Here is a 72,089-nt window from a genome sequence, read left to right as displayed (position 1 = left end):
AATATGTTAGCATTTGGGGCCCCATTTTAAACTTTGCCTAGGGCCCCACTTTGCCTAAAACCGGCCCTGGTGGGGTCCACACTCTAGAGCGTACAGACGTGGGTACGTGGATGAGAATTTGTTGGGATAGTAGTTTGGTATGGGATTGGTCAAGTTCTGGAATTAATTATGAAATGGGGTAAAATGGGATCTACTAATTAAAATAATATTTATCAATTGTTCCAAATTGTACTACTTGGGCCACTAAGCAGAAAATAAAAATTATTGAAAAAAAAAAACCAAACTAATAATTGTAGGTGGTGTGGTAGGTCTCAAAACAGGGGGAGATACAAAGGCCTGGTTGGGATGGGCATGTGGGGCAATAGAATCGGGAATCACTCCGTCTGCCATGCTTTCTGCAGACTCGGCACCTTTTTTGAGGATACCTTTGGGTGGGAGTGACAGGGACAGGGTGAGGAAAATGGCGTTCTGAAAGTCTCCGGGAATCCTCAGAGTCGAAGGCTTCCCCCGGTGCCATGGACTCAAATATGAGGCTCTCTATAATTTTTTCCTGAAAGTGCAGGAACGTAAGTGGGCCTTGTGATTTTTTATATAGGACAAAACTGTTATAAGTGGCAGTTTGGATTAGATAGATTGCCACCTTTTTATACCATGCCCTGGTCTTCCTCTTGACCAGGTATGGTTGCAGAACCTGGTCTGACAAGTCTACGCCACCCATGTGTTTGTTGTAGTCTGTGACGCAGACAGGTTTTTCTTTGTCCCTGGTGGCACCCCTCTCTCTGACCGTCACAGTGGTGTCCGCATGCAGTGTGGAAAGCATGTAGACGTCCTTCCTGTCTTTCCACTTCACTGCAAGAAGTTGGTCGCTTGCAAGTGAAAATGACGCCCCCCTCTCCAAGCGTCTGGACACCAACTGTGACGGAAGCCCCACTCTATTTTTCCTCACTGTCCCACAGGCCCCTGTATTTGCAGCATGGAGGGATTTGTATAGGGGGATGCTCGTATAATAATTGTCCGTGTACACGTGGTACCCTTGATTGAGAAAGGGCGTCATTAGCTCCCAGACAATTTTGCCTGGGATACCAATTGTCTGGGGGCAGTTTGGGGGGTTAATTTGGCGGTCCCTACCTTCATAAATTAAAAAGGTGGACGTGTACCCTGATGAGCTCTCGCATGCTTTATATAATTTTACACCGTATTTGGCTCTCTTGGAGGGAATAAATTGGCGGAATGACAGACGGCCCTTGTAGCTCATCAAGGACTCGTCGACTGCCACATTTTGCTCTGGGGTATAGGAATTTAAAAAGGAAGTTTTTAGGAGGGAAATTAGGGGTCTTAATTTATTTAGCCGATCGTAGTTGGGGTCAGTTCTTGGGAGGGCTTGGGAATTGTCACTAAAGTGGAGGAATCTCATCAGGGCTTCGTAACGGACTCGGGACATGATGGCTGCAAATACAGGGGTGCAGTGGACAGCTTTTGTTGCCCAGTAAGAGCGGAGAGTGGGTTTTTTGACTATACCCATATTCAGGGTGAGGCCTAAGAATTTTTTTATTTCGGGGACATTTGTGGGGATCCAGGAACGGGAATGAAAGGCATTGGGTTTTTGGGAAATATACTGGCGGGCATATAGGTTGGTTTGGTGGACGATTAATTGCAGGACTTCGGGGCTAATGAAAATTTCAAAAAAATCAATGGGGGTAAAATTGGCGACATTTACTTTTATTCCAGGGACTGCAGAAAAAGGGGGAATTTGAGGGGAAAATGAGGTGTCATTATACCACAGCGGTGGGGGGACTGCGGTACTTGGTCCTGCCTCTGAAGCTTCAGCAGTGACGACCGACTCCGCTACCATCGGGCCGGGGGATCCCGTGGAGGAAGAGTCGTCATCACTGTCTGAAAGCTGCTGAGCTTCAGAGGCAGATTCTGTTTCACTGCCGGAGCTGCCGGAGCAAAGCAGGCTGTAAGCTTGCTCCGCGCTGAACGTTCTGCGGGCCATTTTATTTATTTCCAACCCCAACACCAACCCTAACCCTAACCCTAACCCTAACCCTAACCCTAACAAAAAATTTTAAAAAAAATTATATATATATATATTTTATTTTTTTTTTTTTATAATCCCCTGCTTATGATGCAGGGATTACGGAGAACGGGGGTGGATAAATTCGATGCTGGCGGATATGGAAATGGCTTTTTTTATTACTGACAGGGCAGCGCTTGATATGTAGTCTCTCTCTCTTCTCTCCCAGAACAACTACAAGGAGAGAAGAGAGAGGTACATCCCAAGTGCTGCCATGTTTATAAAACATTTGGGGTTTTGATCACTGTGATAGGACATATCACAGTAATCAAAACCCAGCAGCCTATGAGAAAATTCTCACAGGTTGCTGGGTCTCTGCTGGCAGATCATGGCAGGCGTACTGCGCATGCGCCCGCCATTTTCTTCCAGCAGAGAAGAAGAAGGGGGGCCGGGAGCTGTGGGCTGGGGACCCGGGAGCTGTGGGCTGTGGGCTGTGGACCGGGGACCGGAGACACACCGGAGGCATGGTGGGGGGCTCTGGGGACTCTATTTCTCTCCCTTCTGATGTACGATCACATCAGAGGGGAGAGAAATGAAAAGCACACTGTTTTTTTTTTTTTTTACAAACTATATGCAGCGATCGCAACCCCGGGGGTCTGTAAAGACCCCCGGGATTGCGATCGCTCCAGGGGTCGGTAAAAACCGACCCCAATACAATGCGGGGAGGCTGGGTTCTGGCGGCCGGAGTTAACTTTCGGCGGGCGCATCTGCTCATGCGCCCGCCATTTTGGAGCCGTGAGAGGAAGGAGGAGGGTCGGGGACCGGAGGGGGGACTTTTACGGTACATAAGGTACCGTGGGGGGCTCGGGGGACCCTATTTCTCTCCCCTCTAATGTGCGATCACATTAGAGGGGAGAGAAAGAAAGCGCAAGTCCGGATTTTTTTTTTTTTTTTGCGATCGCCGGTAAACGGTTAATTACCGGCGATCGCAAAAGCGGGGTCGGTAAAAACCGACCCGAATCATGTTCTCTGGGGTCTCGGCTACCCCCGGCAGCCGAGACCCCGGAGAAAATCGGACTGTGGGGGGCGCTATACACTTTTTCCACAGCGCCGTTAATTAACGGCGCTGTGGTTTAAGTACCCTTAGCGGCCGCCGTTAAAAGGCGTATCGGCGGTCGTTAAGGGGTTAAGGTACACAAATGTGAAGTGTTTGCCATCAAGGATCTGGTTTCACCAATGGGGGGTACCTTTTTTAAAAATATACTATTGCCATCACAGCCACCCATGCCCAAACTTTACGGGCCTATAACAATTCAAAGCATGTTCACCCAGGTCATGTCGTCAGAGATAAGGAAGAGACATTGCAGGAGACAGTTAAGAATTAGGGCCAATGTAGTGGTGTGGGTCTCTGAGACTTGTAATGCAGTGCATGATCTGCCAAACAATTCCCCAATGGGGTTACCTTTTTTTAAAGTACACTACTGCCATCGCATGCCCCTAGCCCAAATATCAACGGCCTATAACAGTACTGAGCACGTTTACCCTGGTGATCTAGTGGCAGGAACATTTTAGATTGCAGGAGACCGAGTTAAGAAGTTGGCCCAATGGAATGTCATGCCCAATTCCCCAATGTGGGATCCTTTTTAAAAAAAATAAGAGAGTGCCATCACAGCCCCCTTGGCCAAAATGCACCGTACAGAGCACGTTCACCCTGGTGATCTACTGGCAGATACAGGATAGATTGCAGGCGACCGAGTTAAGAAGTAGGCCCAATGTAATGTCATGCCCAGTTCCCCAATGTGTTGTCCTTTTTTTAAAAAAAAAATAAGTGCCATCACAGCATCCTTTGCCAAAATGCACCGTACAGACCACGTTCACCCTGGTGATATATTGGTTCTGGATGAGGAGGATGAGGATAAGAACAAACAGACCAAATCTGTAAGCGTATACCCATGTGGGGTTGTGAAGAGGTGCATGAGAATACGCCTCCCCAAAAGAGAGAATGTATTTGAGGTTATGTTTCGCTGTTTTCACTTGGTGGTGTACAGAAGTCTTTCCCAATCCAGGCCTTGTTCATTTTTATAAGAGTCAGCCTGTCAGCATTTTCAGTTGACAGGCGGATGCGCTTTTCTGTTATAATTCCACCAGCGGCACTAAAACCCCTCTCTGACAGAACGCTAGCAGCAGGGCAGACCAGGACCTCCAAGGTGTAGAGCGCCAGTTCATGTCACGTGTCCAGCTTGGATACCCAATAATTCAAAGGCACATAGGAATCCCGGAGGATGTTTGTACGATCTGCAAGGTACTCCCTCACCATCTTCCCAAACATTGCACTTCTTGTGACAGCGCCCCTTGCCTCTGTGCCGCCACGATGGGAATGTCTGAGAAAACTGTCCCAGAACTTGGCCATTGTTCCCCTGCCTGAGCTGGATTGTACTTCTGTCTCTCTCTTGCTTGGAGTCCTTGGTTGTACAACAAACTCTTGACTTCTGCTGCCAGCGTTCTCACATGGGAATTTTCTAAGTAATTCCGCTACAAGGGCCCTGTGGTACTGCAAAATTTTAGTACACCTCTGTGCCTCAGGCAGAAGAGATTGAAAGTTCTCCTGGAAGCGTGGGTCTAGAAGTGTCACCAACCAGTAATGAGTGTCACCCAAAATTTTGATTATCCGAGGGTCACGTGAAATACAGTGCAACATAAAGTCAGCCATGCGTGCCAGACTGCTAACAGGCAAGACTTCCGTGTCCTCATCAACAGGACACCTGATGATGCTGTCCTCCTCCTCCTCCCTGTCCTCAGGTCATCCCCACTGAACAGAAGCTAATACAGATGTGTTTGTAGTACCATCTATAGCACATGAAAGTAGCTCCTGTTCTTCCTCCTCCTCCTCATTGCCTAACAATCCAGGTTGAGAAGACATGAGGCTGGGCTGAGTGTAATCCCCCTGTATGTTTCCTTGCTCCATGTCCTCGTGCTCCGCCTGCAATGCATCCTCTCTGATTGTGAGCAGATAGTTTTTCAGAATGCTGAGAAGCGGGATAGTGATGCTAATTATGGCATCATCACCACTCACCATCTTAGTGCAGTCCTCAAAGTTTTGGAGGATGTTACATATGTCTTACATCCATGTCCACTCCTGAGGTCTTATGTGTGGAGTCTGACCTGAAATTTGATGGCCTTGTTGATGTTGGTAGTCAACAACGGCCCTCTTCTGCTCACAAATCCTTTCCTACATATGCAGCGTAGAGTTCCAGCGCGTGGGGATGGGGACATCATACAATAGTCGGTGAGCTGGAATCTGAAAACGCTGCTGAAGCATGGCAAAGGCGGCTGAAGCTGTAGCTGGCTTTCTAAAATGGTCAGACAGACGGCGTACTTTCACTAGCAGATCCGGCAGCTCCGGGTAGCTTTTCAGAAATCGTTGAACCAAGAGGTTAAGCACATGGGCCAAGCAAGGTGTGCGTATGAGCTCACCTTGCCTCAGAGTAGCCATCAGGTTACGGCCATTGTCACACACGACCATGCCTGGCTGTAGGTTCAGTGGTGTCATCCAAACATCTGACTGCTTTTTCAGCGCTGTCCACAACTCTTCTGCATTGTGCGGTTTGTCACCTATGCAGATTAGCTTCAGCACAGCCTGTTGCCGCTTGACTGAGGCAGTGCTGCAGTGCTTCCAGTTTCTGACTGATGTGTTGATTTCATAGATGGAGGATGAAGAGGAGGAGGAGGAGGTGCAGGAGCTGTAGACTGTGGGGGCAACCCTGATTGACATAGGGCCAGCAATCCTCAGCGTGGGGAGGAAGTGTTCCATCTCAAGGTCCAACTGGGTCCCGGCTTCCACTATGTTAACCCAGTGTGCCGTCATTGAGATGTACCGTCCCTGCCCACAAGCACTTGTCCACGTGTCCGTGGTTAGGTGGACTTTCCCGGTAACAGCATTGTTGAGGGCACGGGTAATGTTGTGGGACACATGCTGGTGTAATGCCGGTACGGCACACCGGTAGAAATAGTGGCGACTGGGGACCGAGTACCTTGGGACAACCGCCCCCATCAGGTTGCGGAATGCTTCTGTCTCAACAAGCCTAAAAGGCAGCATTTCTAGCACAAGCAGAAGAGAAATATTAGAATTGAGGACTGTGGCCTGTGGGGCGTTGGCTGGGTATTTCTGCTTGCGTTCCAAAGACTGGGTTATAGACAACTGAACGCTGTGCTGGGTCAAGGACGTGGACGGGCTTGCTGATGGTGCTGCTTGACTGTGGGCCACAACAGGTGCAGGGCTAGAGGCATCTTCACATGCACGGTGTACTTGGGATTGGCTTCTATGCAAAACAGTGGAAGAAGCAGTGGTGTGACCAGCAGGCAGTGGTCCTCGAGCCTGGGGTTCGGCCCACAAAGTCAGGTGCTTTGCTTGCATGTGCCTGATCATGCTGGTGGTCAGGCTGGTTGTTTTACTACCCCTGCTGAAGCAGGCATGGCAGGTGCTGCAAATGGCCTGTTTAGGGTTATCGGCAGAGTCTTGAAAAAATAGCCAGACTCTGGAAGATCTCACAGGTGGAATGGCAACTTCACTCATGTTGGTGTTACAGGGAACGGATGCATGCCCTCTGTCTGTGGCCACCACACTGCTTCTTCCTGCCTGTTGGGGGATATGCCTCCTTCCCCATTTGTGCTGCTGTCCTCGCTACGCATGTCCTCCTGCCAGCTTGGGTCAGTTACTATGTCATCCACCACCTCGTCTTCCACATCTGCACCCTGATCCTCCTCCTGACTTTCTAGAAATTGTGTCTCATCATGGTCCACCTCTTGTGACACTTTCCCACCATTGCCTTCGTGTGACTGGGGCTGGTCAAAGCTTTGGGCAGCTCTACATGCGATCTCATCTTTCCCCACTTCAAGTTGACTGGGAGAGATTTCTGAATCTTGAAATGGAAAACTGAACAGCTCTTCAGAGTGTCCAATGTGGGATCAGTTGTCTCAGGGCACTCGGCATGGTGGGAGGAAAGAGGATCAGGGTGAGGAATATCCTGGCCTCACTCACGGCTACTCAGACTTGACTGTGTGGAAGACAAGGTGGTGGTGGCTAAGTGACTGGAAGCTTTTTCCGCTATCCAGCCAACCACCGTTACACACTGCTGTGGCTTCAATAGTTGTGTGCTGTGGTCCCCTAGAAACTGGGACAGGAATGCCGAGAGAGAAGATGTGGGTCTTTGTTTTGCGCACTTTCACCTTGCCCATGGCCTCATCCTCTGGATGCACCATCAGCATCACATCCATCCACTTCCCTGTCCCTTGCCCCTTGCCTTAACCATTTTAAATGGACTACTGCACTATTTCAAATGCTCAACACAAATGTCTTTATTAGTAGCGAAATAATATGTGATCAGTATGCCTGCAAATCTATGATTTTTCAAACCCAAACACCAGGCAGGCCTCAGCCTGACCTAACAGACTGTATTCAATTTTTTTAAGTTAATTCATGCAAAATAGTGCTGTATAGAATTTGAGTATCACACAGCCAAAAAATAAGTACACCGGTCTCCAATGCCCAAACTAGGAGCACAGAGATATATGACGGCTCTAACGGAAATACCACACTGGCAAATCTGTGGCCTTTGAATTTTTTGATACGAAATAGCGCCGTATAGAATTTGAGTATCACACAGTCAAAAAATAAGTACACAGGCCTCCAATGACCAAACTAGGAGCACAGAGATATATGACGGCTCTAACGGAAATACCACACTGGCAAATCTGTGGCCTTTGAATTTTTTGATACGAAATAGCGCCGTATAGAATTTGAGTATCACACAGTCAAAAAATAAGTACACAGGCCTCCAATGACCAAACATGGAGGACGCAGATATATGAGGCCTTTTTCAGTGAATTTAAAACACCAAAAAAAAGGGAGCACAAGGGTCGCACAGACAACTATGCTACGTATGGCTGACAAACTATAACTTTTCAACAGGCCTCAGTCTGGCAGAACAGACTGTATTTTTTTTTTTTTAGGGGGGGGGAATTTTTGGAAAAAAAAAGAAGGAAAAATAGGTATATAGACAGTAAAGAAGCTGCAGCAGCAGCAGGCGGTTATGGAGCTTTGGGAGGGATGCAGTGGGAGCAATGGACGCACATACAGTGCCTGCAGGCCTTGCACTGATGTGGATATGCTGTGCCCTGCCTGCCTAGCGCTGCAATATCGGGACCCACAAATTAGCCCTACAAAGGACTTTTGGTTTCTGAGGAGTTGTGGATGTAAGAGTTGCAGGCCTACACTAACTCTAAAACCACGATTCTGACCCTATCTCGGCAGCAGCTCTCCCTATTCTCGCTGAAACAGGAACAGAATGCGGCGAGCAGGGCGGCACCAGGTCTCTTATACTCGGGATGATGCTGTACGGCCCAGCCAATCACTGCACGACCACAACAAAGATGGCTGCGGCGTTTCATGGCCTGGCAGACAATCCCTGCACCGTGATTGGGTCTCTTAAGTCCGCCAAAATTGCTGGGTGAAGACTGCAGTTACCGCCGAATAATACCGGAAATGCTCGCTGCTCGCCGAGTACACCGATACCTGGGCGAGTAACGAGTAGTGGCGAGCATGTTGGTGTTACAGGGAACGGATGCATGCCCTCTGTCTGTGGCCACCACACTGCTTCTTCCTGCCTGTTGGGAGATATGCCTCCTTCCCCATTTGTGCTGCTGTCCTCGCTACGCATGTCCTCCTGCCAGCTTGGGTCAGTTACTATGTCATCCACCACCTCGTCTTCCACATCTGCACCCTGATCCTCCTCCTGACTTTCTAGAAATTGTGTCTCATCATGGTCCACCTCTTGTGACACTTTCCCACCATTGCCTTCGTGTGACTGGGGCTGGTCAAAGCTTTGGGCAGCTCTACATGCGATCTCATCTTTCCCCACTTCAAGTTGACTGGGAGAGATTTCTGAATCTTGAAATGGAAAACTGAACAGCTCTTCAGAGTGTCCAATGTGGGATCAGTTGTCTCAGGGCACTCGGCATGGTGGGAGGAAAGAGGATCAGGGTGAGGAATATCCTGGCCTCACTCACGGCTACTCAGACTTGACTGTGTGGAAGACAAGGTGGTGGTGGCTAAGTGACTGGAAGCTTTTTCTGCTATCCAGCCAACCACCGTTACACACTGCTGTGGCTTCAATAGTTGTGTGCTGTGGTCCCCTAGAAACTGGGACAGGAATGCCGAGAGAGAAGATGTGGGTCTTTGTTTTGTGCACTTTCACCTTGCCCATGGCCTCATCCTCTGGATGCACCATCAGCATCACATCCATCCACTTCCCTGTCCCTTGCCCCTTGCCTTAACCATTTTAAATGGACTACTGCACTATTTCAAATGCTCAACACAAATGTCTTTATTAGTAGCGAAATAATATGTGATCAGTATGCCTGCAAATCTATGATTTTTCAAACCCAAACACCAGGCAGGCCTCAGCCTGACCTAACAGACTGTATTCAATTTTTTTAAGTTAATTCATGCAAAATAGTGCTGTATAGAATTTGAGTATCACACAGCCAAAAAATAAGTACACCGGTCTCCAATGCCCAAACTAGGAGCACAGAGATATATGACGGCTCTAACGGAAATACCACACTGGCAAATCTGTGGCCTTTGAATTTTTTGATACGAAATAGCGCCGTATAGAATTTGAGTATCACACAGTCAAAAAATAAGTACACAGGCCTCCAATGACCAAACTAGGAGCACAGAGATATATGACGGCTCTAACGGAAATACCACACTGGCAAATCTGTGGCCTTTGAATTTTTTGATACGAAATAGCGCCGTATAGAATTTGAGTATCACACAGTCAAAAAATAAGTACACAGGCCTCCAATGACCAAACATGGAGGACGCAGATATATGAGGCCTTTTTCAGTGAATTTAAAACACCAAAAAAAAGGGAGCACAAGGGTCGCACAGACAACTATGCTACGTATGGCTGACAAACTATAACTTTTCAACAGGCCTCAGTCTGGCAGAACAGACTGTATTTTTTTTTTTTTAGGGGGGGGGAATTTTTGGAAAAAAAAAGAAGGAAAAATAGGTATATAGACAGTAAAGAAGCTGCAGCAGCAGCAGGCGGTTATGGAGCTTTGGGAGGGATGCAGTGGGAGCAATGGACGCACATACAGTGCCTGCAGGCCTTGCACTGATGTGGATATGCTGTGCCCTGCCTGCCTAGCGCTGCAATATCGGGACCCACAAATTAGCCCTACAAAGGACTTTTGGTTTCTGAGGAGTTGTGGATGTAAGAGTTGCAGGCCTACACTAACTCTAAAACCACGATTCTGACCCTATCTCGGCAGCAGCTCTCCCTATTCTCGCTGAAACAGGAACAGAATGCGGCGAGCAGGGCGGCACCAGGTCTCTTATACTCGGGATGATGCTGTACGGCCCAGCCAATCACTGCACGACCACAACAAAGATGGCTGCGGCGTTTCATGGCCTGGCAGACAATCCCTGCACCGTGATTGGGTCTCTTAAGTCCGCCAAAATTGCTGGGTGAAGACTGCAGTTACCGCCGAATAATACCGGAAATGCTCGCTGCTCGCCGAGTACACCGATACCTGGGCGAGTAACGAGTAGTGGCGAGCATGTTGGTGTTACAGGGAACGGATGCATGCCCTCTGTCTGTGGCCACCACACTGCTTCTTCCTGCCTGTTGGGGGATATGCCTCCTTCCCCATTTGTGCTGCTGTCCTCGCTACGCATGTCCTCCTGCCAGCTTGGGTCAGTTACTATGTCATCCACCACCTCGTCTTCCACATCTGCACCCTGATCCTCCTCCTGACTTTCTAGAAATTGTGTCTCATCATGGTCCACCTCTTGTGACACTTTCCCACCATTGCCTTCGTGTGACTGGGGCTGGTCAAAGCTTTGGGCAGCTCTACATGCGATCTCATCTTTCCCCACTTCAAGTTGACTGGGAGAGATTTCTGAATCTTGAAATGGAAAACTGAACAGCTCTTCAGAGTGTCCAATGTGGGATCAGTTGTCTCAGGGCACTCGGCATGGTGGGAGGAAAGAGGATCAGGGTGAGGAATATCCTGGCCTCACTCACGGCTACTCAGACTTGACTGTGTGGAAGACAAGGTGGTGGTGGCTAAGTGACTGGAAGCTTTTTCTGCTATCCAGCCAACCACCGTTACACACTGCTGTGGCTTCAATAGTTGTGTGCTGTGGTCCCCTAGAAACTGGGACAGGAATGCCGAGAGAGAAGATGTGGGTCTTTGTTTTGCGCACTTTCACCTTGCCCATGGCCTCATCCTCTGGATGCACCATCAGCATCACATCCATCCACTTCCCTGTCCCTTGCCCCTTGCCTTAACCATTTTAAATGGACTACTGCACTATTTCAAATGCTCAACACAAATGTCTTTATTAGTAGCGAAATAATATGTGATCAGTATGCCTGCAAATCTATGATTTTTCAAACCCAAACACCAGGCAGGCCTCAGCCTGACCTAACAGACTGTATTCAATTTTTTTAAGTTAATTCATGCAAAATAGTGCTGTATAGAATTTGAGTATCACACAGCCAAAAAATAAGTACACCGGTCTCCAATGCCCAAACTAGGAGCACAGAGATATATGACGGCTCTAACGGAAATACCACACTGGCAAATCTGTGGCCTTTGAATTTTTTGATACGAAATAGCGCCGTATAGAATTTGAGTATCACACAGTCAAAAAATAAGTACACAGGCCTCCAATGACCAAACTAGGAGCACAGAGATATATGACGGCTCTAACGGAAATACCACACTGGCAAATCTGTGGCCTTTGAATTTTTTGATACGAAATAGCGCCGTATAGAATTTGAGTATCACACAGTCAAAAAATAAGTACACAGGCCTCCAATGACCAAACATGGAGGACGCAGATATATGAGGCCTTTTTCAGTGAATTTAAAACACCAAAAAAAAGGGAGCACAAGGGTCGCACAGACAACTATGCTACGTATGGCTGACAAACTATAACTTTTCAACAGGCCTCAGTCTGGCAGAACAGACTGTATTTTTTTTTTTTTAGGGGGGGGAATTTTTGGAAAAAAAAAGAAGGAAAAATAGGTATATAGACAGTAAAGAAGCTGCAGCAGCAGCAGGCGGTTATGGAGCTTTGGGAGGGATGCAGTGGGAGCAATGGACGCACATACAGTGCCTGCAGGCCTTGCACTGATGTGGATATGCTGTGCCCTGCCTGCCTAGCGCTGCAATATCGGGACCCACAAATTAGCCCTACAAAGGACTTTTGGTTTCTGAGGAGTTGTGGATGTAAGAGTTGCAGGCCTACACTAACTCTAAAACCACGATTCTGACCCTATCTCGGCAGCAGCTCTCCCTATTCTCGCTGAAACAGGAACAGAATGCGGCGAGCAGGGCGGCACCAGGTCTCTTATACTCGGGATGATGCTGTACGGCCCAGCCAATCACTGCACGACCACAACAAAGATGGCTGCGGCGTTTCATGGCCTGGCAGACAATCCCTGCACCGTGATTGGGTCTCTTAAGTCCGCCAAAATTGCTGGGTGAAGACTGCAGTTACCGCCGAATAATACCGGAAATGCTCGCTGCTCGCCGAGTACACCGATACCTGGGCGAGTAACGAGTAGTGGCGAGCACGTTCACTCATCACTATTTCTGAACTCTTCCGGAGTTAAAAAATTAGTACTGTTGTTTCTAAATGACTATGGACTTGTTTTCTTTGCATCATTTGAGGGCTGAAAGCACTGGGTTATTTTTATTTTGACCATTTTTCTTTGTTAGAAAAAAATACTAAATTTATTGCTTGAAAATTCTGAGGCATGTCAGAAGTTTATAGAATAAAAGAGCAATTTACATTTTACTCAAAAATATACCTATAGAGAAAAATCAGACAAACTGGACATTTTGCAGTGGTCTCTTCATTTTTGCCAGGGCTGTAAGTATAATTACAACTGTGATTTGTCAAAAATCACAGCTGACATCAAGCCCAGGGTTAGTAATAGAGAGGTGTCTATGAAACACCCCGTTTACTAACACTGTAAGTAAAACTAAAGAAACACAGATTAAAAACATGTAATTAAAATATAAAAACAGACACCCTCTTTCACCCATTTACCCCAAAAAAAAACACCTGCAGGTTCAATGAGATCCACAAGGTCCAGCGTAATCCACATCGAGGTCCCAAGATGATCCCCTGCTCCAATACATACAGAAGCCATAGTGACATCATAAAACGTGACTCCTCCCCGTGTCCGCCGTACACACACTAAGGGTGGCATGGAAGCCGCCACCTGTGAGGTCACTGGAGATTACAGTTTGCGGTTATCACAGTACCCTCTGAGCTGTCACTTGAGGTGAACTCAAGGAGCACAGTGACCGGCAATACGCATAACCTGGCGGAAACATTGTAGTAGGTTGGATTGCCGGACTGCCCCCTGCGTGACACAGGGGCACTACAGTACGGAAGTCCGACAGTGAACCGTGGAATCATCACAGTGCATCAGATTGGTGAATCACTGTTGGACTGCGTTGCCCACTAGACTTTGTTATATACAGCAAGCTAAAGCTAAGTGGGCAGAAGGACCTGGTGTTTTAGCTTACTAAGTCTGGTATTAAACCACTCCAAGGGACCTGGTCCTTTATCCCACTTGGATTTAGCTTTCTCACAGTGAGCAGGCTAAATCCAAGTTGGCAGAAGGACCTGGTCCTTTAGCCTGCTAGATTTAGTATTAAAACACTCACAGGGACCTGGTCCTTTACCCAAATGGGATTTACCTTTCTCACAGAGAGCAGGCTAAATTCAAGTTGGCAGAAGGACCTGGTCCATTTGGCCAATAATTATAGTATTAACCCCTTCACAACGCATGATGCAGTTACGTCATATATCATAGAAATATAAGAAAAAATATTGATTTTGCTCAATTAAAAAAATACACAAATTGGGACTTGACATGTTTAGAAACGTCTGACCAATCAAAATGTTAAATAATCTGATCAGTAAACGGCATAACGAGAAAAAACTCGAAACGCCATAATGACTTTTTTTGGTCGCCGCAACATTGCAATAAAATGAAATAAGAGGTGATCAAAACATGGTATCCGCACCAAAATGGTATCAATAAGAACGTCCCGCCAAAATAAAAAAAATTCCCAACGGCGATGTGGATGGAAAAATAAGTTATGGGAAGGAAAAAAAATTTTAAAAATGGAAAATCGCCTGAGGGTTAAAACACTCCTAGGTGCATGCATGGAAAAAAATCTGTGGTTGTGTGATCTACAAAAATGATCACCAGTAAATAAAACGGGACGAGGATGAGATTGGCGCAGAATATTGTACACACTGGGATTAAGGGGAAAATTTGTGTGTATAATTGTCACATATAAATAAATATGTAATCAGATGTCATATCTAGTCTGCGGCTCAATATTACTGCAAAAAATCACATGACAGTATTCATATCTATCTATATACAATAAGGGTCCTTCTATCTACTGGGATTTAGCATTCTTATATAGAGCAGGCTAAATCCAAGTCGGCTAAAGGACCTGGTCCCTCTGCCGACTGGGAAATAGCCGACTCTGTGTGAGAAAGCTAAATCCCAGTGCACAGAAGGACCTGGGCCTTTAGCCGACTGGGATTTAGCTTTCTCACAGAGAGCAGGCTAAATCCAAGTCAGCAGAAGGACCTGGTCCATTTGGCCAATAATTATAGTATTGACCCCTTCACAACGCATGATGCAGTTACATCATATAACATAAAAATATCAGAAAAAAAAAATATCGCTTTTGCTCCATTTAAAAAAATAAATAAATTTGGAATTGACGTGTTCAGAAAGGTCTGACCAATCAAAATGTAAAATAATCTGATCGGTAAACGGCATAACGAGAAAAAAACTAGAAACGCCATAATTACGTTTTTTTTGGTCGCCGCAACATTGCAATAAAATGAAATAAGAGGTGATCAAAACATGGTATCCGCGCCAAAATGGTATAAAAAAGAACGTCCCGCCAAAATAAAAAAAAAATCCCAACGGTGATGTGGATGAAAATATAAGTTATGGGAAAGAAGAAAAATGTAAAAAAAAATGAAAATCGCCAAAGAGTTAAATCACTCCTAGGTGCATGCATGGAAAAAAATCTGTGGTTGCATGATCTACAAGTTACGTCATATATCATAAAAATATAAGAAACAAAAAAAATCGCATTTGCTCCATTACAAAAAAAAAAATAAAAAATAAAAAATCCCCGCCAAAATGGTATAAATAAGAACGTCCCGGGGCCAAAATAAATAAAAAATCCCAATGGCGATGTGGATGGAAAAATAAGTTATGGGAAGAAATTTTTTTTAAAAAAAAAAACGGAAAATCACCCGAGGGTTAAAACACTCCTGGGTGCATACATGGAAAAAAATCTGTGGTTGTGTGATCTACAAAAATTATCACCAGTAAATAAAACGGGACGCGGATGAGATTGGTGCAGAATATTGTACACACTGGGATTACGGGGAAAATTCTTGCGTATAATTGTCACATATAAATAAATGTGTAATCAGATGTCATATCCAGGCTGCGGCTCAATATTACTGCAAAAAAATCACATGACAGTATTCATATCTATCTATATACAATAAGGGTCCTTCTATCTACTGGGATTTAGCATTCTTATATAGAGCAGGCGAAATCCAAGTCGGCTAAAGGACCTGGTCCCTCTGCCGACTGGGAAATAGCCCACTCTGTGTGAGAAAGCGAAATCCCAGTGCACAGAAGGACCAGGTCCTTTAGCCGACTTGGATTTAGCCACAACCCTCCACATATATGGCTGCTCTGTGCGCACAGGACCTGTGATGAGGTCACAGGAGGGGAGGAGTCAGGTGTCACATGATCAGGGGCCTCAGTGAATGATATCCGCAGTGAAGACCCTACATGGAAACTTCTCCTCAGGGCTGTCCCACACGTCCAGATAATTCCGGTACCGGAATAAATCGGTACCGGAGTTATCCGTGTCCGTGTGCCTGGGAACTCACGGAGGCCATACCTGCGGCACACGTGTGCCGCCCGTATGGCGAGTGGGTACCACACGGAGCGTGTGGTACCCACTCTGCATGGTGCTGAAGCTGCGATTCATATCATCCCTGCAGCAACGTTTGCTGCAGGGAAAATATGAAGAATAGTGTTTAAAATAAAGATCCATGTGTCCGCCGCCCCCCCACCCCCTGTGCGCCCCCCCGCTGGTCAGAAAATACTCACCCGGATCCCCCGTCGGCAGTCGCTCCTTCCTGGTCTGGCCGCGCCTCCTACTGTATGTGGTCACGTGGGGCCGCTCATTTACACTCATGAATAGGCGGCTCCGCCCCTATTGGAGGTGGAGCCACATATTCATGAGTGTAATCGGCCGCATACAGTAGGAGGCGCGGCCAGACCAGGAAGGAGCGACTGCCGACGGGGGACCCGGATAAGTATTTTCTGAACAGCGGGGGGGCGCACAGGGGGTGGGGGGGCGGCGGACACATGGATCTTTAGTTTAAACACTATCATTCATATTTTCTCTGTAGCAAACGGTGCTACAGGGAACATATGAATGGCGGCTTCAGCACCATGTGGGGGGGACAGCGCTTACTGTAGCGCTGTCTCCGGCACGCCACACGGACCCCAGACGGAGAATGTCCGTGTGAGGTGCGTGTTTTACACGGACCCATTGACTCTATTGGGTCCGTGTAATCCGTGCGCTCCCACGAACACTGACATGTCTCCGTGTTTGGCACACGGAGACACGGTCCGCACACGGTCCGCACAAAATCAATGACATCTGAACAGATGCATTGATTTTTATGGGTCTACGTGTGTCAGTGTCTCCGGTACGGGAGGAAACTGTCACCTCACGTACCGGAGCCACTGACGTGTGAAACCGGCCTCAGTCAGTGACATTCCCGCCATTATTTCCCCTCACTACTGGCACAATTACCCCGCGCCGCCTTTTCTACACAGTGTTATGTGTGGAATGTAACGTGTGATTTCTCTGGAGACAAATAGACCCCACACATGAGGGAATTATTAGCCCCATTTTGTTATTTTCACAAGAGTAACCGGACATATACTATATGGCGGCATATTTCTCTTGACTTATTGTACTTCATTACAGTGGTAAAATTCCTTTGATATGACGCGTTTATTTGTGAAAAAATCAGAAACTTTTGAAAATTTCATAATTATCAAACTTTTAATTTTTATGCCCTTAAATCAGAGAGCTATGTCACACAAAATAGTTAATAAATAACATTTCCCACATGTCTATTTTACATCAGCACAATTTTTGAAACATAAGTTTTTTTGTTAGGAAGTTATAAGGGTTAAAACTTCACCAGAAACTTATAATTTTTACTAAAAAAATTTACAAAACAATTTTTTCAGGGACCACCTCACATTTGAAATGACTATGAAGGGTCTATATGAAAGAAAGTATCCCAAAGTGACACCATTCTAAAAACTGTACCCCTCAAGGTTCTCAAAACCACATTCAACATGTTTATTAACCCTTCAGGTGTTTCACAGGAATAAGTGGAATATGGAAGGAAAAAATTAACATTTAACTTTTTTTCACGAATAATATTACATTAGACATCATTTTGTTTCATTTTCACAAGGGTACCAGGAGAAAACAAACTGCAAAATTTGTTGTGCATTTTCTCCTGAGTATGCTGATATCCCATATGTTGAGGAAAACTAGTGTTTGGGTGCATGGTAGGGCTCCGAAGGGAAGGAGCACTATTTTACTTTTTGAATCCAAAAAATTGCTGGAATCATTAGCAGGGTTTGGAGAGCCCCTGAAGTGCCCAAAGAGTGGAAAGCCCCACAAGTGACCCCATTTTGGAAACTAGACCTCTCAAGGATCTTATCTAGATGTATGGCAAGCACCTTAAACCCCCAGGTGCTTCATAGAAGTGTCATGATCCAGGCTGGAGTTTGCTTCTTGCTTTTCCTGCCTCAGCCTGGTTATTGTGGAGTTAGCATTTCCTGCCTCTCTTTGATTTGTAGGTGGCTATTTATTGGTGCCACTCCTGGTAGCATTTGTCAGTGATAGCTCCAATCTCAGGCTTGAGCAGCTGACCCGTATACCCTAGTGATCCTTCTGCCTCTGAGTACCCGTATTTGTGCCTGACCCGTTCCCTGCCCCTGACTTAGTGTGTGTTTGGTGGTTTCCTACGTGTATGACTCAGCTTGTATTTTGAACCCTGCCTTCTGTTTTCGGTCTCTGTTACTACGTTTCCCGTCTGACTTTGACTCTCTCTAATTTTTTTGTCCCCAAAGTTTTTATTTTTACAGGAGAAAATTAACCTCAAAATTGGTTTTGCTATTTCTCCTGAGTTATGATGGGCGAGCCCTTGGAAGTTTGGTGTTTGACCAAACAGTTAAAAACAGTACCCGAACCCGGAACCCTTTCGCTTGAATAGGGGGGCACGAACATCCGGTATTTGCCACTCTGTCATGTACATGACAGTGCAGCAAACACTGCCTCTGATTGGTGGTAAAATCGTAACCGCTGGTCAGAGAGCCATGGCTCTCATGGAAATGACAGGGTGAACCCGCAGCTGGCATCAACTACTACTCCCATCAAATTGAAAAAATTGAGATGCTTAGCACATAATTTGACCAATTCATGCATGCCCAGCAGCCAACAATAAAGGAGTCTGAAAACTGCTGTGAACCTACGTGTCTAGTGTGAATACCTCTCTTAGGCTGAATTTCTGACTAGATGTGAATACCTCTTTTTAAAGCCTGAATTCATGATCAGAAGCACGAGTGTCATGACTCGGATGTCTAGTGACCCAGGACAGGGGCTCCTTCCCAGCCCCTAATGCTAAAGGGCACCCTAGCTCATCCTGTTCCCCGGTACATCCCATATTCATACATATCAATGAGGCAAAGTGAACTCACCCATAATAAGTCTGGACTCCTATGTGGCCTTCCCACAACCCCTGAGGGGAGTCCAGACTTATGGGTGAGTTCACTTTGCCTCATTGATATGTATGAATATGGGATGTGTCGGCTTACATGACAATATGGGGCTATGGTCTCTAAGGAATGACTCCTCATTGTAGGATCACTGGCAATTCAGGGACCTTTGATACTTACCCGTGTCATACTATGGATGTGTGTCCTACCATTAGTGTATTGGTTGACTTTTCCTCCTCTCCACATGGAATTTTTTATGTATTCTGTCATGTATTTATTTGTTTGTATGTCATTTTTTGATATTAGGAATCAAATAAAATATCTATACAGTTTTTATACGCTTTGGTGTCTATGCTCCCTTTTTCGCCAGTATATTGTGTACTAAATTAGGAGTGACACTCCTCCATATCTTTTTCTATATTTGGGAGAGCTTTAGGTATTGAACATGCTCTCGGCCATTTATGCTGCTACGTGCTTATCGATTACTGTGTTTGTTAGTCTGGGGGAATAGATGTCCCACTGGGCTACTACTGGTTAACCCCTTCCCGACCTTTGACGCCAAAAAGGCGTCATGAAAGTCGGTGCCAATCCGACCTGTGACGCCTATGTGGCATCAAGGAGTGACCGCGTCCCTGCAGATCGGGTGAAAGGGTTAACTCCAATTTCACCCGATCTGCAGGGACAGGGGGAGTGGTACTTCAGCCCAGGGGGGTGGCTTCACCCCCCCATGGCTACGATCGCTCAGATTGGCTGTTGAAAGTGAAACAGCCAATCAGAGCGATTTGTAAAATTTCACTATGAAAACTGGTGAAATATTACAATCCAGCCATGGCCGATGCTGCAATATCATCGGCCATGGCTGGAAACACTGGTCTGCACCCCCCCCACCGCCACCGATCTCCTCCCCAGTCCTCCATCCTGTGCTCCACTCCCCTCCGTCGTCCTGTCGCTCCCCCGTCCTCCTGTCCGCTCCTCCCGTGCTCCGATCCCACCCCGCCTGCTCCGATCCCCCCCCATACTTACCGAGCTTCCTGGTGTCTGTCCGTCTTCACCACGGGCGCCGCCATCTTCCAAAATGGCGGGCGCATGCGCAGTGCACCCGCCGAATCTGCCGGTCGGCAGACTCGTTCCAGCTACATTTTGATCACTGTGATAAAACCTATCACAGTGATCAAAATAAAAAAAAAGTAAATGACCCCCCCCCTTATCACCCCCATACGTAGGGACAATAATAAAATAAAGAAAATATTTTTTTTTCCACTAGGGTTAGAACTAGGGGTAGGGTTAGGGGTAAGGTAGGGGTAGGGTTAGGGGTAGGGTTAGAACTAGGGTTAGCGTTAGAATTAGGCTATGTGCACACGGTGCGGATTGGGCTGCGGATCCGCAGCGGATTGGCCGCTGCGGATTCGTAGCAGTGTTCCATCAGGTTTACAGTACCATCCGAATGTCAGGACTCTGAAAATTTTTAACCTTTTGTGCATTACAGCCCTTTTCCAATATGGCGTCTTTGGTCTCATGTGCACTTGTCTTCCTGCTATAAAACTCCACCCCAGCCTTCAGTCTGTGCTAGATTATTCTGCTTTGCATCCAGCTCCTGATTACTCCCTGGCCTTGCACCTGCTCCTGTGAACCTGTGTTGGAGATCCTGCCACTCTGCTCTGAGTTCCTGCTGCTTACACCAGTGTTCAGTAATCCTCCTTCATCTGCTGCTCGTGTTACTTCAATCTGCATTTGCTGGACATGTAAGCTGTTTCTGCTCTGCAAAACCTGAGACTATTAACCAGGCCTCCCTGGTTGAGCTAAGATATGATTTGAACTGCCTAATAGCATATCTATCTGTGTCTGGACTAAGTCAAGGATCTATTCGTGTCAAGTTTCCTCAAGTATAACTGTGCTTCATAGACTTTCTGTTTGTTTGCATCTACCTCTGAAGTTTCCTATTGACTGCTAAGCTGCGTTTATTATTTGCACCAAGTGTTGTGGACTTGAGTTTCTCTCTGCACCTGCTTGAATCACCGTGTGATAATATAAACTTTACCACTTATAAAACTGTGTCCTGTTGTCTTGTTCCACGCAAAGAGTCTCCTGAATTATCCCCTATAATTATTACAGGATAATCTAGCCATAAAAAAAAGGAGACTGCTGGAACAATGACTGCAGAGAGCAGATTAGAGCAGGTGTTTTCCATAATTAGATCACTGCAGAAAGATGTGGAAGGTCTGCAAAAGAAGTTTGGAAGCTTCGAACACAATCAACAAGTGTTTGGACAAACTTTGCAGGACTTAAGCAATCGCATGGCAGCCCAGGAAAACAAACTTGCTGGCATTGAGTCCCAGTATGGACGGGCTTTTCAGGACATAAGCACGCAAATAGCTGCACAAGTGACTTTACCCTCTGGGCAACCGCCACCAGCTAGCCCACCTAAGTTGCCCCCATTCAGATTTAATGGTGATCGCGACAAATTTCGTGGCTTTGTGAATCAATGTATGCTATATTTTATATTTTGATGTGCATGCTGACCGTTTTCCTACTGATAGATCCAAAGTATTGTGTGTAATAATGCTACTGACCTCATGAGCGCTCGCCTGGGCGAATCCTATGATTGAGTCTCGTGACCCTCGGTTAAATGCCTTGGATGATTTCTTGAAAAAACCGTGTGCACTACTGCATGAATGGTGCTAAGGTAGGCTCCCACACCTTAAATCAGATAAAGAAAAAACCTAGCACTCAACTTGATGCGTGTGTGAACTTTTATTTGTAGTACCCAATAAACGTTTCGGTCCCACATATGGACCTTCATCAGTTACTACAGGTGAAAAAACCAAAGTAATATAACAAAAATAATATAAACAACAAAAGTATATACATACAGAAACACATGGGCCACTTGCACATTGAACAAGTCTGTAGGAACCTGTTCACACCACCAGAATACTTGAAGACACAAAAGAGCACAGTGAGGTCAAAAATACTCTGTTGTAAAAAAAAAAAAAAAAAAAATCACAGTAATCAGCAAGTGCTAGTCAAAAGATGTAAAGAAAACAGGGTATTTAGTTGATACGTTTTTTTGCAAAAAAATGTATACTAAGCTGCTCCACCAAATCGTCAAGGTATACCCTTATAGAGCAGTTTTTTTCCTAACTAATGTATAGAATCCCTATCTGATGTATTAAAAACCTGATCATCTGTATAATACCTGTATAAGCAGGGTTCAGAGAAGGACTATCCATGTGGACATGCAGGATGGAGCAGTTAAATGCAAATGACCCACAGAGGAGTGGTGGACTCCCCAGTCTTGTAGAAACAAGAGAAGAATTATAGAACCAGAAACACATGGGCCACTTGCACATTGAACAAGTCTGTAGGAACCTGTTCACACCACCAGAATACTTGAAGACACAAAAGAGCACAGTGAGGTCAAAAATACTCTGTTGTAAAAAAAAAAAAAAAATCACAGTAATCAGCAAGTGCTAGTCAAAAGATGTAAAGAAAACAGGGTATTTAGTTGATACGTTTTTTTGCAAAAAAATGTATACTAAGCTGCTCCACCAAATCGTCAAGGTATACCCTTATAGAGCAGTTTTTTTCCTAACTAATGTATAGAATCCCTATCTGATGTATTAAAAACCTGATCATCTGTATAATACCTGTATAAGCAGGGTTCAGAGAAGGACTATCCATGTGGACATGCAGGATGGAGCAGTTAAATGCAAATGACCCACAGAGGAGTGGTGGACTCCCCAGTCTTGTAGAAACAAGAGAAGAATTATAGAACCAGAAACACATGGGCCACTTGCACATTGAACAAGTCTGTAGGAACCTGTTCACACCACCAGAATACTTGAAGACACAAAAGAGCACAGTGAGGTCAAAAATACTCTGTTGTAAAAAAAAAAAAAAAAAAAATCACAGTAATCAGCAAGTGCTAGTCAAAAGATGTAAAGAAAACAGGGTATTTAGTTGATATGTTTTTTTGCAAAAAAATGTATACTAAGCTGCTCCACCAAATCGTCAAGGTATACCCTTATAGAGCAGCTCTACATCTTTTGACTAGCACTTGCTGATTACTGTGATTTTTTTTTTTGATTTTTTTTTTTTTACAACAGAGTATTTTTGACCTCACTGTGCTCTTTTGTGTCTAAAAGTATATACATAGATGAAATTCAGATATAGTGCGGCATCAATGAGGTAGCAGGTCAAGTAAATAGGCGAAAGTACATGCTGAAGAGAACCGTGCGATATATAAAGGCATTATCTATCCACTAGGTGAGATATAAGAAGGTGGTAATGTGAGACACGTACCGTACTATGGTGAGGCCTGGGCATAAGAGACAGAAATGTCTCGGGGCACACATACATGCAGCGTCTATAAGTCACATAAGGGGTAAGTTAGGAGCGTGACTAAAGATGCTGTATTGTGAAAAAAATACCCGTGTAGAGATACCTTATCAAAGCGCTGAACTGATGAGAATGCTAGGGGTAAAGAAAACATAGGGTGAGCGCCATAATAGAAAGGGCTGTATGGGAGTGGTGTAAGGCAGCGCAAACTAAACATTACCTGATGGCGGCCAGACGTGATGTGCCGTGGTCAGACGCGGTTTCCGCCGCTGGTCTGAGTGGGGGTGTGAGAGCCGCTACTAAATAGGCCTGGGGAGTGTCCCTTTTGGCGCTTTACACCAATGCAAATTAGCGCTCGTAGTACCGGAAGTGACCTCATGAGAACTTGAATGTGTCTGTCAAGCATGTGTGCGGCTGAGAAGCCGGCACACCAGCATGACAGGGGCCGGCGGAAGTGACGTATCTCCGTGTAGCTGTTCCTAGGGAACATGCTGCGGTCAACTAAGTTCCACCCAGTAGAATTGTCTCTCAGTGCTGAAGATAGAAAGAGGGGCGGTGCCTAACGGAGATCCTGTATGTGGTGAAGGAGCTCCGAGGTTTATGCCGGTATTCAGTGCTGGATTCGGCCATATAAGTTGTAAGAATGGTGAAAGAGGAAGAAGAGCTTGATCCAGTGCGGTCATAGAGTGGTAGAAGTGACTTCAGTATAAACGGCTCTAATAATAGAGAAAGAACACAATTACACACATGGCATATATGACATGTAAATGCAACCACTTAATACTGGAACTTCGCCTGTGTGCAAGGAGAATGACATGGTATAATGGTACATATGTTTAAACAATGAGAGAACAGCATTATATACAATGTAAGACCATGTAAAGTGAACACGGGGGGCAAGGTTACAATGTCAAACATTTATAAGGTTGCCAACCTCATTAAGGGAACCACTAAATGTCCGCTTTGCTGTGGATGAGAAGTTTAAACAAAGATATATAAAAAAAACAAATGTCACTGATCAAATAGGGGATTCAGATAAATGAAGCCAAGTCGTACTCCCTATTGAGACCCAACGGATGGAGAGTCTCCAAAGTGTGAATCCAGTAGGCCTCTCTACGTTTTAAACGGGCCACACGATCCCCACCCCGTCTCATAGGGGGGATGTGCTCAATTACTTGGAACCGTAATTGTGAGATGTTGTGACCCTGAGTAATAAAGTGTGACGGGATGGGTAGTAGAAGATGTTTGCAGCGAACCGTGGACTTATGTTTCGAGATCCGATCGCGTATGGGTTGTGTGGTCTCTCCTACGTATAGGAGACCACATGGGCATTTTATCAGGTATATGACCCATGAGGAGGAACAGGTAAAGTAGTCAGGGATGTGAAATATTTTACCAGAGCGAGGGTGATGAAAAGAGGAGCCCTTCAGAACATTATGGCACTGTGAACAGTTGAGGCATGGAAATGTTCCTGTGCGAGGGTTTTGTAGGAAACGTTGTCGTGGGGCTACTTTATTTGATCCTACATCCGCCCTGACTAGTGTATCCTTTAGATTTGGAGGGCGCTTGAAGCAAGGAAGGAATGGATTATGGAATTCTGGAACATTAGGGTGGGCCTTTGCTAGTAGATGCCAGTGCCTACGTATAGACCTGTGTAAGATATAGGCGAATGGGTGGTATGAATGAATGAATGGGATACGATTCTTGGCTCTATTGGGTCACGGGGGTGAGGGTGAGCTAGCGTCCTGAAGGATGGACGACGGATACCCACGTTGGGTAAACTTAGTGGCCATTTCTTGTAAGCGAACTGGTCGCCGATCTGCATCTGACACAATTTTTGAGACCCGATGAAATTGGGATTTGGGTACCGATTTCTTGGTGGATGTGGGGTGGAAACTCGTAAAGTGCAGCAAACTGTTACGGTCGGTGCTTTTTGTGTAGAGGTCAGTGGAAATGGAGCCATCAAGATGAAGGATGACCATTGTGTCCAGAAAGTTGATTTTATTGGGATCCTGTGACATAGTAAAAGAAATGCCAGGCCAGGCTGTATTGAGCCAATCAAAGAAGGACGCGAGGGCTTCCAACGTGCCCCCCCATATGCAAAAGACGTCATCTATGTAACGTTTCCAGAGTAGTACGTTGCTACAGAACATGGGGTGTGAGTATATCTTACTCTCTTCAAAGTCCGCCATGTAGCAATTTGCATAGGGGGGCGCTACGTTGGAGCCCATCGCGGTGCCACGGACCTGTAGATAGAAATCGTCCTGGAACATAAAATGATTGCGGGTGAGAATAATGGTTAACAGCTCAATGCATAGACTGACTTCATCAGATAGCAGACCTGACTGAGTAAGAAGTTTGTGTACCGAATTGATACCCTCAATATGTGGGATTGACGTGTACAAATCTTTCACATCCATGGTCACAAGAATAGATTGTGGAGGAATTCGTCCAAGTTCTTTTAGGATGTTTAGAAAGGAACCTGTGTCCAAAATGTAGGATTTAGATGTTCGTATCAGCGGGGTTAGGATTTTTTCTAGGTAAACTGCCAGTGGGTGGAACTTAGTTGACCGCAGCATGTTCCCTAGGAACAGCTACACGGAGATACGTCACTTCCGCCGGCCCCTGTCATGCTGGTGTGCCGGCTTCTCAGCCGCACACATGCTTGACAGACACATTCAAGTTCTCATGAGGTCACTTCCGGTACTACGAGCGCTAATTTGCATTGGTGTAAAGCGCCAAAAGGGACACTCCCCAGGCCTATTTAGTAGCGGCTCTCACACCCCCACATCAGACCAGCGGCGGAAACCGCGTCTGACCACGGCACATCACGTCTGGCCGCCATCAGGTAATGTTTAGTTTGCGCTGCCTTACACCACTCCCATACAGCCCTTTCTATTATGGCGCTCACCCTATGTTTTCTTTACCCCTAGCATTCTCATCAGTTCAGCGCTTTGATAAGGTATCTCTACACGGGTATTTTTTTCACAATACAGCATCTTTAGTCACGCTCCTAACTTACCCCTTATGTGACTTATAGACGCTGCATGTATGTGTGCCCCGAGACATTTCTGTCTCTTATGCCCAGGCCTCACCATAGTACGGTACGTGTCTCACATTACCACCTTCTTATATCTCACCTAGTGGATAGATAATGCCTTTATATATCGCACGGTTCTCTTCAGCATGTACTTTCGCCTATTTACTTGACCTGCTACCTCATTGATGCCGCACTATATCTGAATTTCATCTATGTATATACTTTTGTTGTTTATATTATTTTTGTTATATTACTTTGGTTTTTTCACCTGTAGTAACTGATGAAGGTCCATATGTGGGACCGAAACGTTTATTGGGTACTACAAATAAAAGTTCACACACGCATCAAGTTGAGTGCTAGGTTTTTTCTCTATCTGATTTAAGGTGTGGGAGCCTACCTTAGCACCATTCATGCAGTAGTGCACACGGTTTTTTCAATAGTTCAGTTTCCCTTACGTGGTGCACACTGACGGGTCATGACGACTTTCTCTTACAATGCAGAAGAGACCTCGAGTATTCTGGCACGCTCCACTTTTAATAGTGATTTCCTAAAGATCCCACCGAGAGAAATTAGGGGAAGGGATTTGGAACGGGAGCTTCGTCATTTCACAAATATCGAACTCCACTGTGCCACACTCACCGAATACCTCCGGGCACAGCGGATACCTAGGGGTCTGCGTGTACCACTTCGTCCCACACTCTTTCGGGACTCTTCCGATTATTGTATCAAGTATGAACAGATACTTAACAAATGTTCTTTTAACATTATCACCCTGACAATCGAGCACCTGCAGAAGGCCATCGCAACAAGCACCGAGTCCATTAAGTCCATCGAGGCACAGCTATCTTCATCTGGTCCCCCGGAAGAACTCACAGCCCTCAGAGATCAGATCTCTAAGAACATTGAGAAGCACCGACGGGAGACGGAGGAAAGAAAACGCATCAAATTTAACAGAGATACGGAGGACTACGAACGGCAACAGGTGTACAGATGGCAGGACACCTTCTTCGCTCGACAAAATTCATCACGCCAGGCTCCCCGACCCTCTCTCGACTACTCGACATCGGGTTCGGAACAAGAACGAGGTACTTCTTCGGCCATTCCTCCTCGTTTTTTAGGACAACGACAACGTTACCCGCGAAGAAGACAACGAGGCGCGGCCACAGACACAGGAAGGGACTCAGACCATGCGAGAATAACGAGATCACAGGTACTAACCCGCTGGTAATCAATATCTCGGATAGATCCCTGGGGGTGGCGGAATATAGGGTATTACAGAAGGGTCTATCATTTTGCCCCTCATATCAGTGCCACACATTTGATCTCGAAATGGATCTTCATCGATTCTTCCGTTCCCTTAGACTGAAGGCTTTCTTCGCTAATTCACCAGACCCAGCCCCGATACATTCTCAAACAGAAACCCCAGGCCATACCCTCTCCTCACGCTCTTTGGGGCTCCATACCAAAAGCCACTTCAGACCTCCACATGGCTCACACGCCATGGAAACCTTTATAGGTTTCATACAACACTCATTTAGAACATTACGTGAGGACATCAGCAAGGGTAGATTGTCCTATCCCCCTAATCTGTCTACTACGGAACGTCAGGCCCTTCACGGCCTACAAAACGATAACAGTCTGGTCATAAAACCGGCCGACAAAGGGGGCGCCCTGGTAATCATGAACAAGACAGACTATCTAAACGAAATTAGACGCCAGTTGGATAACACTACCGTCTATGTAAAATTACAACGGGACCCCACAGCCACCATTCGACAAACTATTTCTGAAACCCTTATAAAATACACAGATCTCGGGATCCTCGATAGCAAAACATGCGAGTTTCTCACCAACCCCCATCCGGTGATCCCTGTTTTCTACACCATTCCTAAGATTCATAAAAATTTGGAGAAACCACCAGGGAGACCGATAGTAGCCTCCACCGACTCCATCCTCTCCCCACTGGCAGTTTACCTAGAAAAAATCCTAACCCCGCTGATACGAACATCTAAATCCTACATTTTGGACACAGGTTCCTTTCTAAACATCCTAAAAGAACTTGGACGAATTCCTCCACAATCTATTCTTGTGACCATGGATGTGAAAGATTTGTACACGTCAATCCCACATATTGAGGGTATCAATTCGGTACACAAACTTCTTACTCAGTCAGGTCTGCTATCTGATGAAGTCAGTCTATGCATTGAGCTGTTAACCATTATTCTCACCCGCAATCATTTTATGTTCCAGGACGATTTCTATCTACAGGTCCGTGGCACCGCGATGGGCTCCAACGTAGCGCCCCCCTATGCAAATTGCTACATGGCGGACTTTGAAGAGAGTAAGATATACCCACACCCCATGTTCTGTAGCAACGTACTACTCTGGAAACGTTACATAGATGACGTCTTTTGCATATGGGGGGGCACGTTGGAAGCCCTCGCGTCCTTCTTTGATTGGCTCAATACAGCCTGGCCTGGCATTTCTTTTACTATGTCACAGGATCCCAATAAAATCAACTTTCTGGACACAATGGTCATCCTTCATCCTGATGGCTCCATTTCCACTGACCTCTACACAAAAAGCACCAACCGTAACAGTTTGCTGCACTTTACGAGTTTCCACCCCACATCCACCAAGAAATCGGTACCCAAATCCCAATTTCATCGGGTCTCAAAAATTGTGTCAGATGCAGATCGGCGACCAGTTCGCTTACAAGAAATGGCCACTAAGTTTACCCAACGTGGGTATCCATCGTCCATCCTTCAGGACGCTAGCTCACCCTCACCCCCACGACCCAATAGAGCCAAGAATCGTATCCCATTCATTCATTCATACCACCCATTCGCCTATATCTTACACAGGTCTATACGTAGGCACTGGCATCTACTAGCAAAGGCCCACCCTAATGTTCCAGAATTCCATAATCCATTCCTTCCTTGCTTCAAGCGCCCTCCAAATCTAAAGGATACACTAGTCAGGGCGGATGTAGGATCAAATAAAGTAGCCCCACGACAACGTTTCCTACAAAACCCTCGCACAGGAACATTTCCATGCCTCAACTGTTCACAGTGCCATAATGTTCTGAAGGGCTCCTCTTTTCATCACCCTCGCTCTGGTAAAATATTTCACATCCCTGACTACTTTACCTGTTCCTCCTCATGGGTCATATACCTGATAAAATGCCCATGTGGTCTCCTATACGTAGGAGAGACCACACAACCCATACGCGATCGGATCTCGAAACATAAGTCCACGGTTCGCTGCAAACATCTTCTACTACCCATCCCGTCACACTTTATTACTCAGGGTCACAACATCTCACAATTACGGTTCCAAGTAATTGAGCACATCCCCCCTATGAGACGGGGTGGGGATCGTGTGGCCCGTTTAAACCGTAGAGAGGCCTACTGGATTCACACTTTGGAGACTCTCCATCCGTTGGGTCTCAATAGGGAGTACGACTTGGCTTCATTTATCTGAATCCCCTATTTGATCAGTGACATTTGTTTTTTTTATATATCTTTGTTTAAACTTCTCATCCACAGCAAAGCGGACATTTAGTGGTTCCCTTAATGAGGTTGGCAACCTTATAAATGTTTGACATTGTAACCTTGCCCCCCGTGTTCACTTTACATGGTCTTACATTGTATATAATGCTGTTCTCTCATTGTTTAAACATATGTACCATTATACCATGTCATTCTCCTTGCACACAGGCGAAGTTCCAGTATTAAGTGGTTGCATTTACATGTCATATATGCCATGTGTGTAATTGTGTTCTTTCTCTATTATTAGAGCCGTTTATACTGAAGTCACTTCTACCACTCTATGACCGCACTGGATCAAGCTCTTCTTCCTCTTTCACCATTCTTACAACTTATATGGCCGAATCCAGCACTGAATACCGGCATAAACCTCGGAGCTCCTTCACCACATACAGGATCTCCGTTAGGCACCGCCCCTCTTTCTATCTTCAGCACTGAGAGACAATTCTACTGGGTGGAACTTAGTTGACCGCAGCATGTTCCCTAGGAACAGCTACACGGAGGTACGTCACTTCCGCCGGCCCCTGTCATGCTGGTGTGCCGGCTTCTCAGCCGCACACATGCTTGACAGACACATTCAAGTTCTCATGAGGTCACTTCCGGTACTACGAGCGCTAATTTGCATTGGTGTAAAGCGCCAAAAGGGACACTCCCCAGGCCTATTTAGTAGCGGCTCTCACACCCCCACATCAGACCAGCGGCGGAAACTGCGTCTGACCACGGCACATCACGTCTGGCCGCCATCAGGTAATGTTTAGTTTGCGCTGCCTTACACCACTCCCATACAGCCCTTTCTATTATGGCGCTCACCCTATGTTTTCTTTACCCCTAGCATTCTCATCAGTTCAGCGCTTTGATAAGGTATCTCTACACGGGTATTTTTTTCACAATACAGCATCTTTAGTCACGCTCCTAACTTACCCCTTATGTGACTTATAGACGCTGCATGTATGTGTGCCCCGAGACATTTCTGTCTCTTATGCCCAGGCCTCACCATAGTACGGTACGTGTCTCACATTACCACCTTCTTATATCTCACCTAGTGGATAGATAATGCCTTTATATATCGCACGGTTCTCTTCAGCATGTACTTTCGCCTATTTACTTGACCTGCTACCTCATTGATGCCGCACTATATCTGAATTTCATCTATGTATATACTTTTGTTGTTTATATTATTTTTGTTATATTACTTTGGTTTTTTCACCTGTAGTAACTGATGAAGGTCCATATGTGGGACCGAAACGTTTATTGGGTACTACAAATAAAAGTTCACACACGCATCAAGTTGAGTGCTAGGTTTTTTCTTTGGATGATTTCTTGGCCGCTATGGCATTAATGTTTGATGACCCTAATCGCCGTGCAACTGCTGAATCTGCTTTGTTGTCTTTACGCCAGGCTAAATGTTCTGTTATTGAGTATGCCACTGAATTCAGGAGATTGGCGGTAGATACCAATTGGGACAGTTATGCACAATTGCCTATTTTTAAAAGGGGTCTGTCTAGTATTATAAAAGATGAACTAGCTCGCTCAGAGTCACCACAAGAACTAGAGACATTTATACAGCATTGTGTGCGCATAGACATTCGCCTTACTGAGCGTAGGCAGGAGAAATTTGCTGCATATAACCGTATTTCTAACTTTTCCCTTCCTTCCAAAGAACCTGCAGGTAAAACATCTCGGGAAGTGGAGGAGGTGCCCATGTAAATTGATTCCGTTCAGAGACGCGAGATCAATGAGTGCCGGGAGCATCGCCTTCGTGAAAGTCTATATTTCTACTGCGGCCAGTCTGACCACTTCTTGATCAATTGTCCTAAGTGTCCTAGACGGCCTAACAAGGTGCTGGAAGCAATAGGGGAGTATGACAACTGTGATGATGAATCTGACATCTCTGAGTGTAGCCTGCCTTTAAACGCTGTATTCCATTCACTTTCTATGACTTCACCCCCCAAGGAGCTGAAGGAAAAGAACTCTCACTGTTCTCTCCCTATTAAGATCCTGTGTTCAGGAAAGTGGATTTCCAGTTCAGCTATGATTGACTCTGGAGCAGGTGGCAATTTCATGGATATCGGATTTGCCAAGGAACATGGTATTAAAATTCAGCAAAGAGCCTCTCCAATTACCATGGAAACAGTGGATGGGTCACCTTTAATCTCTGGGCCTGTGGATCAGGAGACCGTACCCCTTGAAATTTTGTTGGAGCCTAATCATGAGGAGCAACTTTCTTTCTTGCTAATTTGTTCCCCTCATTTTCCTGTGATTTTAGGCATTCCTTGTTTGCGTTCTCAGAACCCAATTATCAACTGGGAGACAAAGGAGATTATCTTGCCAACAAGGAGCAACTCAGCGTTAACAGAAGCTGTCCTTGAGTCCACTGCTACGGAACCACATTTACAGGTATCTTCCTTACCTCCAGCATATAAAGAGTTCTCTGACCTCTGTGACAAGAAGAATGCAGATCAACTTCCTCCACACAGGCATTATGACTGTTCCATTGAGTTGCTTCCTGGGGCAGATATTCCTTTTGGTCACATATACCCTTTGGCGGCACCTGAGCTTAAAGCCTTAAAAGAGTATATTGATGAAAATCTGGACAAAGGCTTCATACGTTCTTCTTCCTCACCAGCAGGGGCACCCATTTTTTTTGTAAAGAAGAAGGATGGGACCCTGAGACCCTGTGTTGACTATCGGGAACTCAATAAGGTAACCGTACGAAACCGATACCCTTTGCCTCTGATTCCCGAATTACTGGAAAGAGTCCGCCACGCTAAGGTGTTCTCTAAGCTGGATCTTCGTGGGGCTTATAATTTGGTGCGTATTCGTCCAGGGGATGAGTGGAAGACAGGATTCAGATGCCGTTATGGACACTTTGAATCTCTTGTGATGCCCTTCGTGCTTTGTAACGCCCCTGCAGCATTTCAACACCTTGTTAATGACATTTTCAGAGATTTGTTGGACCAGTTTGTGGTGATCTATTTGGACGATATACAAATCTTTTCTGACTCTCTACAGGAACATGAAGAACATGTCAAAACTGTTTTAAGACGTCTGAAAGAGAACCAACTGTATATCAAGCCGGAGAAATGCGAGTACCATCGTTCTGAGATACAGTTCTTGGGTTATATCATCTCTCCCCAGGGGCTGAACATGGAATCTGGTAAGATTCAGGCTATCCTTGACTGGCCGGCACCCAAGAACGTTAAGGAGGTCCAACGTTTTATTGGTTTTGCAAATTTCTACAGACGCTTCATTCGAAATTTTTCTGATATTGTCTGTCCCATTACTTCCTTGACAAAGAAGGAAAAGCCCTTTAAGTGGTCATCACAGGCTCAAGAAGCTTTTGATCGGCTGAAGATCTGTTTCACATCAGGACCGCTGTTGATACACCCAGATCCAACACATCCTTTTATTGTGGAGGTGGATGCTTCTGATAATGCTTTGGGGGCTATTCTCTCCCAAAGAACTGGAGAGAAGGGTCTGCTAAATCCTTGTGCTTTCTTTTCCCATAGACTAACCTCAGCAGAGAAGAATTACAACGTGGGAGACAAGGAATTGCTGGCTATTATTGCGGCTTTCAAAGAATGGAGGCATCATCTGCAAGGAGCTGGACAACAGATCATAGTGCTAACTGACCATCGCAATCTAGAGTTCCTTAGATCCGCTAGATGTCTTTCTCCTCATCAGGCTTGTTGGAACTTATTTTTAAATCAATTTAACTTTGTTATCTCGTACCGTCCAGGTTCTCGTAATGGGAAGGCTGGTGCTTTATCCCGAATCCATGCTGCGGATTCCGTACCTGGAGCCCCGTCCAAGACCATTCTATCTGATGCCAATTTCATCGGAGTTATCTACCATCAGGACTTGTGGAAGGAGTGCAGGGAGAACTATGAAGGTGATGTATTTCTGGCCAACCCACCTGTGGATATTAATCTTGTCTTTAAGGGTGGCATGTGGTTCAGAGATCGACGTATCTACGTCCCGGAGGTCGTCCGTCTGCAGATCCTCAATTTGGTACATGACTCCAAGTTGGCTGGTCACAGGGGGGTACAGAAGACACAAGAGTTCCTGAGCCGATTCTTCTGGTGGCCAACTTGCCTGAAGGATACCAAGGACTATGTTCTCTCTTGCGAGGTATGTGCCCATTACAAGACTCCTCATGTGGCACCTACGGGTCTTCTACAACCATTACCTGTTCCATCCCGCCCTTGGGGGTCTATATCAATGGACTTTATTGTGGAGCTGCCTACATCGGGGGGCATGAATACAATCATGGTGGTAGTTGATCGCCTGACTAAAGCTGCTCATTTTGTTCCGTGCACCGGCCTCCCCTCTGCTAAAGATACAGTGAACTTGGTTATACAGAAAGTCTTTCGGTTGCATGGGGTGCCGGATGAGATCATCTCTGACCGTGGAGTACAGTTCACTTCAAGATTCTGGAAGGGGTTTTGCTCTGCACTCAATATTAATGTCTGTCTCTCTTCTGCTTACCATCCCCAGACAAATGGTCAGACTGAGCGTACCAACCAGACGCTGGAACAATATCTAAGATGCTATGTCAGCCATCTCCAGGATGATTGGTTGGAGTTGTTGCCGTTAGCCGAATTTTCATATAATTCTCAGAGCGCCTCCACTAAATTTAAAACCTTTCTTTGCCAATCTGGGTTATCATCCGTGTATTTTACCTAGGTCTCCAATTAACTCTCCAGTTCCAGCAGTGGAGGAAAGGCTGACTGCGATGAGACAAAATCTGGAGGTTCTGAAGGAATCCCTGACCACGGCTCAAGAACGTTATAAGAGATTGGCTGATAGATTCCGTAAACCTGCACCCATGTTCAAAGTAGGAGATTCCGTGAGGTTAGCAACTAAGAATCTGAACTTAAATGTTCCTTCACAAAAACTTGGACAGAAATTCATTGGCCCTTTAAAGATCAACGGTATTGTGAGCTCTGTGGCCTGCCGGCTGAATCTACCTAGGACAATGAAGGTACACTCAGTTTTTCATGTATCTTTACTAAAGCCTGTATCTCCTAATACCTTCCAGGGACGTGTTGTGCCACCTCCGCAGCCTGTGGTGATTGATGGGCAAGAACAATTCGTGGTGGAGGAAATTATTGATTCCAGGATTCGCAGGAATCGGCTCCAATATCTGATAAGATGGCAGGGATATCCCCCTGAGGAAGACTCTTGGGAACCTGTGGAAAACATCAATGCCCAACAGAAGATTTCTCGTTTTCATCAGAGATTCCCTGAGAAACCAGGTCCAGGATCATCCTGAGGCCGCTTCTAAGGAGGGAGTAATGTCAGGACTCTGAACATTTTTTACCTTTTGTGCATTACTGCCCTTTTCCAACATGGCGTCTTTGGTCTCATGTGCACTTGTCTTCCTGCTATAAAACTCCACCCCAGCCTTCAGTCTGTGCTAGATTATTGTGCTTTGCATCCAGCTCCTGATTACTCCCTAGCCTTGCACCTGCACCTGTGTTGGAGATCCTGCCACTCTGCTCTGAGTTCCTGCTGCTTACACCAGTGTTCAGTAATCCTACTTCATCTGCTGATCGTGTTACTTTCATCTGCATTTGCTGGACATGTAAGCTGTTTCTGCTCTGCAAAACCTGAGACTATTAACCAGGCCTCCCTGGTTGAGCTAAGATATGATTTGAACTGCCTAATAGCATATCTATCTGTGTCTGGACTAAGTCAAGGATCTATTCGTGTCAAGTTTCCTCAAGAATAACTGTGCTTCATAGACTTTCTGTTTGTTTGCATCTACCTCTGAAGTTTCCTATTGACTGCTAAGCTGCGTTTATTATTTGCACCAAGTGTTGTGGACTTGAGTTTCTCTCTGCACCTGCTTGAATCACCGTGTGATAATATAAACTTTACCACTTATAAAACTGTGTCCTGTTCTCTTGTTCCACGCAAAGAGTCTCCTGAATTATCCCCTATAATTATTACACACAAGCTCGCTGTCTCGGGGTAATACTTGACACTGATCTCTCCTTCAAACCACATATCCAAGCCCTTTCCTCTTCCTGCCGCCTTCAACTTAAAAATATTTCACAGATCCGTACATTCCTAAACCAAGAATCTGCAAAAACCCTAGTCCATGCCCTCATCATCTCCCGCCTCGACTGCTGTAACCTCCTGCTCTCTGGCCTCCCCTCTAACACTCTCACACCCCTCCATACTATTCTAAACTCAGCTGCCTGACTAATCCCCCTGTCCCCCCACTATTCCCCAGCCTCTCCCCTCTGTCAATCCCTTAACTGGCTCCCCATTACCCAGAGACTCCAGTACAAAAGCCTATCCATGACATACAAAGCCATCCACAACCTGTCTCCTCCATACATCTGTGACCTTGTCTCCCGATACTTTCCTGCACGCAACCTCCGATCCTCACAAGATCTCCTTCTCTACTCCCCTCTTATTTCCTCTTCCCACAATCGCATACAAGATTTCTCTCGCGCATCACCCCTATTCTGGAACTCTCTACCACAAAATGTCAGACTCTCACCTACCATCGAAACCTTCAAAAAGAACCTGAAGACCTACCTCTTCCGGCAAGCCTACATCCTGCAGTAACCACCGATTGACCAACCCACTGCACGACCAGCTCTATCCTCACCCACTGTATCCTCACCCATCCCTTGTAGATTGTGAGCCCTCGCGTGTAGGGTCCTCTCTCCTCCTGTACCAGTTGTGACTTGTATTGTTTAAGAATATTGTACTTGTTTTCATTATGTATACCCCTTCTCACATGTAAAGCGCCATGGAATAAATGGAACTATAATAATAAATAATAATAATACTCTAAGTGACTGTTCTCTGAGATTGATGTCCATAATTATAAAGGAGGAATCTGAGAAAATAAAAATTATGGAAACATCTATAAAAGATATTGAAAAATCTCTAAATAAATTCTCAGGACATAACAAATTTAACAGCATGTATAAACATTTACATCATAAGATTAACAGTCTGGAGTCCAGTATTACTAAGCTGAAGAGAAATACATTTTTACGGGACTGTAATGATTCTGAATCTAAATCGGTATATGCCTGGAAAAAGTTCACTCCTAAGAAATTAAAATCTATCCTGAAAAAGGATGGTTCTCACCTCAATAGTATGAGTTTTTCTTCACCCGGCAGCACTGATTGTTCATTTAACTCATCTGTTTCAATGGAGGTTTCTTTGGACTCTAGCCGTGCTTTGTCCTCAAAATTTCATGCAAAAAACCTAAGAAGAGGAGGAGTGGACGTCGATGCAGGAAAAGACCACCAGTATGGTCTCAGGAATATGACCAAGAAAAAGTAAATAATGTAGCTATTGATGGACAACAGGATTAATTTACTGTAGTTAATATTTCTACTACTGTCCTTAATACAGCTCAATAGGACATTTTGAAAAGGGGGTTATCTTTTGTTCCCACCTGTAAAAGGGATTTATTCCAAAGATTGTGTGACATTAACAAATTTGTATGTTTACTAACTGTCAAAAGACATTTTTTTCTCAGGATAATCCATTGGAGGATAATGTATCTGGTGCTCTAATAAATATGATAAATAACAAAAGTTTGTTACTTCTAATGGCCACGGTGACAGATCAAGTTGTATTAGAAAAGTTACATAGTTTAGAGGAAACATGTTTCTGTTAATAATGAACCGGTTCATGAGGATGACAGCAATATGGTATCTAATCCGTTTTTTTATCCTGTAGCATCACGGATATCGATTTTGAAAACCTTTCAAAGAGTCATGGAAAGGAAAATTAAGGATTTACTTGATTCAGATCTACAAGTCTCTAGGAATTTATCCTTTATAGAGACACAGGCAATGCGTTACGTGAGAATCCGCATATAGTAATCCGCCCTTCTCCTAAGGATGGTTCATTGGTGGTGCTTGACACTATGTTATATCATCGGGAGGTTATTTCCATGTTGTCAAATACCTCCACTTACCGCCCTTTGGGGATGGATCCTACCAGTCGAGTCCAGAGAGATCTTTTTGGAATAATCTAGGAAGGTTTGTCTCTTGGTGCTTTTAATAAACATCAGAATTTTTGTATGTGGAAACATCGGTTTGTCCGGTGTTCAATGCTTTACACAAAACACACAAAGAAAAATTTCCTCCTCCGTTCAGGCCAATTGTGGCTGGAATCGGAGGAGTTAAAGAAAGATTATCTGAATGGATTAACAAAAAGTTGCAGCCGTTGGTTTTGCAAACAGTAGGACATATTAGAGACACCAAACAATTGTTACATACTATGAGTAATATGTCTTGGGAATCAGATTATGTGTGGATCACATGCGATGTTGTTGCGTTATACAGTATTCTTGTATACCACATAATTTGGCGGTAGAGACTGTTTCTAATATTTTGACAGAAACCAAAATGTACAAGGATAATATCAAAAATTTCATCATCAAAGCATTGGAGCATCTTTTAATTACCAACTTTTCACATTTCACAAACAGTATTACCGTCAAATACGGGGATGTCCAATGGGGCGAAATTTTCGCCCTCACTGGCAAATTTATACATATCCTTTTGGGGAAAAAAAATACATCCACACAGTGTGTAACCCTTTTATTGACAGGGTTTTATGGAGGGGGAGATTCATCAACGATGTTATCCTAATATGGTGCGGCTCAGTCGGTGAGTCTTCCCCGGCATCTTTTCCTGACTTTGTTGATTATATCAATAACAATAGCATGAATATAAAATTTACATATCAGGTTCATGGCACTGTTGCTACGTATCTTGATATTACACTTGATAGGGTGATAGCTCCTTGGGAGTTTTCCATACATCCCTGTTCAGAAAGGCAACAAGTGGCAATGCGATTTTGCATGAAGATAGTTGCCACCCATCGCATGTCATACAGAATCTCCCGTTGGGTGAGTTTATACGAGCCAAGAGAGCATGTTCTACTGCATTATTATACAGTCTGGAAAGTGAAGTAATTAAAAACAGACTCTGCAAGAGAGGTTACAAAAAAAGGATGATAAATAGAGCTGTTAAAAAAACTGACAAAAGATCTAGAAATTCTCTGTTGTTTGAAACCAATGGCAATAGCAACGGTAATAAAAGCAAAATAAACGTCCCTACTTTCTCAACCTCTTATAGTTCAAATTATAAGGATATTGTTAAGTTAATACACAAGCATTTGCCAATGTTATATCAAAATCCTGTTTTATCTAAAATTCTTTCAGCAGGATATAGGTGTGTCCCAAGAAAAGCAAAAAATCTGGAGCATTATCTATCTCCATCGCTATATACTTTCCAGTTCTCATAAACCTACCTGGTTAACATATACTGGGTGTTTTAAGTGTGGTGAGAGAACCTGCGGATTGTGCCAGTATAGACAGGACGGATAAATATGTTAACAATATCACTTCAAAAGAATATAAAATTAAAACCTATATTAACTGCAATAAACAAGGAGTCTTAAGAAGAGGATAAGCGAGCACATTACTGCCGCAAATCCTGGAACTGTTGCAAGCCGTAGAAATATTTCGGGGTTATCTAAACATTTTCTGAAAACGCACAAAGGTAATTTGAGGAGTTTAAAGTTTAAAGGAATCGAGAGAGTAACTAGATCAATTAGAGGGGTGACTGGGAACATGGACTCCGTTGTTATGAAACATATTTGATATTGGCTTTGAATGCACATATTCCAGAAGGCCTTAATTATAAAAGTGATCTTCTATATTTTTATTAGATCACTCTGCTGTATCTTTGTAGCACCTAGTTAATATCTTGCTATTTTTTGTGCGTGTGATGGGTGCCTTGTGTGCCATTACCATTTGATGTAAAAATATCACTTTTTTTTTTCGTTCCAACATGTGGGTTTTGTTTTACTTGCAAGTTCAGCTATGTTAATTTGAGTAAACAGGTTTTCAACTAATCTTATTTATATGAAATGTCTTCACACAACGTATGCATGTGTTAAATATGTATATACTTATTACAAAATGGATTCTTATGAAATGATATGCTTATGTACTGTATATGAAGGACTAATTTCCCCCTGGTCGATATGGGGTAAATTGGGGAGGTAGTCCTTTTCAATCAATTACATGTGCTGTTGTGATAGATATAAGGAACTCTTCACTCTGTTTGTACGCCTTTGAGGAAGGACTGTTTTTACTGGGTTCGAAATGCATCAGGCCTATGGGGGATCCCCATGATGTTGTTTTTTTTTATCGCTGAAGATGTTTAAATAAAGAAATCATTTTTTACTGAAAAAGGGTTCCTGTGCCGGAAGTCATCTCTTTCTGATTGATTACATGATCTGAACGGTCTTTGAGTTAGTCAAATGGAAGGTTCTTCAGCTGCTCACTCAGGACGCGCAACCTCAGTGCAGGTCCTGATACCTTCTTCTTCTACTTTACACCAATCAGTTAGATAAGTATTAGGCTGGAGGAAAAAGAGCAGTAGGACACTGTCTCAGCATTTTCCTCTGTCACAGGAAGCTGCCTCCAATTTATAAGACGCACTCACTTATTAGCAAGATTTTTATCTTGCTAAAAATGTATCTTATAATCTAAAAAATAAATTAAGTTCTAAAGAAATTTCCTTTTCCCATTTAAGTATACAACTGTCTCATTCCTCATGTTTGGACCTTTCAAAATAAAAACAATAATACAAACTTCTATATAATAAACACACCCGCGCTTGTTCGCATAGACAATATCCTTAGCAGCTGGACTCAAAGCAGGTAGACGCCACCCCTGACATAAATGATGCACAAGAAAAAGAATTGAGACCGCACGTAAGGGAATACACTAGAAACAACAAACAAATGAATAGAAACTATATGCAATGCCACAGCGCGTGAAAGCATATGGTGAGACAAGAACCCCTTAGAAGCCGTAAACTCCTCTGATCAATAAATCCTTCCGATCAATAGATAGCGATGCACACACAGACTAGGCAGACTCGCTAATGTATATTGATATATGACCATAAAAATGAAAGGAAGTGAGCTACTCAGGATAAATGGTAAACGTACCTGTGACCTGTGTATTTCACATGGAGAGACTGTGGGTGTGCCAGTGGATGTGGCTATGGGATAAGCCGGAGTTCAGGTACCACGGTGCCGGATGCCGAGCTGAGCGTGAAGCCGTTAGGCAGAATGTCCGGCATCAGATATATGGATGCGGTGGTGGGTCGGCAAGTACGGAAGTACTGCTGCACAGGGGCGCCGCAGGGAGGCTGCATAGAGCCAGGGAAAGCCCCGGCCGGTGGCGTCCCTGGATACGAGCACGAGGGGAAATGGCCGACAGGGAACTGAGCGTGTGACGTCACAGCTGGGGAACTACGGAGCGTATTCCCTTATGCGCGGTCTCAATTCTTTTTCTTGTGAATAATACAAACTTCCAATGGTGGTGCCATTTCAGCAGCATCAGCACTTGCGTTTCTTGGGTTCATATGATATTGTTACATCATGTGAGCCCTGCGCCCAGCCAACTCTAGTGTCACTGTCCCCACATTCGGAAAAATCGTACAATAAGAGGAAGTCAAAGAGCAGTAGCATCTCTGGCTTCATGTTCATCTTCAATATATCTGAAGGTGGTGCTGATTGGGCGCCAAGATCGTGTCATGTAACATTCTCACATGAGCCCCGGGAACACGATTGCTGACACCAATGGAATGGCACGGAAGGTGATTAACAGTGTTCTTATTTTAATAAAGCCAAACATGAGGAATGACAAGGGGTTGTCCTAGCAGTGGACCACTCCTTTAGGACAATACAAAATTTGGTTAAAAGATTTCCAACATTATGAACATGAAAAAAGGCTTCTCACCTGTGTGACTTCTCTGATGTTTATTAAGAGTTGATTTCTGGTTAAAACATTTCTCACATTCTGAACAGGAAAAAGGCTTTGCTCCTGTATGAGTCCTCTGGTGCTGGGCAACATCTGCTTTCTGATTAAAACATTTCCCACATTGTGAACATGAAAAAGGTTTCTCCCCTGTGTGAGTTCTCCGATGTATGTTAAGATTTGATTTCTCTGTAAAACATTTCCCACATTCTGTACATGAGAAAGGCTTCTCACCTGTGTGAATTCTCTGGTGCTTAACAAAATTTGATTTCTGGCTAAAACATTTCCCACATTCTGAACAGGAGAATGGCTTCTCCCCTGTGTGAGTTCTTTGGTGTGTAACAAGATTCCATTTTTTGTTAAAACATTTCCCACATTCTGAACATGAAAATGACTTATTTGCTTTAGGAGCAATTTGTTTTTTAATGTTTATTTTGTGACTTTGATTTTCCTTGGTAGTCGGTAATGAATCAGAAGATAGGACCTGTTTCAAAGGATCAGATGATAGATCTTTGCTGTGAAGGGATGATGGTATATCTGGAGTAATGGCATTCACTTCAGTTGTATCCTGTGGGATCTCAAGATCATCTGATTTAAACAGTGAAGATGTCAGCTGTCCCTCTAATCTCATGGTACAGTCATCTGCCAAGAATAAAATCAATCATTTTTTAATAAAATATTCTTGAATTTTATATTTTTGAATATTTTGACTTAAGTGGTCAGTAAAAATGTCAAGTTATGTACAAATATTGAATTTTTCACCAAGACAATGTCAGTTCACAGTCTAATAAAAAAACTTCATAGCATAAACCAGTGGTGATCAACTTTTTGTTCATTCTACGTCCCAAGTATGGAATAAAAAGCCACCAATGTTATGTAAGTGAAAATTATACTAATAAAGTCCCCACTCAGGTCCATCATCTGGCCGTGGAAAAACAGAGGTTCCCACACTATTAGTGTCTCAAAAGCTCTTGAAAAGAAAAATGGCTTCTGTAAACCAATCCAGCCATATCTGCACTTTTAAAATCAAATCTCCCCCTTGCTTCTGAGCCTTGCAGTGTGCCCAAACCGCATTTAGCAACCATGTATTTGGCATTACTATAGTGAGAAGAACCCACTTAATTGATGGTGTGTATGTATCTCCTGGAGCACAATCTCGGCACTATGTGTTGGGCAATAAAATTACAAATGTGCAATTTTCACTCTCCAACATCCACTGCGTGCTAATTTCCGGAAAGTGCCTGTGTAGTCAACATAAACACTACTCCTATAAATTAATTAATTGAGGGTTATATAACCCCTGGCAAAAATTATGAAATCATCGGCCTTGGAGGATGCTCATTCAGTTGTTTAATTTTGTAGAAAAAAAGCAGATCACAGACATGGCACAAAACTAAAGTAATTTCAAATGGCAACTTTCTGGCTTTAAGAAACACTAAAAGAAATCAAGAACAAAAAATGTGGTAGTCAGTAATGGTTACTATTTTAACCAAGCATAGGGAACAAAGTATGGAATCACCCTGTCAATTTTCATACCAAAAACTTAGACCTGCATCAAATTAGATCTGCTCGCTAGTCTGCATCTAAAAAGAAGTGAGCACACCTTGGAGAGCTGTTGCACCAAGTGGACTGACATGAATCATGGCTCCAAACACGAGAGATGTCAATTGAAACAAAGGAGAAGATTATCAAACTTCCTGAAGAGAACATGCAAATTTGCACAGTCATTGATGATTGGGGCTGCATGTCAGGTAAAGGCACTGGGGAGATGGCTGTGATTACATCTTCAATAATTGCACAAGTTTATGTTGATATTTTGGACACTTTTCTTATCCCATCAATTGAAAGGATGTTTGGGGATGATGAAATAATTTTTCAAGTTGATAATGCATCCTGCCGTAGAGCAAAAATTGTGAAAACATTCCTTGAAAAAAGACACGAGGCCAATGTCATGGCCTGCAAATAGTCAGGATCTCAATCCAACTGAAAATCTTTGGTGAAGGTTGAAGAAAATAGTCCATGGCAAGGCTCCAACCTGCAAAGCTGATCTGACAGCAGCAATCAGAGAAAGTTGTAGCCAGATTGATGAAGAGTACTGTTTGACACTCATTAAGTCCATGCCTCAGAGACTTCAAGCTGTAATAAAAGTAAGAGGTGGTGCAACAAAATACTAGTGATGTTTTGGAGTGTTTTTTTGTTTGTTTTCATGATTCCATAATTTTTTCCTCAGAATTGAGTGATTTCATACATTTTCCCTTATGCTTGGTTAAAAAAGTAACAATTACTGACTACCACATTTTTTGTGATTCCATAATTTTTGCCAGGGGTTGTAATTTCCAAAATGGAGTCACTTTATGTGGATTTCTACTGCTCTGGTTTTCTGCCATTTTGTCATATTAGGGCTTCAGCAAATGGTGTATGCCATTTTCTCTGAGATCAGTTCTGGAGACGTCTACTACTGTTACCAGGTGAGGTCTTCATTCTGCAGGCAAAGCTGAAAATGGAGGAAGCATCAGTACCAGAAAATTTAGGTGGTGTAGGCTCTGTCCAGCCACTAAGATTAGGTTACCTGGGACCTGCAGTACCATCCAGTCTGGCAGTACAGGTATATGTGCTGTCCAGCTGGAGTAATCTGCTCCCTGCTTCAGTCAATTGGAAAGCACCACACCTTACTAAAGCTTAAAGCATATTGCTGGAATCTGCCAGATACAGCCATGTTCTCCTTTGGTTCAGTCCTCTGTCCTCAGTTCCAGGCTTGTGTATCGTTTCCCATTGTGAATCCAGACAGTTTACTGACTACTCTTGTGTCTGATTTTGCATTTTCTGTTCCCACTTGATTCTGATCTGGCTACCTGACTATTCTTCTTTTCATCACACTCCACAGAACAGCAGGTAACACTGTGGCCCAAGCCTATGGGTCTCTGTGTAAGTCCAGATCCATGTAGAGGGGTTAAAGAAGTTAAAGGGTGATGGGCAAAACTGTGAATATACACAATAACACATCTACTGAAATGATCAAGCTGAACAGTCTTCTCCAGGAACAAAAACAGTAACTAGTGGTGAAACCTCTTTGAGGTAATTAGAGTCTGGGGCTCGGTGGCTCTTGGCAATCTAAACTATCGTAAGGGCCAATATTTTCTATCAAATGAGTTTCAAGAAGAAATATTAGACATTTAAAGAAAGCTTTTTATAATAGTGTAGAGCTGGGGTGTCTTAATTTAGATCTCGGGCATTTGGTAATATAGATCATTTTTTAAAGACTACCAGAGAGTTACAGACTCGCATACAGTGTAGGAAATAAATATTTGATCCCCTGCTGATTTTGTAAGTTTGCCCACTGACAAATACATGAACAGTCTATAATTTTAAGGGTAGGTTAATTTTAACATTGAGAGATAGAATATCAAAAATAAAATCCAGAAAATCACATTGTATAAATTCTATAAATTGATTTGCATTTTGCAGTGAGAAATATTTGATTCCTCTGGCAAACAAGACTTAATACTTAGTGGCAAAACCCTTGTTGGCAAGCACAGCAGTCAGACTTGTTTTGTAGCTGATGCTGAGGTTTGCGCACATCAGGAGGAATTTTGGTCCACTCCTCTTTGCAGATCATCTCTAAATAAAAAAACAGAGCAGAAAAAAGTCAGCACCGCTTACCTGCCCATGTCTCCGAACAAATGCACCACAGGATGCAGCCCATATATAGCAAGATGTTGGCAACACAGGTGCAAAATACTAAATAGACAGCCACTCACCGCATACCCATTCATGGAGGGGTGACTGCTCAGTATACATTTGCACAATAAAGGCCTGTATAGGACACTGTTCACATAAAGGAAATGCACAGTGTCTGGTTCTCAGCCTATTAGTCACGCCCCTACTATTCCATTAGTCCAGCTGGCCAGCACACTCCCAATGCATCCCAGTATGAACACCCCTGTACACAAGACCAAATGTGCTGGGTTTGGCTGCACCCTGAAAAATATAGTGCACAAAAATACATATAAATAGTGAGGTATTGGTCGATATTTTGGCCAAAATAGCAAGCTCGCAATCCACGTCAAGGATGCCTACACTTGCGAGTCCTATCACTAAACTAATAGCAAAGCCACAAAAGAGGACTAATACCCTCCAAACTGTTACCATCTGCAAAATCACTGATGTATAAAAGGGGGTCTGGAGACAGGTAGTCCATTACCCTCAAGACTCTGGAAGTAATTGTTAGCTGCTCTGAAGACTGCTTTGCTGACCTGAAGACTCTAGATTTCACTCAGGATGTGAGTATAGACGCTATGAAGAGGTCTGTGTCTGTTTCTCTCACTGCAGTCTTTACTCACTTCTGTCTCTCTTGCAGCATTCCTCATCAAAGATGTCCTTCAGCAAAGAGCATACCTCCCAGAGCAGACAGGAGACTGATGAAATGAGTACATTTGCTACTGATTGGTAACTATTGACTGTCAATATGACACATATGGTAAAATCATGTATTTTCCTTCCAGAACAGTTCCAATGCGGCAGAGCAGGAGCAGACTCAGGCCCAAATTCAGGTGGAAAGATGTCGGGAAAGTATTCTTGACTGTTTTTGTTTTATCTTAACAACTATATTAATGTGTTTCTTTGATTTCTAGGTTCCACATCATAAAATCACCATTGACAACGACCTCCTAATAACATTGGTGCAGGAGCGAGTTCTGTTGTGGGACACTCGGGATTAGCAACACTCGGACACTGTGGTCATTTGGCGGCTATGGGATGAAGTGGCCAGATCGCTGCTGGATGATTGGGACCATGCCACGCCACAAGTCAGAAAGATTTTTTGTAAATATTAAAATGTGGTCTGACGTGGCAGTGAACCTGTGATGCATTGTTTTACAATTTTTTTCCCCCCCCCTTCACAATGAATAGAGTCAAAGTCCGGTGGCATTTGATGAAGGATCGCTTCAATAACGACATGAGAGAGGAGAACCAAGTTCAACGTGGTGCTGCTCAAAAAATAGGAAAACACAAGTACTATCGTAGTCTCTGCTTCCTGAGGCCTGCGGTTTGTCATCAAACATAAGTATTTTGTGTTGTATTCCATGGTATAACATCTGAATTTTTCTTAGGAAATGTTGGCGCTTTAAAAATTGTTATGTTTTTGTAGTAATGTTTTTAATTTCTTTTTCAAACAGAACCTGGATCGGCCTCTGTCGAACAGCCACCGAACTGTCCCAGTCATCAACCAGCGATGTAGCAAGTGTGCAGGCTTCACAGGCTGGAGAACAGGCAGCTGGTCCTTCAGGTTTTCCCCTGTCCCAGTCCTCTGCCACTGATCTTTTTGTCTCTTCTCGCCAGTGGCAGAAGGCCTGGAACAGTTCACTCATGCCCCAGTTTGTTCACATAGGCTCGGACTTCCAGAATGGCCTAAAGGCTGTTGGAGACAGAATGGAAAATGGGTCGCGCATGTGAACTCACATTTCCAGGAAGCCAACCGATGCCTTGACCGCATGGAATCCGAACTTCAGAGACCGGCACAGGTCCGGTACTTAAAGGGATATGTCACGGCAGCGGCGACCTGGTTCGTGGCCCTGGGCGCCCAAGTTAAGGTAAAAGTCTTTAAAGTAGTTATGAATAAAGTTTGTGATGCCACCTGTGATTCTCGGTCAGAGGTGACCGACGCTGATTAAAGGGGTCCACTGGGGTAATGTTATGGCAGCTAAGATGGTATAGCTTCCCACAGATGAAGCTGGGTCCCCAGGGCTCCCGGTGTGTAGATGAAGATGGGTAGTGTAGCAAGAAACAGAGGACACAGGTTTGCAGTCTCTTTACCTGGTTTACTGTGGAATTCAGGTAGCCACAGTCCAGGATCCTGGATTACAGGTACTGGCAGGGTCCGGCCAGCTTGGAAGCGAGTTGGGAGTCCCCTTTACCAGGTGGAGATAGAAGCCTTCCTTCTAGCGCTGTGGTGTAGTTCCTTGCTGCCCTTGGCCTCTCACAATGTCCTCATGTGTTTTCTCTGTCCTCCTTGCAGGTAGGTCACTAACACCTCTGACAGGTGGCTCGAGGTTTTTTTTACAGGGTCTCTATCATGACCCGGGCTCTATGCGCCATTGTGTCTCCAGGTGTTAGGGCAGACAGGTGACGTGTAGTCCAGCTGTCCTGCCGGTTTCTGCTGCAAGTCTTGGAGTCCCTCACAACCTCGGTCTTCCAGCTACCGGTGTCTGCGCTCTGTAAGGAGGTAGCCCAGTCGCAGCTGTCCTCCCCTGCTCTTCTCTTGTCCAACGCGCTCTCTATAAACTGTTCGGCTTTCTCTTTCCCTAGGAGCTGCAGCACTTCTCGTGGATGCAAGGCCCCTCTGCTCCCTTCTCCTCTGTCTCTCTGACAGGAACTCTCTCTCAGAATGGCTGATTTTCCCTCCAGACAAGAATATATATAGGGGAGCCACCCACAAGCTAGATCAGAGCTCCCCCTTCTGGCCTGGAGTGTGAACATGTTGTATGCTTGTGTGTACATGATGGAGAAGATCCTCCCTTGCTTCCAAGCGTGACATCACTCTCCCCGTGAGGAAAGCAGTGCCACTGTGCCAACCAGTGACCTGGGGTGTCACACTTGTCTACCTCCACCACCATGCCGAGTCCTGCTGCGCATCTGCCTCAAGCCACCACCATGCTGTGTCCTGCTGCATGCCTGTCTACCTCCACCACCATATCGAGTCCTGCTGCACACCAGCCTCAACCCACCACTCCCACCCACCCAAAGAAAAAAAGAAGCAAACAAACAGAATGCCAGTAGCTCAGCACTGCAAACCAAGAAGACTAGGACCGGCAAACGTACCCCCAAAACTGTCATACCACCTCCACCCTCACCTTCCAATGTGTCTCCGTTTTCTAATTTATCTCTCCCTTCCCACGATTCCATTTCTATTGTGTCTCCTTCCATCCTTGACCTCCCAGACCCCACACATTTTGTAGGCCCTTCCCCTAGAATCCCTTCATCATCCACACATGCTAGCCAATCATCTCAGCTCCAAACACCACATGTCCATCATATTTCAACAATACCCAAAGCTAATTTTTTATTCACCAAAGTTCATTTTTTATTGTTAAATAAAATTTTGCTTTTGTTTAAACATTCAGTGTATTCTTTATCTCTGTATGCGCTGTCACCACACCTATGCGCCATCGCTGCAAACACACACTTACCGTATATACTCGAGTATAAGCCGACCCCCCTAATTTTGCCACAAAAAACTGGGAAAACTTAATGACTCGAGTATAAGCCTAGGGTGGAAAATGCAGCAGCTACTGGTAAATGTCAAAAGTAAAAATAGATACCAATAAAAGTAAAATTAATTGAGACATCAGTAGGTTAAGTGTTTTTGAATATCCATATTGAATCAGGAGCCCCATATAATGCTCCATACAGTTCATGATGGGCCCCATAGGATGCTCCATACAAAAAACGCCCCATATAATGCTCCATACAGTTTATGATGGGTCCCATAAGATGCTCCACACAAAAATATGCCCCATATAATGCTGCACAAAGGTTAATGATGGCCCCATAAGATGCTCCATACAGATATTTGCCCCCATATATAATGGTGCACATGGCCACATAAGATGCCCCATACAGATATTTGCCCCCATATCATGCTGGACACGGCCCCATACAGATACCCCATAGATATTTGCCCCATATCATGCTGCACATGGCCACATAAGATGCCCCATACAGATATTTGCCCCATATCATGCTGCACATGGCCCCATACAGATGCCCCATAGATATTTGCCCCCATATCATGCTGCACATGGCCCCATACAGATGCCCCATACAGATATTTGCCCCCATATCATGCTGCACATGGCCACTTAAGATGCCCCATACAGATATTTGCCCCCATATCATGCTGCACATGGCCACATAAGATGCCCCATACAGATATTTGCCCCATATCATGCTGCACATGGCCCCATAAAGATATTTGCCCCCATATCATGCTGCACGTGGCCCCATACAGATATTTGCCCCCATATCATGCTGCACATGGCCACATAAGATGCCCCATACAGATATTTGCCCCCATATAATGGTGCACATGGCCACATAAGATGCCCCATACAGATATTTGCCCCATATCATGCTGCAAATGGCCCCATACAGATGCCCCATACAGATATTTGCCCCCATATCATGCTGCACGTGGCCCCATACAGATGCCCCATACAGATATTTGCCCCCATATCATGCTGCATATGGCCACATAAGATGCCCCATACAGATATTTGCCCCCATATAATGGTGCACATGGCCCCATAAGATGCCCCATACAGATATTTGCCCCCATATCATGCTGCACATGGCCACATAAGATGCCCCATACAGATATTTGCCCCCATATAATGGTGCACATGGCCCCATAAGATGCTCCATACAGATATTTGCCCCATATGCTGTTGCTGCGATTAAAAAAATAAAAAAATTACATACTCACCTCTCCGGCCCCCGGCACTTGCTATAGTCACCTGCTCCCCGTTCCATCGCTGACCGCCGCTGTGTCTTCTGCACCAACGTTCAGGAAGAGGGCAGCGCGCACTAATCGCGTCACTGCGCCCTCTGACCTGAGCATCACTGCGGAAGACACAGCGGCGCCGACGGCGGAACGAGGAGTAGGTGACTATAGCGCACTGCCCCTGTCATACTTACCTGCTCCAGACTTGAGTATGGTTTTAGGAGGTTTGCACACATTTGGAACGCTTCATCCCCAACAACAACAAATAGCATTGGCTGTCCTTCAGTGTTGGGAAGAGGTTGTGGCGGTGGAAAATTAAATTCATTAGCATACAATCGTTGGCCCATGTCAGAGTTTTTAAAAGTCTACGAGTCATTTCCTTGTCCAAAAGATCCAATGTCAATGGCGACAAATCTTCAGTCAGCATCGGCAATCGCCATAAGAACGATAGAAAAGTATTTTTTATAATTGAAAATCTCGGATCCACTTCCAACTGGTTTCCTAATGCAAATGTGTTTGCCGTCCACAGCCCCCAAACAGTTAGGAAAATTACAAATGTCCATAAATTTTTCAGCATTTTCCTGCCACAGTTCAGTTGTGGGTTGGGGGAGAAATTCTGCATGAAAAACGTCACATAAAGCCCTGCAGGTGTCTCCAACAATCCCATAAAGGATGGACAGTCCAATCCGGAATTGGAAATAGTGAGATGATAATGTCTCTCCAGTAGCCAGGAATTTGCGGAACAGAAAATGGAAACAAAAAATCAGTTCATAGCTTTTAGAAAAAAAATGGAAAAAAAATTCTGTACAGGGCTTTTAGAACAATCATATTATTAATGACAGGTGTTTCTTTTTCAAAATTACGTACCTTAGGGTCACTAACAGATGTTCCTCAGCAGGAATTGCTCGCCGTAGCTGTGTGTCGTGCCTGGTTATGGATCCTCGCACTCGTTGCAACAAGTCATTGAAGCTCTGTTCCGACATCCTGATGTAGTAGAAAAACTTATGAGGGTTTGAACGCAGCTCAGTGTACAACATGTGGTAGGCTCCACTACTCTCTAAGACTTCAACGATAGGGTGTTGCCAGTAGCGACAATCACGTCTTCTCCGTCTTTCTCTTTTTCTTTCTTCATAACAAGCAACAGCATACGCTAAGTTCAAATCCAAATCCAAATTACGATATAAGCTCTCCATACGAAGATCCATCTTGCAGCAGGATACAACAGCAAAAGATGAGGATTTCATCTGTACAAGGGTCTATATAGAGAATTTCCATGAGACATGTCCATTGGATGTGGCTTGTGTCAAGGAAATTCTCCTGGAAAAGCATTATCCTATCGAACGCATGCGCATAAATAACGCAAACGCATGCGAATGCATGCAAACGCAGCTTTTTTTGGCGTCATGCGTAAGATGATGCGAATAAAAAATGCTGCGTTAGCATGCGTTTTTACATACGTTTGTGCATGAGGATAATACGCTGCAGACTCATACGCTAGAGTGAACCTAGCCTTTGCCAGACACTTTGCATTTTGCACCACACATACCTGTGTGACTGGTGTTCTATTCAAGCCCTATTTGTGTGTAATTTTTCTACTAGGCAGCCAACCCCACCATGATTTGCTAGGTGTGTGGGTGGCTCTTTTTATCAGTAGTTTGCACTTGTGCTACTCTTAGCCTTTATCAGTGGGGGCCTGCTGCATCCTGCTAGTGCATTTGTCATCGGACAGGTCTTGGGAAGGCTGTATCTTTATGGTATGTGTTTTTTTTTTCTATGTTAGCTGTTTTTGAAATTACTGGTCTGCAGGAGCCAGAACTCTTAATGGTTGGTAGGGGATCAAATACTTATTTCTCACTGCAAAATGCAAATACATTTATATAATTTATACAATGTGATTTTCTCGATTTTATTTTTCATATTTTATCTCTCAATGTTAAAATTAACCTACCCTTAAAATTATAGCCTGTTCATGTCTTTGTCAGTGGGCAAACGTACAAGATCAGGAAGGGATCAAATAATTATTTCCTTCACTGTAAGTGAGGCAGGCCGATCCCACCAAAATCATAATGTAAAAAAGAAGACAGAATAAAAAACAAGTTACATTCCCATCAACAACGTACGTTGGTGGGGAGAACTTCAAAAATAAACAGGAGATGCACTCATTTATGGTCAACCATTGGAGCTACTATGAGTTCTGACCTGTAGAATAGAGAAAGTATTAGTGTTCCACATTTCAGGAGAAATTGTGCAATAATCCGAATCCTTTAGAAAACATAATGAAATTTATGATGTGGTGCAAAGCCATGAAACCATGGTTCGAGCCATGCCAACACATCTCGTGCAGGTGTAAACAGGTTGCGGGATTCAGTGGTGCAAGGGAGGCAGAGCAAGGGTTAACAATATAAAAGGCTAATTTAAACAACAGGGGAACTCCTCGCAGAGAGATAAACAGTTAAGTTGAAAAGATAAATTGCTAAGTAACAACAGTCCAGTTATTAAACTTATCGTGTCCTAAGGTTCCTCATATGCAGGTGATCCATTGGGGGGTGACCACAGACTATTTCTCTGTTCTCATCCTTTTTTGGCTGTTTTTGTCACTTTTGCATTTTGTCATTGCTCTCAGCCTTAGAGGTCCTGTACAGTAACATGAGGTGTTGTCCACAACCCACAGAACTTGCTCAGGTAGTGCAGCTCATCCAGGATGGCACATCAATGCAAAGTGGGGCAAGATGGGTAGCTGTGTCTGTCAGCATAGTGTCCAGAGCATGGAGCAGATACCAGGAGACAGGCCAGTACACCAGGGACATGGAGGGGGGAGTAGGAAAGCAACAACCGAGCAGCAGGACCGCTACCTCCTCCTTTGTGCAAGAAGGAACATTAGACGCAGTGCCAGAGCCCTGCAAGATGACCTCCAGCAGACCACTAACACCCATGTGTCTGCTCAAACTGTCAGAAACAGACTCCATCAGGGTGTTATGAGGGCCCGATGTCCACAAGCGGGTGCTGTGCTTACAGCCCAACACCATGCAGGGCGATTGGCATTTGCCAGAGAACACCAAGATAGGCAGATTCAACATTGGCTCTTCACGGATGAGAGCAGGTTCACACTGAGCACATGTGACAGACGTGACAGAGTCTGGAGACACAGTGGATAGAATGTTCTGCTGTCTGCAACATCCTCCAGAATGACAAGTTTGGCAGTAGGTCAGCAATGGTGTGGGGAGGCATTTCTTTGGAGGGCAGCACAGCCCTCCATGTGCTAGCTAGAGGGACCCTGACTGCCATTAGGTACCTGGACGAGATTATCAGACCCATTGTGAGACCATATGCAGGTGCAGTGGGCCTTGGGCTCCTTCTGATGCATGATAATGCTAGGCCTCATATGACTGAAGAGTGTCAGCAGTTCCTGCATGATGAAGGTATTGATGCTAAGGATTGGCCTGCCCGTTCCCCAGTCCTGAATCCAATCAAGCACATCTGGGACATCGTGTCTCATTCCATCCACCAACGCCACATTGCACCACAGACTGTCCCAGTAGTTAACTGATGCCTTAATCCAGGGCTGTGAGGAGATCCCTCAGGATAACATCCACCGCCTCATCAGTAGCATGCTCAGGCGTTGTAGGGAGGTCATACAGGCACATGGAGGCCACACACACTACTGAGCATCATTTCCTGGTCTTGAGACATTTCCAGCCTGTAATTTGATTTTCCACTTTGATTTTGAGCATCATTCCAACTCCAGACCTCCATGGGATATTAGTTGTGATTTACATTGATCATTTTTAGGTTTTACTGTTCTCAATGCATTCCACTATATAATGAATAAAGATTTGCAACTGGAATATTTCATTCAGTGATATCTAGGATGTGGGATTTTAGTGTTCCCTTTATTTTTTTTGAGCAGTGTATATATATCCCCAGCCTGGTCTGGTGATATATATTCCTCCTCACTGGGAGCGCCTCAATAACTTGCACCTATAAGGGGAGCCTTTTCGGCGACTATTTGCCCTCAGTGTAGTTCCCTGACTGACCTGGGGCAAGTGGTGGTGCTAGAGAGCCGATACCTGCTGGGTCCTTCTCTCCCCTCATCAGAGGTGAGTGAAGTCGACACACCCTTCCTCTGTGCGATTCGTCACAGATTGTACTACAGCTATAACCCACAAGATACCCACAGGAAGTGCCGCACCAATCCAGGAGAGATATCAGCAGATTCCGCCGCAGATGTACAAAGAAGTGAAAGAAATGTTGGCACACATGCTGCAGAGTGGAGTCATCCTAGAGAGTCAGAGCCCGTGGTCAGCTCCCATCTTGAGTTGTGGTCCCGTCTGCCAGCCAGAGCGCAGCAGCCCACACCTGATGCTGGAATTTCTGCAGCTCTTTGCTTCAGCCTCACAGGTTTATGGACTAGGTGCTCAGCGGGTAAAACCGGTGACCGTACGCTGCTGCCAGAAGTTGGACCGTTATTTCTGTGACCGCATCTGTGGACACTAATCCGGCCCTTGTCAGGACTACAACCCCTGTAAAACCACTCCTTTATAGAGACGTGGGGATTTGTGAATCGAGATAAAAGAGCAGACCAAGATTAATTTTATATTAATGCAAGTACCGTATTTCGCGGACTATAAGACGCACCGGACCATAAGGTGCACCCCAAGAAAAAAAGATTTTTTATAAGATGGGGGTCCGTCTTATTGTCCGAATTTACAGTATCTTACCTGATTGCTGGCAGTGGCAGAGCAGGGTCACAGGAGGCATGGTGTCGGCAGAGGTGGGGTGATGCGGTACAGCGTGCACCTGAGCAGGGTCCCTTCCTGCTTAGGTGGGCGACGCCACGGCCTGGTGTCCATGGGAGGGTTGCAGCACTGGTTACCGGCAGAGGTGCTGGGATGAGGAGGTGCTGGGATGAGGAGGTGCTGGGATCAGGAGGTGCAGGGATCAGGAGGTGCTGCGATCAGGAGGTGCTGCGATCAGGAGGTGCTGCGATCAGGAGGTGCTGCGATCAGGAGGTGCTGGGATCAGGAGGTGCAGGGATCAGGAGGTGCAGGGATCAGGAGGTGCAGGGATCAGGAGGTGCTGGGATCAGGAGGCGCAGTGACAGGTATGGTGTGAGAGGGTCCCTTTCCCCGGTGAGGTGATGCAGCAGCCCGGTAAGGAGAAGAGCCGGGTGAATGCTGTTGTTATCGGTGGTGGCGGCCATCTTCCGGGGGCCCCACGAGCGCAGATGAAGCGCTCTGCTTCCCGGGGCTTCAGGAAAATGGCCGCGGGAGGCCGCGCGTGCGCAGATGGAGATCGCGCGGCCATTTTCCTGAAGCTAAGAACTTCAGAAAAATGGCCGCCGCGATCCCCATCTGCGCACGCGCGGCATCCCGCGGCCATTTTCCTGAAGCCCCGGGAAGCAGAGCGCTTCATCTGCGCACGCGCGGCCCCCGGAAGATGGCCGCCACCACCGATGACAACAGGATTCACCCGGCTCTGCTCCTTACCGGGCTGCTGCATCACTTCACCGGGGAAAGGGATCCCGCTCACTGCGCCTCCTCATCTCCGCACGTCTGCCGCCGCACCTCTGCCGCCGCACCTCTGCCACCGCACCTCTGCCGCCACGGGTAAGCCTGCATTTCGACTATTAGACGCACCCCCCATTTTCCCCCCTTTTTTGGGGGGGAAAAAGTGCGTCTTGTAGTCCGAAAAATACGGTATACAGTCAAGAGTGTAGTACAAGGGTAGGGTACAAATAGGTTACAATTACCGTGTTATGTAGCATGTGACCACAGGGAGGTGCTGATGGCTCACAGGTCCAAATCTTAGTTACGCATCAGGCAGTGGGCCTCCTGCCAGTAGGTCCTCTCTCCTTCTGTACTTGTGTGTACCTTGTAGCTGGCCCTTGGGGCACCCATGAACACTTGGTCCCTTGCCTCTGCGCTCGTAGACTGCATCCTGCCAACTATGCCAAATGTAAACAGGATGAGGGATGCAGTGACGCAAGGGAAGCAGAGCAAGGGTTAACAGTATAACAGTTTAATTGAAACAAAAGGGGAACTCCTCGCAAGGAGATAAACAGTTAAGATGAAAAAAGAAATTGCTAAGTAACAACAGTCCAATTACACTGGGGAACACAATTTTTTAAGAGTTAGGTCAGACAACTGTTCTTAATTAATTTTTGGATGCTGAATCCAGAGATGATCTCAGTTTTTCTCTATCACGTCAAGTTTTTGAACTATAGGATTTTTGTCTTCTCAAAAATATGTAAACTACTGTACCTAAAAAGTGTTGTTGTTTTTTTTAAATAGTACAAATATGAACAAAAAATGAAATATATAAGAAATAGGCACGACAAATATGTTTTTTAACACTATCATGTTTTTTACAAAGGATATATATACACTCACTGGCCACATTATTAGGTACACCTGTCCAACTTCTTGTTAACACTTAATTTCTAATAAGCCAATCACATGGCGGCAACTCAGTGCATTTAGGCATGTAGACATGGTCAAGACAATCTCCTGCAGTTCAAACCGAGCATCAGTATGGGGAAGAAAGGTGATTTGAGTGCCTTTGAACGTGGCATGGTTGTTGGTGCCAGAAGGGCTGGTCTGAGTATTTCAGAAACTGCTGATCTACTGGGATTTTCACGCACAACCATCTCTAGGGTTTACAGAGAATGGTCCGAAAAAGAAAAAAAATCCAGTGAGCGGCAGTTCTGTGGGCGGAAATGCCTTGTTGATGCCAGAGGTCAGAGGAGAATGGGCAGACTTGTTCGAGCTGATAGAAAGGCAACAGTGACTCAAATCGCCACCCGTTACAACCAAGGTAGGCCTAAGAGCATCTCTGAACACACAGTGCGTCGAACTTTGAGGCAGATGGGCTACAGCAGCAGAAGACCACACCGGGTACCACTCCTTTCAGCTAAGAACAGGAAACTGAGGCTACAATTTGCACAAGCTCATCGAAATTGGACAGTAGAAGATTGGAAAAACGTTGCTTGGTCTGATGAGTCTCGATTTCTGCTGCGACATTCGGATGGTAGGGTCAGAATTTGGCGTAAACAACATGAAATCTTTGGGATGTGGTGGAACGGGAGATTCGCATCAGGGATGTGCAGCCGACAAATCTGCGGCAACTGTGTGATGCCATCATGTCAATATGGACCAAAATCTCTGAGGAATGCTTCCAGCACCTTGTTGAATCTATGCCACGAAGAATTGAGGCAGTTCTGAAGGCAAAAGGGGGTCCAACCCGTTACTAGCATGGTGTACCTAATAAAGTGGCCAGTGAGTGTATATATATATATATATATATATATATATATATATATATATATATATATATATACATACACACACACAAGTATTTAAGGTAAAAATGTACATTTATAGCTTTTTCTGGAGTGTTTAACTTGAGGACAATCACGTTTGATGCTCCAGCAATAGTCAGCCATCATATGTACATCCCATCTACCCTGGTAACGGTCTTCCATAACCTTCAAATCTTGGTGAAATCGTTCACCTTGCTCATCGCTAACAGCACCAGGATTTTCCGGAAAGTTGGCAAGATGGCAATGCAGAAAATGTAGTTTAATACTCATGTTGCAACCAAGCACTTTGTAGCTCTCCAATAGATTCTGAACAATTTCTTTGTAATTACTTGCACGTGTATTTCCAAGAAAGTTCTTGACGACGTCTTTGAATGATAACCAAGCATTCTTCTCAAGATCTGACATAGTCCTGGTGAAATGTTCATCTTTGATGAGCTGTCGAATTTGTGGACCATCCAACACACCAGCCTTGATTTTTTTCAATGGACAGTCCAGGAAGTGCCAACATGATGTACTTAAAACAGTCGCCGTCAGTTGGCAATGCTTTTACAAATTGCTTCATGAGACCTAGTTTTATGTGCAGAGGTGGGAATAGTATATTCTTCCTGTCAACAAGTGGCTGATGTAGAATGTTAGGATCTCCAGGTTTAAGACTAGATCTTGGAGGCCAATTTGAATCAACCCAATGCTTTTCTCGAGCTCTGCTATCCCACATACAGAGAAAGCAGGGATACTTTGTGTACCCACGTTGCTGACCAAGAAGGAAGCAAACCATTTTAAGGTCAACACAGATGATCCAATTGTGTGTGTCATATTTCAATAACTCAATAACTCTCTTTACATCTCCATGTTCTTCACGAAGAGAGACAGAATGCCCAATAGGGACTGCACCAAATAAATTGCCATTGTGTAGAAGGGCACACTTAAGACTCTGCTTTGAGCTATCAATAAACAGTCGCCATTCATTTGGATTGTACATTGAAAGCCCTAATTCTTGTAGTAAACCAGGAATATTATGGCAAAACACAAAACCGCTGTCACACCGAAAGTACTGCAAAAATGTACTTTCTCTAGTATGAAAGTATGATACCTTCGCTCCTTGTTCAAGTAACTGTTTCTCATTCAGCCTTGATGCTAGTAATTCTGAAGCTTTTTTTGATAAGCCCAATTCACGTGCTAAATCATTTAACTCGTGCTGATCAAATCCCTTACGAACTGAATCCTTGTGAATTTCAAATTCTGCATCATTGCTGTCACTGTGTTCGTCAACATCACTCAGAACTTCTAGAGATGGTAGCTGTTCGAAAACTGGCACTGGAATTTCAGCTGAATGAGGCATTGGTCTGATAGCTGACGGTAGATTTGGATATTCTATTTTACTTTTATTTATTTTTCCTGTTAAATCCTGATGTTTTCACTAAACAGAAGTAACAGTCTGTGGAATGACCTTTTTGCTCTCTCCACACCATGGGGATACCAAATGCCAACTTTTCACGTGTTCCTTTGGTCCACATCCGTAAACTCTCGACACACTGCTTGCACACTATGTGAGGGGCCCATGGCTTATCTTGATCACCGAGTTTTATTTTAAAATATGCAAAATGCTTGTTTGACAAATGCACTGATGTTTGCCCTTTGAACTGGAATGGTGAAAACACCACAAATATAGCAGAAGGAAATATGTAAATATTTAATATGTAAATAAATATGTATATATTAATATGAAAATAAATATAAATAAATATAAATAAATATGTAAATAAAACACTAAGATGGAAAGTTACAAGCTTTGAAAACTACCAAAGAAAAAAATCATAAAAGATATATAAATTACAACTAAGCGCACAATGTAAAGAGAAAAGCTATCACAAATCCTATTTATTCCTACTATGATAAATTTTTTGTGTAAAGATATTGATAATTATGACATATTGGGAGCTGCACACACCTCTCACCACACTGTCTCAGTTGTGACTACTCTAAGGGTACCGTCACACAGTGCCATTTTCATCGCTACGACGGCACGATTCGTGACGTTCTAGCGATATCGTTACGATATCGTTGTATCTGACACGCTACTGCGATCAGACATCACGCTGAGAATCGTACGTCGTAGCAGATCGTTTGGAACTTTCTTTCGTCGCTTGATCACCCGCTGACATCGCTGGATCGTTGTGTGTGACAGCGATCCAGCGATGTGTTTGCTTGTAACCAGGGTAAACATCGGGTAACTAAGCGCAGGGCCGCGCTTAGTAACCCGATGTTTACCCTGGTTACCAGCGTAAACGTAAAAAAAACAAACAGTACATACTTACATTCCGGTGTCTGTCCTCCGGCGTCTCAGCTTCTCTGCACTGTGAGCGCCTGCCGGCCGGAAAGCGAGCACAGTGGTGACGTCACCGCTCTGCTTTCCGGCTATGGTGCTTACACAGTGCAGAGAAGCAGAACGCCGGGGGACAGACACCGGAATGTGAGTATGTACTGTTTTTTTTTTTTTTACGTTTACGCTGGTAACCAGGGTAAACATCGGGTTACTAAGCGCGGCCCTGAGCTTAGTAACCCGATGTTTACCCTGGTTACCCGGGGACTTCGGCATCGCTCCAGCGCTGTGATTGCAAAGTGTGACCGCAGTCTACGACGCTGCAGCGATAATCATACGACGCTGCGACGTCACGGATCGTGCCGTCGTAGCGATGAAAATGGCACTGTGTGACGGTACCCTTACAAGTTGTCACGTAGCTCTGAGTCGAATTGTAATCAGATAACAAGTCTTATTACAGATATCAGTGCAATTGTGCTTCTCTGGCAGGTAAGTTGTGGAGGAAAAACTTGACGTGCTAGAAAAAAACTGACTACATTTTTGGAATCAGCATGCCAATTTTAGTATAAATCAGCTCAAAAACCTAACTCAACAGAAATTTTTTTTCAAATTGTTCCCCAGTGTTATCAAACTTATCATGTCCTTAGGTTCCTCAGCCATTGATGATCCATTGGGGGTTGTAGTCCTGACATTGGCAGGAGTAGTGTCCGCAGATGGGTCCTACAAATAACGGTCCAACTTCTGGCGGCAGCGGGCGGTCACCTGTTTTACCCGCTTAGCCCCTAGTCCATAAGCCTGTGCAGCTGAAGCAAAGAGAGCTGAAAATCCGGCTTCAGGTGTGGGCTGCTGAACTGTGGCCGGCAGAGGAAACCACAACTCAATGTCGTGCAGCCTTCTCACATTTCCCTGCGCAAGCATGGTCTTGCTTTTTGTCAGGTGCACAATGCTCTCCACTCTCACCGTCCTGCTCGAGAGTCCAGATGATGTCGGCCGCAGTACCTCGTGGCACAGATGTTCACGGTGCGGAGTGCACTGCTCACCCTCCTGCGCTCTCCCTGACGGCAGGCAACTAAATGTTGCGTTGCGCGTTTTCGGCTCTGTTTCCATTTTAAACACGTCCCCTCTTCCTGGATCATGGGGCCTGTCCGGTCCCCTATTCCTTTCCCCAGGCAACATGGGGCGCAATCTCGACAGTTCCGGACCCGACTCAATACAGGTACCTGCATCACTTTTTCTTCAAGTGATTTTCTAACTTGTCAGCACATTCTACGTACACTGTCATTTGGCTTTGTAGGTTACAGATCTGGGCAGGCAAGGGTCAGCATCTTCCAATCCAAGGGAATAGGTGAATCCTCCAGGTTCTAAGTTCTATAAAAAAGGACTTTCAATTCCCAAAGTTTTGAATGGAGGAGAATGTTATGGTGGAGAGACAAAATGGTGATTGCACAATTGGGATATAGCTGACTACACTACTGATAATGCAGTCACAGTACATGACTGCGAAGAATCTGTGACTTCTCTGTAGTTAGTGGTTACTACTCACCTGGGTAGTCATATGTAGGAATCTCCTCTTTACACCACTCATCACCCCTCACATATGTCTCTGTAGTATTAATATGGGTCAGATCTTCATCCTGAAATAAATATTGTAAAAGTCACAGACAGATGGAGACGTCACTTCTATGATGAGCTCGAATCCTGCCATCTCCACTGTTCTCATTACACAATTATAAAATATTTAACACTGGTGGATAAAAGAAGACTGAACACAAGACCTTCACAGCCGTCTACACATCATAGGGGAGATCTCATGACACCTTCTCTCCATCTACCTGATGATCCTGAGGAACATTGGGATCTTCTTGTTTACAGTCCTGTGGAAGAAGAGGACGTGGACATCTCTCTGGTGTTGTCCTCTTACTAGATAGATCTGGAGGAAACACATATTAGGGACTAAATTCATTCTTTACATACAATTATAAGCCATGTTTATTTAGTCCTACTACCTGGTGATGTGAGGGGCTGGGGAACCTCCATCATGATGTCCTTGTACAGATCTTTGTGTCCTTCTAAATAGTCCCACTCCTCCACGGTGAAATAGACGGCGACATCCTGACACCTTACAGGAACCTGACACATACAATGATACCGTCATCCCCGATCCCTTCATAGCGTTACTGTATAATGTCCCAGCATTCCCAGCAGTGTCACCTCTCCAGTCAGCAGCTCAATCATCTTGTAGGTGAGTTCTAGGATCTTCTGGTCCTCATGTATAAGGGGGTGAGGTGGAGGCCCCGTGATTGGGCTCAGGGGTCTTCCCCATCCCTCAGACACAGGGTCCTGACCGCGCTCACTAGAGGTCTTCTTCACTACTGTGTAATCCTGGTTATGGAGAGACACATTACTAAATCTCACTACAGACATTTCCAGAGTCCTCACCTCTCCAGTTCTGTCCATCTGTTATTCCCATAGATAAGAATGATGTAATGTGATGTCATCAGAATCTCTCACCTCTCCAGTAAGCCGGAAGAGGATCTCTAGGGTGAGGTGTAATATCCTCTCTGCCATCTTGTCTCTGTCCATATCCATCTTTCATGCGTATATGAGAAAAATTCTCTTATATAGAAGATCTTCACTGAGAGGATCCGATACTGTAGAGACCTGAATGAGAAGAAGATGAGCCGATGTAACATCATATAATCCTGTGTAATAATACAATTACTGTAGATAATAAGGGAAACATGAGATTATTTTACAGTATCTCCTTTTCCAGTTTCTTCCTCAGAGTCGGCAGCTGAATACGTTTCTCTTCCATAACACTAAGGCTACTTTCACACTAGCGTCGGTACGAGTCAGTCGCTATGTGTCGGCGCGACATACCAACGCACGTTGTGAAAATTATGCACGACGTGGGCAGCAGATGCAGTTTTCAACGCATACGCTGCCCATTCTAAAGGCAGGGAGGAGGGGGCGGAGTTCCGGCCGCGCATGCGTGGTAGAAAATGGCGGACGCGATGTACGTGCCGACGGTCCGCCAAAACACGACGCATCCAGTGCACGACGGACGCAACGTATGGCCATACGTCGCGATCCGTCGGCAATACAAGTCTATGGGCAAAAAACGCTTCCTGCGTTGGGTCATTTGTATCTATCAGCGGAAAAGGAACAAAACCATTGTGATTCTTATAAGGAGACAACACAAACCCCCTAAATATAACATCTATAACAACCCCACAATCTGTGACTCTTCAGGGTAAATCGCTCTCACCATTGGATTAGAGCTGATACTATGGAGCTAAAGGGACTAAACAGACTCTGTCACCTCCATAAAGGGGCACTTTTCCGTGTTTGTCAGAACTGTCCGAGGATTATTAGAGGGGATAGTTTCCCCCCAATTAGAAGGGACACCTGTGGATATTGGGGTCTTTACCTGCTACAGTTCTGGTGTGGACCCTCCACCCGCAGAGCCACACTCCACATATATGGCCACTCTGTGCGCACAGGACCTGTGATGAGGTCACAGGAGGGGAGGAGTCAGTGGTCACATGATCAGGGGCCTCAGTGTATGCAGGACTCTGCTGTGCTGGTTGTCATGGTGCTGGATGAGGGGAAGTTTATGTGTGGGGTCAGGAGGGGTTTACAGTGTGGATGTAGCAGAGCCGTGTGTGTGCGAGGTGTACGGAGCGGAGCCGTGTGTGTGCGAGGTGTACGGAGCAGACCTTTGTTCCACCATGTTTCGGTTCGTTTAACTCCTCAATGACCAGGCCAATTGTTACAATTCTGACCACTGTCACTTTATGAGGTAATAACTCTGGAACGCTTCAACGGATCCCGGTGATTCTGAGAATGTTTTTTCATGACATTATTCTTCAAGTTAGTGGTAAAATTTCTTTGATATGACTTGCGTTTATGAAAAAAACGGAAATATGGCAAAACTTTTGCAATTTTTAAACTTTGAATTTTTATTCCCTTAAATCAGAAAGTCATATCACATAAAACACTTAATAAATATCATTTCCCTCATGTCTACTTTACATCAGCACAATTTTGGAAACAATTTATTTTTTTGTTGGGAAGTTGTAAAGGTTAAAATTTGACCAGCGATTTCTCAGTTTTCCAACAAAATTTACAAAACCATTTTTTTTAGGGACCACCTCACATTTGAAGCGATTTTTTGGTCTGGTCAATATAACAGAAAATACCCAAAAGTGACACCATTTTAAAAGCTGCACCCCTCAAGGTGCGCAAAACCACATGCAAGAAGTTTATTAACCCTTCAGGTGCTTCACGAGAACTAAAGCAATGTGGAAGGAAAAAGTAACAAAATACTTTTTTCACAAAACATTTACTTTGGAACCATTTTTTTTTTTAATTTTCACAAGTGTATCAGGAGAAAGTAGACCACAAAATTTGTTGTGCAATTTCTCCTGAATACTCCGATACCCCATATGTGGGGAAAAGCCAATGTTTGGAAGAATGGCAGGGCTTAGAAGGGAGGGAGCACTGTGTTACTTTTTGAACACAAAATTGCCTGGAATCAATGATGGGGCCATGTCCCTGATGTACCCAAACAGTGGAAACACCCAGATTCTCACTCCAACTCTAACCCCAACACACCCCTAATCCCAATCCTAACCCTAACCACAAACCTAACCCCAACACACCCCTAACCATAACCCTAACCACAAGCCTAACTCCAGCACACTCCTAACCATAATCCAAACTCTAACCATATCCCTAGCACAACCTAACCCTAACACACCCCTAACTCAAATCCCAACCCTAACTATAACCCTAACCACAAACCTAACCGCAACACAACTCTAACCCTAATTTCAAACCCATAGCCACAACCATAACCATAGCCCTAATCCTAGCCCTAACCTTAACTTTAGTCCAACTCACTTTAGCCTAACCCTTACCCTAACTTTAGCCCAACTCACTTTAGCCCAAACCTAGTCCTATTGTCATGCAGCTGCGGTGCAGTACAGCGCAACCTCTACCAGGAGGAGCTTGATAGGGAAGCGAGACTGCACACACAGAGCAGCTGAACAGACGCCACCTAGTGGCGAGAGTGAGGTCAGGAAAGCCAAGTCAGTGCACAAGACAGCACAACAGTACAAAAGGATTTAGACAGAATGGATAGTCAGGACGTAGCAAGGGATCAGTAAACCAGGACGGGCAAAATACGGTACAATAGGGACAAACTGAAATGGAGTCAAAAGCCAAGCCAGGAGGTCAGAATCAGAGAGTCAAGCAGATCTACAGACAAAGAGACGCTGGGAAAGGGCAGGCAATGGGAGATAACAGACACAGGACAAGTCAGGGTTCACAGTAGGACAAATCAAGGGCTTCCAGAGTCAGGTTCACACTCCAAAGACAGAGCTATAGCTGACACCACCCTCAGGATACCTGGGAGCTAAATAGCAAACCCGAGCCCAGAATGAGGCAGAGCAAAGTTAACCCTTGACATGATCCACCCAGAGAAAGAGCAGACAGGACTAAACTGCGGAACGGATCATGACACCTATCTTTAGCCCAACTCACTTTAGCCCAACCCAAACCCTAACTTTAGCTCAACTAACTTTAGCCCAACCCTAACCTTAACATTAGCCCAACCCTAACTCTAACTTTACCCCAACTCACTTTAGCCCAACTCTAACCCTAATGGAAAAATGGAAATAAATATATATTTTTTATTTCATTAATTTTACCTAACTAAAGGGGTGATAAAAGGGGTTTTTATTTACTATTTTTTATTTTGATCATTATGATAAGATCTATCACAGTGATCAAAAGGAACCAATAGGAAAAATTTCCTATTGTTGCCGGGTGCCGGCCAGCAGATCTCGGCAGGGGCAGTATGCATGCGCCCGCCATTTTCTTCCGGTAAAAGACGCCGGCGGCCCCATGGACTTCACGTTAAAAAGTGGCGCTGTGGTTTAAGTAACCTTAACTGCCGCCGTTACAAGGCATATCAATGATCATTAAGGGGTTAATAAATGATTTTTTTAGTAAAACAATGATTGGATCCATCTGAATATTCCATGTATTGTTCTCCAATATTTCCTCTCTATTATTCCCATCTGTGTATTATCGTCTTGTGTCTTTTTCCTTCTTCCTAATATTATACTCTGCTTCGCACAGGGCCTCTTGCTAAAGACCATGGACTACAAAGAACAGGAACATAAATCATCCACGAAAAAACAGTGCAAAAAAGACTTAATATAAAATTATTATTTTATTAGAGTTCATACATATAAAAAAAACTAAATTTGATCAAATAAAGCTGATATACAGAAACACAAATGTAATGGTAAAAATAGACGCCACCCAAACAACATACATTAATAACATTAATAACCCTCCATCATGGTATAAAATAAACCAGCACTAATTTCCACAAAAATAGGACAATATGTAATAATAAATTGAGCAGAAAATGAAATAAATATTTATTTAAAAAACAAAATACGTGTAAAAAAGTATATATATATATGATGTGTATATGATCAAAGTGCAATGTGCTATATAAAGTGCCAAAAAATTCACACCTGGGCCTATAATACACGGGCCCATAAAATTATATGCACTACCAAACAGGAGTAAGTGCAATGTGCTAGATAAAGTGCCCAAAATTACTGCTCAAAATATTTATATTTCAACTGGGCCTATATTGCACAAGCCCATCCAAAATAACTAATATAGAAGGTGCAAATGTGCTAAATAAAGTGGCTACACAATATATATTGCACTACATATAATCACAAAAGCACAAAGGATAGCGCTATATAGGTCATAAAGTACTCGGTGCTAAAGTGCAAACAGTGCTGGACAGATAAAATCAATTACCATACAAACATACCAGGGAGGATAATGTTAAATAAATACAGTGGCTCATAATACCTACATGTGTACAATCCCTACGCGCGTTTCGGCGCCTGCCTTCTTCCGGGGGGTGTGTACAACAAGCACAAACAAAGAGCTTTTATAGGGTGCTAATTGGATGAGTCACTCAGTGCTGGCCGGTTCAAACGGCGCATGCGCGGTCGCCCGGCCAATGGCCGCATCCATCCAGCGTCACCCCGGCAACGCCAAACAACAACAACGCCGCCCACGTGGAACAGAAAGAATAGGAACAGTCTTGGCTCGGTCACGTAAATCCGGTTTCCAATATTGAAGCACCAACAACTGGCGGCTCTGGGGCTCAGAGTATGAAGGATTTTAGCGTTTTGATAAAAAATCCACTTTATAAATGAACCAAAACCTGGAGGAACAAAGCTTTCCTGGAAAATGATCTTCCCAAACAATGAATCTGAGAGGATGGCGGATACCTGTGAGACCTTCTTCTCTTATTGAGGACCAGGAGTTCATCAATAACTGGGAAGTATTTGCAATAACAGCTCAAAGGCACACAGTCAGTAATCAGCAGTGCTTTGGACGCAGCATATATCTGCTGTGTCCAAAGCGCTAACGGATTTTGAATGCAGGTGGTTCCCCATGTGTTCACTGAACCGTGCAGAATCATCGCATCCAATACATTGTACAGGTGTCATTGCGGAGGCTCGCGTCTCTGCAAGATAAATAGACATGCTCATGCTCTTGTCTGGAAAGACGCGCCGCATGTCCATCTCCGCAGATAAGCCACGGGCGTCGATGCACGCATAGTGGACATGGGATTTCTTGAAATCCTACCCATTATGTTGTAACATCTGAACCCTGAGGGTTGGATGCTGCTGATGTATGCAGCGTCCAACCTGCAGCGTTTGCTGACCGTGGGAACATATCTAAAGAAATTCATGGAACTTTTCAATAAGTTTAATAGCACGACCCTATTATATATTCAACATCAACTGGATGAAGAAGCTTGTAAATGTTTGGGCACCACTGGTATAAATTTCTGTTATTGTGAACAGTTAAGCAAGTTGAAGATTAAATGATCTCTAAAGGGCCTAAAGTTATAGATACACATTTAATTTGTGTTTTAGAAAAAAAAATATATGTACAGTATATATACAGTGTAGCAAAATATGTATAGGTATATATGTGTGTGACCAGCAGTAATTTAACATCTGACCTGGAGGCTGCAGGTCTCACAGGGATCACAGCTTATATTATCCTCAGAAAGCAGTCTATTGTCTCCAATCTCATTATAGAAAGATAATGGTATAAAGCAGCATTATATATATCACCTTATTTCCAAGATATATTGTCTAATTCAATTTGCTGTCAATCATAGACACTATATAGACCAGTCGCCTTTTAAGACCAATAAAGGGGGTGTGGAAAGCACAGATAAAGATAAAGATCAAAAAGTACAAAAACGTTTATTTATTGTTACATAGAAAAAAAAAAATAAAACAGAATAAATAGGATTTCATAGGAGGCATGTGCAAATGACAAGCACAAAGTGAAATTGTGCAAAAAAGCATGCAGACCAGGACAAACCACTTTAAGGTCCTTAATGGCTTAAACCATATAAGATGGATTTAACATCACATAACATAATAGTAGATTGTCATTAGAATATATGGTGCTCTGTCGGTAGGTGATACATTATATGTCAAAATGATGCTAACATAAGCTTGGTGAGAAAATTGTCTCTATGTTTTAATGTCCCGTGCCAAAAATTTAGCAACCTGGGAGGAGTATTACCCCGACCTTAACCACTAATATCACCAGCCTATTTGTATATCCTTAATATCCATAGCAGGATTTTAATCAACCCACTTGTCTGGGCGACGTTTTGGCTCTGAATGAGCCTTTCTCAAGCAGTGGGTGTTACAATGTGATATTAATTTATAGTAGTCCCAACATTAATCACAGCCAATCAAAATACATTTTATAAAGTGCATCTGAGTACATGTGCTTCATTCATAGTTGCCAACGTGTCATGACAACATAAGGTGCATCAGTGTAAAGTGCTCAGTGCTACTTTAATATTTGTTACCTATAAATAACACCTGTGTAATCTAGATCACTCATTCAAATATCTAGATTACACAGGTGTTATTTATAGGTAACAAATATTAAAGTAGCACAGAGCACTTTACAGTGATGCACCTTATGTTGTCATGACAAGTTGGCAACTATGAATGAAGCACATGTACTAAGATGCACTTTATAAAATGTATTTTGATTGGCTGTGATTAATATTGGGACTACTATAAATTAATATCACATTGTAACACCCACTGCTTGAGAAAGGCTCATTCAGAGCCGAAACGTCGCCCAGACAAGTGGGTTGATTAAAATCCTGCAAGTCTAACACTGAATGATGGAGTGCTGCCTCGTTTTTTGAAAGTAGTTGGAAGCTGGGATATATGGGACTGATATCCTGGGGGCCTTGCACCCGAAGATAAGTAGAATTGTGCTGTTCCTTTTTTTCTTAAACTAATGTCCATACCATCTATATTTCAAGACAATCCCCTATAGTGAATATGCAGCGCCCCAGAGTCCTGGTCGTTGCAGTAATGTCGTTCTTCCACCAGGGGGAGTGATATTACGTCTGATGGCAAAAAAGGAGATCTTCCTACCAGGTATCACAAACCATACACCAAACTTCACACTCCAGACCACCAGGGGGAGCCTTGCTCCTATCTACTAGGACACTCCTCACAGTTGGGTAAAACTGGTGGGCTGGATAGAAAGTTAGGGAGAAGCTGGCTGGGCTTTGTCCAGGCAACACCTGTCAGGCAGACAGGGGGAAGGAGGAACATCGGAGCTGCAGACAGAGGGTCCCTGACAGGGGTGGGATCCTGTCAGAGGCCTAGACAGAAGGCTACGGAGCTGCGCCTGCCCCACGTGCGGCAGCATCCTAAGAAAGGACACGAAGAGAATTGTATTGTAGAGGGTGAGAAACAAAGTCATAGCACAAGGAGATAACACCAGAAGGAGTTCTGCCCTGTAATAGGCTGCCTCCTTCTGAGGCGCGAAGCCGGTGGCCGGAACACCGAGGGAGCAACCGTCTCCAAGCCTTGCTCCAGAGACCGGTAGGACAGTCAATTCCAAGTTGGCTGCCCGACCTTAATACCTAGGAGACACGGTGGCAACTTGTGGGGGTTGGGGCGTCTCTAGGGTCCCTATAAACAATCCTCAGGCCATCAGTCATACGGGTTTGTCCTATCCATCCCATCTGGGGGACAGAGAGGAAGAAATAACATCTAGAACATCTACAACAGTTGTGAGGACCTTACCGAGAAGCTCAGCAGGGAGGTACTACAACACACAGGCGCTAGAGGAAGGCTACTGATTTCCACCTGGGTAAGGGGACTCTGGATTTGCCTTCAGACCGGCTGGACTCTGCCTACCCTGTGGTCTGTACCCTGGACTGTGGATGCTGAAGTCTTCAGTAAAAGGTAAAGAGACTGCAACCTTGTGTCCTCGTTCTTCACTGCGCCTCACACCATCCACCATCACCATCTACACTTCTGGGAAGCCCTGGGGATACACTTCACCTGTGGGAAGGTATACCATCTTGCTGCCATAATATCACCCCAGCGGACCCCTAAGCAGCGTCGGTCACCCTGACAGAATACCACAGGTGGCGTCACGAACATTATCCCTTTAAAGACCTTTCCCAAAACCATAAAAGCTCTTCCTTTTATTGGACGTTCCTCAAAGGGCCACGGACCGGGTCGGGCCACCGTGATATCCCCAGAACCGAAGGACCCGGTGCCGAGTAGCCCATTGCCCTATTACGTGGGGGCGATCTAACTTTGGCGTCACAAACAGGATCTACTTAAGCCTGAAAATCGGGTCATGTGAGCCTAAGAACTGTGCCAGAACTGTATTTGAACTGTGATTTGCTTAAAGACTGTGTATTGTCATTTCCCGCCAAAAATTCCCACCAAAACTGCCGCCATTACAGCGCCACGAGGAGCGCAGGAGAAGAAGAAGGGCGTGGAGTTGTGGGCGTGAACAAACTGAGAAGCGCGAAGAATAATGGCCGCCCAGTCTACATATCTCTGTACCTTGAGAATGTGTCCGTCAGCAGCCGAGATCCGCCTCCTGATCCTTAATGGCGGACGGAGACAAAGAAAACGAAACCGCCCCCGGAGAAGAGAGCGGGAAAAGGACCAGGAAGAAGCGAGCCACGTGGAAGACGCCATGGCCAGCTGCCTGGGACCAGAGCGTGGGGTCGGAGCAGAGGTCTCCCCCAGCCACCTGGAGAGACACCACGGCCAGGCATCTCCCGTTGGCCCTGACCTCCTACAGGCCGGCATGGAAGAGCTCAGCGACCAACTCCTGCGGACGCAGCTGAGCACTGAGGCTGGGTGGAAGAAGACCTTCATCGGGAGCCTCACCAGACGTCTGTCGGCAGCCTTGTCTGGTCCGGAGCAAGAAAGAAGTTCCAGCGCTTCGAAGCCAGAAAGCAAGGCCCTGCCGGAAAGCGAGATGCTGCAAACAGGGATGACAACGCCGCAGCACAAGGCCCTGCAACCAGCGTTCCAGACCCCAGCGGAGACGGAGCAGACCGGCACCGGAGGGACCGCATCTGAAGCAGGTATGAAGAACGACCCTGCCCTGATGACCGACACCACTCCAGCGACTGCTCCTGCCACAGCTAACTCCGTTCCAGTGACTGATCTTGCAGCAGCCGCTACCTCTGCTGCACCATATGCCCATACTCAAGCTATACAGACCTCCATCGCTGCGCATGACTTAACCGTACATGAAAGACGGACTAACAGCATTTATCCAGCACCGAGTGTAACCCTGGACCTCACCCTTCCCAGACCAAGAAGGGTTATGTGCCAGGTGCAGCCCTGGAAACCGCCGGAATAAACCTTGAAACACTGGAATGTAAATAGTTAACTGTTCTTTCTTTGCTGCTTGAACCTGTCCAGGGTTAACTCTTAAAGGGACCCCCTGTTTAAAGGGATCCTATGTTTTGCACAAGTTGTTTTATTACCAAAGAAATGCAGAATCATGGACGGTGCATGATCACAAACTGCTTGTACATAGTTTGCACCTTCTTAAAGGTGCTTTCTACTGGTTTTACATAGGAGGCTTTTACAGAGACTGCCTCTTAACAGAAACTGCTGTTAATTATGCTGTAAAAATAACTTTGCCTTTCAGACCTGAAGAAAAACCCGTTGGTGCGGCAGAATTCCGGGTCAGGATTACATGTCTTGTAGCCCACCCAAGCCCAACGTTTGGGGGTTCGTAACGGGTCCCTCATATTATATCATGTCATATCGCTTTAAACAAACTTGGA

The 72,089-nt window shown here is 44.7% G+C and overlaps 1 protein-coding gene across 1 annotated transcript; it reads right to left on the bottom strand.

Moving 5' to 3' along the window:
- Positions 1-38,259: 38,259 nt before the first annotated feature.
- On the bottom strand, positions 38,260-56,086 carry LOC143767707 (uncharacterized). Its single transcript, XM_077256217.1, has 3 exons — positions 55,981-56,086; positions 41,717-42,376; positions 38,260-38,882 (listed from the first exon to the last, which is right to left on the bottom strand). Exons 2-3 carry the CDS (start codon positions 42,363-42,365, stop codon positions 38,845-38,847), a joined length of 687 nt encoding a protein of 228 aa, XP_077112332.1. The 5' UTR covers positions 42,366-42,376; positions 55,981-56,086; the 3' UTR covers positions 38,260-38,844.
- Between the last annotated feature and the right edge of the window lie 16,003 nt (positions 56,087-72,089).

The sequence above is a fragment of the Ranitomeya variabilis genome, chromosome 4 (assembly GCF_051348905.1).
Source record: "Ranitomeya variabilis isolate aRanVar5 chromosome 4, aRanVar5.hap1, whole genome shotgun sequence".
NCBI lineage: Eukaryota > Metazoa > Chordata > Amphibia > Anura > Dendrobatidae > Ranitomeya > Ranitomeya variabilis.
This window is presented reverse-complemented; position numbering and strand designations above follow the sequence as displayed.

Bases quoted from the DNA above. Each gene is read 5' to 3' on its own strand.
- LOC143767707 (XM_077256217.1), bottom strand. From the start codon at position 42,365: ATGAGATTAGAGGGACAGCTGACATCTTCACTGTTTAAATCAGATGAT. The intron at 38,883-41,716 runs GTGAGAAGCCTT...CCTCTCTTGCAG, and splicing joins ACATCAGAGAAGTCACACAG to AGTCTGTTTTTAATTACTTC.